We start from the raw sequence: 69,322 nt of genomic DNA, 5'->3' as shown, positions 1-69,322 counted from the left end.
CGCGCAGGAACACGAGGACTGGATCCCGGGGCTCCTGACCCACAGGCCAGTCCGCTTTCCTCTCCAATGTGCTGCCTCCTGGAAAACTCTTCCCAGACCTCCAACCCACAAGCCCGCTAATGACCGGCTTGAGCTGAGAGCAGCTGTTCTGGGAGCTTCAAACCCTGAAGGCTGAGCTGCCGCAAATCAGACTTCCTCCGTAGTTTAAAGAGAGATCGGCAACGTCTGCAGCTTGGCAACTCTGGGCCCTCCCTGGACCCCTGAGAGGCCGCCCCGGCCTGCTGTGGCCACCCCTGATGGGACACGGCCGAGTCAGTGGAAGGGCTTTTGGGGCTGATTGCCCAGGACGGTCCTGGGCCCCATGCAGGACAGTAGCAGAAGCTGAGACCAAGCCTGGTGACTCAGTGGAACCCAGAGCAGAAGTTCGAAGGCCCAGAGCACGCAGGGAGAAGGCACAGGCTGCCTGGGTCTTTGGGGCCTCAGCTCTCCTCTCAGGCTCCCAAGAGGGGGGTCGCCACTGCTCAGCCCTCAGTACCCTCCATTTAACTCATTTCTTTACCCAGACTCCGGTCCTGCCTCAGCCCTGTCCCACATTCCAGCTTAAAACAGTCTCCCAAACAGGACACACTGGAGTTTCTAGCCTACTTGGGGGCCTACAGCCAGAGCGGCCTAAGTTCACGCTCCCCTGCTTCAGCATTGGGAGGGACCACCTCCACACACAGGACTGAATTCCAGGCCCGGAAAGGTACGGGGTAGGGGACCGCTTGCATGGCTCTGCCCCTACTCGGGTCACACACGTTCCAGGTACCCAGGTGCAAACACCTCAGCCCCCTGGACCTTGAGGGAAGGTGGGGCAAGTTGTGGAATTTTCCCAAGTCATAAATGGAAAACATTTTAATGTCCCGAGCTCAGCAGTCAGGTTCCCATGCAGGCTATGGGGCACTTAGAGAAGTGCTCACTCTCTCCTCGGCCTCTTCATCTGCAGAAAGGACAGAGCAAAGTTGACCCTTCGCTGATTTCCTGCAAAAGGAGACGGTATAATCTACTACCCTCTTTTAGCTCCTGAGAAAAGAGGGTTGATCACACAGGCCCTTTAATGACAGGGGAGAGAGAGCCCCTGCTGTCTTTCTGTAAGTCAGTGTCAGGGAGGCTAGTGGTGGCCAGACCACGTCCCAGGTGAACCAAGGGAGCCACGTCGACTCGTGCCTAGGACGGGAGAGGACAGACGACCCAGCTCTCAAACTACCCACCCCATCACCAGCAGCCCATCCGGGACACTCTGGCATCCCTGGCTTAGTTTGTTTCCTTCCATTTCTTCTTTGGCAGAGGAAACTAGACACAAGGTGGTACATTCAGACCACAGAACCATCCTGAATATTTTCCTTCTCTTCTCTTTTCCTCCTTTCTTCTCCCCCACTCCTCCCCTTTCTTTTCCTCTCCCTCTCTCTCTCTCTCTCTCTCTCTCCCCTCCCCCTCCCCCTTCTCATAAGCCTATGGCATCATCACAACAACCATTTTCAAGGAGGGCTGATTCTGTTTGCTAAACATTTTGATCCTATCATGAAACATTAACCTGAAAGTGACTCACAAGGGGTTCTGCAGAAGTAATTTCTCTGTGTGTTCACCATCTGTCACCCGTCCCTTGGTCTCCCACATCCTTGAGAGCATCAGTAGGCCCATCTCAGGGTGCTTCTCCCTGTCTGCTGCCAGTTCTGTCCTTGGACCAGAAACAGTCCTAGTCATGAGATGGTAGTCAGGGTGGTGGCAGGCGACCCTGCTAAGCGCTGGCTGCGTCCCCGCCAGGAAGTGCCCTGAGTCTGTGCCTGAGGACTGTGGCTGAACCACGGGGTATGTGGCTCTGCTCCGTGCTCTGTCCTATTTTCCTAGTCTCAGGTTCCAAACAGCTACTTCATGTTCAAGGAAGACAAACAAGGCAGCTAAGGCACTCGGGAATCCTGCCGGCTTGATCGTTTCATGTTTACTCACGCTGCGGTTTAGGCTAGAAAGAGCCACACGCACGACCCTTCTCAGATGGGGCACAATCAGAGGATCAGTCGGCGCACAGACATGGTAAAAAAAAAACATCGTTTACTGGGTTCCTACTCTGTTCCAAACTTCTGTCAGGCGTTTTATAGGCATTGCTTCTAATCCTCACAACGACCCGTAGTGGGAGGCACTGTCATGTGTAGGTGAGGAAACTGAGGCTCAGAAGGGTTAGATATTTGCCCAAAGCCGCCCAGCAGCAAGTGGCAGAGTCAGGATCAGACCCAAGGTCCCCAAAGCCCGAACTGGGCACTCAGTACACTTCGTCCCCTCCTGGCTGGTCAGGATGGGGTGGGAGAAAGTGTGTATCCCATTTGCTTCAACTTCTATGGGGGCAGTCAGTTTGAGTTGATCTGGGGAGAGCAGTTAAGCATAAGGGAGATTAAGGAGGTCTGTCCTTGTGGTACAATTCTCGGAAAGGGGTGAACATGAAGACCCACAGACTGGTTTCCCCCAGAATCCCTCCCCAGTGATGGATAACAAGCATGCCGTTATCTTTTTTGACTTGGCCCTGTTTCTGCCTCTAAAGCCCATGCTTATGGTCTAGGTTTTCTTAGTGATAGAAAGATCAACTTTATCCCTGTATGTGACAACTTCTCCTGACACCCATCCTTGGCCTCTGTATCGTTAGAGATTGGCTGGTGGATATGAAAAGAATAAAGTCATCGGCCGCTAGGAGCACTGCTGAGCTCGTGAAGCAACTGGGAGTCGGCGGCTGTGCTTCCATCAGCCGGGAGCACCTCACCCCACCCCACCCGCCAGACTAAAGCAAGGCAGAGAACAAGCAGGCGCTACCCAAGATATGGGGGTACAGCCTTGTCTGTGAGTGTCTCACCTGCTGGCTCTCACCCCAGCCTCATTGCAAACCCACAGGACTCTTTCTCTCTGTCTAGCTGGCCTTGACCTCTTGCTGACCCAGACTTGAAGTATCTGCCAGGCCCTCCCACTTTGCAGCTTCTGGTCCTGCCTTCTGCCCAGCGTGATACATTCTATTTGGAGAGTGGGGAGCATCATGGAATCCTGGGTCAGAAGGTGCCAGAGCTTGAACCTCTCGTTCCAGTGATTTGACAAAGATCTAATGAGTAACAGAGCCAGGACTGGAGCCTGGATCTCCCGGTTCCTATCCAAGGCTCTTTCCATCATTCAAAGGGGGTGAGATGATGCTTAAAGGCTCTCCTCTGACCATCAGGGCTGCTTCACCGCCATCATTAGTGGCATCATTTCTTCTTTCCTTCCAGAGTTGGGAGTGCCAGGGAGACCTCATTCCAGCTGTCACTCAAATGTGCTGGTGCTGGGCCTGGAAATATCCTGCAGCGTCTTCTAGATGGTGAGTCTTACAAACGTCCACAAGATAAAAGCGCAAACTCTGCAGGACAAGCCACGGTGGAGAGGGGAGTGACCGGGTGACAAGAGTTCACACTTGCGTGCAGTGTCCTGGGCTTCTTAAACAAACCAGCAAGCCGGGCCTGTAATCAGGCCCACCCTCAATGTTTGAGAGGCCCAAAGCCAACACGTAAATGGAGGCCCACGCGCCACGTGTACAAATATTTGAGAGCTGTAAACCAGGCTAACGAACTGTTAGACAATGTTTGTTCTTTCCTCTTGTCTGGACAAACATATCTTTATAACAACCTCAAAGGCAGGTTTCAATTCCAAATCCTTGGACTCCTGCAACGCCAGGGGCAGGGAGGTGAGGTCTCAGCCCCACCCGTGGCCTTCCCTCTTTCCTTTCTGACCTGAGGGCCCTTGCGCTTATGCAGGAGAAGCCCCATCCTGAGGGTCCAACCTTCACCCACACTCCGGAGACCAGGAAAGAGGCCTGCACGGGCCCAGATGCTGGCCATTTGGGCAGGAAATTCCTGGATCCTGGATGCCTAGAGCACAGAATAAGGAAGGAACAGATTTGGAGTGGGCACGTTCTCTGGCCTCATGGCCCCCTTACCTGGAGGAGACCCAGAGCAGGGCTCTCTAAAGCGTGGGGTCCAAGGCAGGCCCTCTTGCCCATGTATAAGGCTAGTACTACTAAAATGAGTTCCATTGTACAGATGAAGTAACTATAACTAAAATTTGAGTGATGCCATACAGGCGCACGCCAGTCACAGAAGAGCTAGGACTTCAACCTGAGCCTGCCGGCCTACAGATCCCCTGCTGTGCCCCTTCCCCCAACACCCTGCGGTCCAGCATCCCCTGGGAAATGCAGTGAGCCAGTCCCTGCCAGACTAGTAAGATGGAAACCATCTCTTTATTGGTCTTTCCTCCTGTCTTGTCCCGTCATCCATCCAGGTTTTCTAAGACACAAAAGCCGTGACACTCATCCTTCTTAACCCCCTACCTTCAGAGTCATGTTCAAAGACCTCACCTTGGCCCGTCATGTCCTCTTGCACCCTTCCTCTCAGCCACGGTCAAGCCCCTTCTGGCCTGAACACACTCTTGCAAACGCTGTTCCTCTCCTGCCACGCTCCTTGTCAGGCCTCCCCGCTGCCTCTCCTAGCCAGCTCCTCATCTTCCTCAGCTGGGCTTAGACGGCATCTGACGCCTGCCCAACTCCAGTTCTAAGGTAGATGCTCTTTGTTAATTACTTCCTACACCAATAAACGGCAGGCACCGCACCCGATACTTAGCACCGGCTGGTACGGAGCGAGCCGCCCATAAATGCTCATTGACCGCCCCGCCCCCCCGGGCTCCCTACAGGATGGCAAGCTGGTCCCCCACCTCCCTTCAGTGCTTCTGCCTGAGTCAACCTCTTCTGAGAGATAAGGGCAGCAAAGAGCCATTATCCTTGCCAACATCAATGCCTCCAAATGACAAACACTTCCTGGATCCTCTTAAAATGCTGGACCCATGATGGAACAGTCCCTCCCAAAGGCAGATGGTAGAAACTAGAGGACTCTGGCCGGGGACTGCGAGTTCTAATTGGGGACGGTGTCAGCACCCTCCGTGTCTTCCGGAAATAGAGCCAAACAGAAATTTCTTCTTTCCTTCCTTCTCTCATCCAATGAATGGGGACCAAATTTTCATCCCCAGGAGGGATACACAGGAGCCTTAGACAAGGGAGTTTGTCCATGAGTAGCTTAAAAAGGCTGGTGGGAACAGGTAAGGCTAATTTAGACTTCGGGCTGTGGGAGCTGAAGACGGCAGAGACCCATCCCAGGTGTGCATTCTTTGCATTCCCTGGGGGAAAGGCGCGTCCTTACAATGGTCTGCCAGGTCCATGGGATCTGCCAGCACCCCTGCCCTGTCACATCCCTGGCATCATCTCCCACAACTCTCATCACCCACCCCTCACCCCCGCACTGCACTCCCGCATGAGGCACCGCTGCGCAGGCACGTGTGCCCACAAGGTGCCTCTGCATTGGCTGTGCCCTCTGCCTGGAACACCCTTCCTCCCCTCCCCTCCTGACCAACTCCCTCATCTCCGTCAAATCTCTGCTCACAAGTCACCTTATACACGAGGTCATCCCCGGCCATTGCACGTGGATCGAGCGCATTGTGGTTACTGAGGCTGCCCTGCCCATTGCTTGGAGGGACTACGGGGTCAGTGCGCTGCAGAACGAAGTGCTCTAGATTCGGGGTCAGACCAGCTGGGTGACTTTGAGCAAGCCCCCTAAGCTCTCCAAGTTTGGTGTCCTCACAGGCAAGGTAGGGAGAATAGTTCTTGAGTGCCCTATTTCACAGGACTTCTGTAGGATCAAAAGATGCCTCACTCATCTTGCCTCTTGAAAACTAACTTGGATTCCCTAGGATTGATCCAAAAGGCAACTTTAGAATCAGTGTGCTGTCACCAAGTCCAGACGTACTCTCCCAGGCTTGGCCCAATGTTCCCTGATCCAAAGGGCCACCGGAGGGGAAGAGCTCCCAGGTGGCCCGGCTGCTCTGGGCTCCAGCCCAACCTCACAGCACCTCATATAAAAGACAGCTCCATTCAGAGCAGGAGACATCAGGTATGTACCCCAAACACGGGGCCATCTTCTCTTTGTCATAGTGTCTCTTGACATTGCTAATTACAAAAACTGTTCGCTGCAGAAAATGTAAAAAATTAACGCCAGTCTGTAGAAGAAATGTAAAGTCCTCTGTTATCGCACCGTCGAGAGAAAAGCCGCAGCTAATATTTGCATATACCCTCCCAATCTTTCTTCTACACATATAAGAGAATTAGATATTATTAGAATTAAAGCTTTCATCATGTCTTGTTTACTTTGACATTGGATGTTCCAGTCTTATTTATTTAGCATGAGATCATTAGCACTTTCCTACGTCATCAAATTTGTTTTGAGAATGTTATTTGGACGGCTACATGCTATCCTGTGCCAGAGCGCGAACTATAACTCAGTTGACCCCGTCCTGTGGTTAGGCGGTAGACGCGAGACTGTTCCAGCAGAGGTCGGGCTCTACTTCCTCTTTTTCCCGTCTCTGCCTTGCTGACTCTCCTGGTTGAGGATCCAGGCCTGTATGTACCAGGCAGAATGGGAAGCAGGGGGCAGAGACTCTGCCTGCCCTGGACAGGCTGCCTGTCTGTGTGAAGACAGAAGACAATGTACTCACAAGAAGCAGGAGCTCCATGTCGAACGAGGGGCTGGGAGGGTGAAGATGGGAGACAGCATTTCCAGATGGGGTGGGACGGCTCCACTAAGGAGAGCATTTGTCACATGCTGGGGCCGGAATACACTGGTGAGCAGTGGTGCAAACGCTGAGTATTCAGCCAGGGACAGCCAGCCCAGGAGGATGCCGAGTTCCTGAGCGGGACCACGCCTTCTGCCTGCAGACATGATTCCTGCCCCTCAAAGCCTACAGCCTCGGAGGGAGACAGATACTAATCAAATAGCCTCACAAATAAAGATAAAATGACAACTGGCCCAGGAAGGAGAGGATCACCTAGGTTCCCTCAGGAGGCAGAAGTGCGGCCCGCCCCCTGCCGGAGGAGCAGGTGTGAAGAGCATCGGTCTGGAGAGCAGAGCGTCAAGCTAGGCCAGGCCCAAGAGGTAGGCAGAGCCAGGCCACACGGGCCCGGTGGCCATGCTGTTTTTTGTTTTTTGCGGTACGCGGGCCTCTCACTGTTGTGGCCTCTCCTGTTGTGGAGCACAGGCTCCGGACGCGCAGGCTCAGCGGCCATGGCTCACGGGCCCAGCCGCTCCGCGGCATATGGGATCCTCCCGGACCGGGGCACGAACCCGTCCGTCCTGCATCGGCAGGCGGACTCTCAACCGCTGCGCCACCAGGGAAGTCCCATGCTGGGTTTTGACCCTGGAAGGGATGGGAGCTGTTGGGTGTCTGTAAACAGAGAGAAGCCAGGATCGGCTTTCCATTCTGCGTCTGCTCCGGCTGTGGAGGAAAAGCTGGCTCAGGCGAAGAGGTCGGGGGCCAAGAGTGGGTGCAGGGCCGTGAGCAAGGGGCTGGTGCTGGAGCTGGGGCGAGCTGACGTGAGCCAGGGCAGCGGCACAGGGGACGGGAGGAAGTGGAAGAATTGGATCCGTATTTAGGAGCTAGAGTCAAGAGGTTGGGTCAATGCTGTGACTCCCCAGAAAACCCCTGTTCGGGCACACTTGCTGCTTTAGCCCCACCAGCCCGTTCGCATGAAGAGGTGCCCCCATTCGTGGGATGTCTCCTTAGACAAAGTCCTTAGCGGATGTCCTAGAGAAGAGGGAAGGAAGGGAGTGGGACCGGGCCCAGATGGGGAGTTGCAGTGAAGGACAAGGGGACAGCACAAGTGTCTCAGGCACAGTGGGGGCCGAGTCCCACAGAAAACAAGGCCAGCCACCTTGGGTCAAGTCACTTTGCAGTGTGTACACCTACCCTGGAAATAACGACGCCTGCCCTGCACCCCCAGTGCTGTTGTGAGCATGGCAGATGAGATAACTTTGAAGGACCCTGCAAACCCCAAGAGTCTGGGAAAAGAACTTGGCCATGTCTAGGCTGCCGCAAGAGTAAGGCAAACTTCCAGTAGTCAGCCCTGGGGGACAGAGGTCCCAGGAGGAAGCAGAACACCCCCTCACCCCCTCCCTCCCCTACCCCCATCTGAACTGGGGTCCCCTGTCTGCCGTCAGAACTGATCCCAAAGGCCAAGCTGTGGTTAGTGGAGGAAACACATGGTCTGGGGCAGGCCCCCCTGGGCTACTCCCGTCTGGTCTGGGAGACAGATCTGGAAGAACGTCTGTTTCTACTTCTCCTCTCTGAGCCTCAGTTTCCTCATCTGTAAGCTGGGGATGCCCACATCTGCCCCACCGAGTGGCTGTGACAGTGTTGTGACACGTGCTAGGCACTCAGTATGGGCCTTGCTGCTGGCAGCTGGAACTCAAGCCGCTGGTGGGTGGAGTGTAGGCTCTCAGCCTGCCGATACCGCTGGAAGGGGGTTCTCCTGCCCCTCCACGCAGGCAAACTGCTGACAGTGGCGAAGCCACGTGGCCACGCTTGGAGGAAAACTGCCTTGGTTTCGGTTTTCTGTGTTTTCGTTTTGTTTTGTTTTTTGTTTTTTTAAAGCCTATTTGGGTTTGGTTTCGTCTAGGGTTTGGCCATCGCGTGTGCTTTGCTTCTACTTGCGGCAGGGCAGCTGCTCGGTTCGGGTCCTGGCCGGGAACGAGCCGCTGGAAGGGCTTTAGGACCCGGCGCGCGCCTTCTGGCCTGGCGCCTCCCCGTCCCCGGAGCCGCGGGCGGAGAGACTTGAATGAGAGGCTGGAGGGGTTCGCGACTGAAAGGCTCGCGGTGGAATAGCTCCGCCGTCGCCAGGCAACCGCCCTGACGCAACGCAAAAAAAAAAAAAAGAAAAAAAATCCCTTAAAAAAAGAATAGTGCTGAGAATTCCCAGGAGCGAGAGAGAAAGGGAGGCAGAAGCCGGCTCAGCCTCGAAGCGGGGGCCTTGGGCTGCGGACGAGCGGGAGCCCGCGTCGAAAGGAGGAGGCGGGGACCTCGGTGACACCCCTGGAATGGGCCTCGGAGCGCCCCGGAAGGTGGGTTTGCAGCAGGGCGGGGACGCTCCCAGGTCTGGGGGCCGGACTGGGGATGATGTGTCTGTGGCCGGCGGCACTGCCAGGGGAGTGCACTTGCCAGTCGGGGCGCCGCAGGTCCTCAGAGCTGGCAGTGGCGGGGAGCAGCCCAGTCCGGGGCTGGGGGAGCACGGACTCCAATGCGCCCTGGAGCGGGCACCGCCCCACACACACACCAGCCCGCAGGAGATGAGGTCCTGCCTCACCCGCTCCTGGGGGCTCGCTCCCCTCAGGGGGAGCGGGACAGCTCGGCTGGACTCCATCTCCCATATTCCTGGCTGGCCCCTTCCAGGAATAAGATCTGGGTGGAGATGTGAGGTTTGAGGTCTGAAAGGGAGGAGCCCCACTCAGTCTCTCCGGGTCTACTCCCAGACCGCTGGTCGCCTCCAAGCCCACCTGGTCCCCTCTGCCTACTTCAGGCTCAGCGATGTGGTTATTCCTGCCCCCAAGGACGCAATCCCTAACTCAGGAGAAGTGACCCAGGGCACTTGGGCCCGAGGGTGCTCTGAAAGGCTGAGGCCAGTGCGATCAGAGGGAGCTGTACAGCCAGAAGGGCCCCTGGGAATGAGAGGGTCAGCCCTGCGGCTGGGCACCCAGGTCACTGGGAGAAGGCGGGAAGGTCTGTGGCCCGAGGCCAGGGGGCAGGTGTCCCTGTGCACCAAGTCGGGTTGTCTGTTCTGCTTTTTAAAAAATCCCTTATTGCTGTTTTTCATTCCCTGCCCCTCTGGAGAAGATCTGGAAGGTGAGTTGCTTCCAGGTCGGTGGATCACGGCCACTGTCTTAAACCCGCAGGCACGTTCTCCCAGATTAAGTTTCCACCAGCTCCCAGCGGTTCCTGGTGAATCCCAGGTGGAATGAGCGAGCCCAGGTCCCACCAATAGGGCAATCCCCAAAGTGCCCGAGGGAGGCGTGGCTCTAAGCAGCTTCCTTTCTGATGCCCCAGAGACAGTCTTGCTGATGGAGAGTGGAGAGCTGGGCAACGTCCAGGGAGAGCAGAGGTGGCCTGACCGCATCTGCAGGGTGGGAGCTTCTGCTAGCGGAGTTTTAAGGGGCCTGGCAGAGCAGCTACAAGCTGTATTGAGTGCATAAGGATGACGGCTCTTCTTTCCTAAGTGCACTTGCCAGCCGGGCACTGCTTGAGAACCCTTCACACCCGCTGGGCGTTTGACCCTCACAATCACCCTTCGCGGGAACATTATACCCCCATTTTGCCAATGGGTCTCCGAGAGATTCAGTAACTTGGTGCGGCTCGTGGGGCTGGTGAAAAGAGCAGAGAGGTTCAGCTAACGAACGTGCTGACTCCTAAGACAGTGCTCTCAAAGGAAGGCTGCTTTTGGACATCTGATCAGAGAGGCCAGAGAGGGGGAAGAAACCAGTCAGACCCAGACCAAAAGAGAGCTGCGGGGCGGGGCTTGTCCTGTGACCTGGGAACATCCCTGGCACCTCAAGGGCCCTGTGGAGCCAGGAAAGCAGCCAGGCTCTGCATTTGACCTGGCTGGCTTCAACCTGCTCCCCTGAAGCCGGGAGAGAGAAGGGTCCTCCCTCACCCCCCTTTTCCTCCTTGCCCCCTTGAAGACCCCCAGCTTCTCATGCACTCGCTCCTGTCTTGTCCTCCCAGTTACATGCATGGATTTCCACTAAATTAACAATCCCACCTCCGTGTCTACCCGCTTGGTCTCCTTACAATATGGACTCTGGCCGGGAAGTAAATTAAGGCAGTGCCTAACTATTGCTGAGAGACTTCCACCGAGCCCCAGGCCGACGAGGAAGAAACTGCTTGTCAGGCTGTTCACTCACACACGCAGGCGGCTTTCTTTAGGTAAATTTTGCCCATGGATAACTCCCTCAGCCCTACAGAAGCGTCTGGAATTACCAGCACCCTCTGGGAGCTGCGCTCTCCCCAGCAATCGCTCTTTGCCTGCCTGGGGCATAGAGCTATTTGCAAAGGTGGAAGATGAATGATAATGGAAACAGCTTGCTCCCTGGTTTGTAGACTAGGCGGGACAGAGTTCTCACTCACAAATCGGAGACCCTCTAGGATTAACCAGGATGGCTCTTAATATGCGCATGTACCCTGGGATTTGGACTGGGGCGAGGAGAAAGGAAGGAAAAGCAAATTCTGAAGAAGACCTCGAAGCGGCGAGCATGGGCTACATGGAGGGCAGTGGGCATGCGGACCCGGAAGGATCTGGAGGTGGGCAAGGGGTTTAGAAGGAGCTTTGCCATCAGCCTGTAGAGTTTGAGCCGCCACAGGGGGTCAAGTTGCCGACAAGAGTTAGGAAGACTGCAAATGTCAGTTTCTACGTGGCTAGGACAGCTGCCCCGGTGCATGAAAGCCCGGTGCTTCCACACTCTGCCCCCCAGCCCCTCCACGCTTGTCTCTGGAGAGGTGTGGGAGCGGAAGGAGACAAGACGACAGAGAAATGGAGAGGAGAAGTTACAAGTGTGCACTGCCTCACTCCTGGCTCCTTTCCTCCTGAATGCTACCTGACGGTCCCCCCCCCTGCCCCCCCAGCTATGCTCGCCCATGAAAAACTCCTTAAGGAAGGGAATGCAGAGCACAGCAGCTGGTCTCCCTGTGGGCACACCCATCCAGGAAGGTAGGGGGGCAGTGAGCTCCCCAGCATCAGGGGTCGCTTCACTCCTGGCCCCTGCCCAGCAGCCTTTGCAGAGCCCTGGGGAGGGGCGGGATTCAGAAATTCCCCTCAGGTATCCTGATCCAGATGTGGGAGCTGGTCATGGGTTCCCAGAGACTATGTCATAGGGCTCGTCCCTTGGGACCTGGAAGGCCCAGCCCAGAGCCGATTTCCAGGTACATAATGGGCCCAGACGGTGACCTCCACGGAGGCCGCAGCTCAGGGCCCACTGAAGGCTGAGCTTGTTTCCTCATTCCAGGAAGCCAGCAGGGCCTGAGTGTGAGGCAGGTACTTCAGCCCCAGAAGGCCAGCTGAGGCGGTCCAGGGTGATGATTATGCAGGAAGGTTCTAAATCAGGATCCTTGAGCGGGAGGCCACTTCGCGCCCTGGTCGCCCCTGTCCATCATCAAGTCAAAGTGACACTACCTCCCTCGTCCTGGGAGCATTTCCACGCGCCTCACCCTGGGGCACCGCCTTACTGTACACTGTCCTACTAGCTTGGTCCAAATTCTCAGGTTCTGTTGTGTTGTTGTTTGTTTACTTGTTTGATGGCAGACACCGACAGCTTTGAGGAAGGTGAGAGCAGACCTCCCTATCAGGCCGGATGGAAATAAGCCTCAGACTGAATTCTGCCACACAGACAGACATTTTTTGAACACTGTTTATTTGCCAGCGGGTCCAGCAGAGTTCAGACGGCCTGCTCTGTGGGCTCAGTGAGGTCACAGCCATCTGTCTCTCTAGGAGCCCTGACCATACCTCCCCCTGAGGTCTCACCAGATGCTTTCACTCTGCTCCTTCAAGAGTCAAGAGTGTCTCAAACTTCGTTTGGCCCGCATGTCTTGAATACCTCTGTTTTCACCTAGGAGAATGCGCTTCTAACGTTTACCCTGCGAGTTCTCAAATGTCTCGTGCTGAGCGGTAAGAAAGACAGCCAGTCGCTTCCCAGAGCCCCCTCTGCAGAGGGGGGACCCTACACCAGGCTGCCAATGCCAGCCGGGGTTGGGGTGTCCCTCGTTGAATGCGGCTGGTTGCAGCTGGCCCGGTGATACCACACAGAACATCTCATGTCTGTGAAGGGTTTTAAGATCAATCATGGACATCCCACCAAGGAAGCAGGACAATGGCCCTGTCCTCAAGGAGGTGCAGTGTCTGATCAGAGCTGCCGACGAGAAAAGACCACTCGTGCAGCCCAGAGTCCTGGGCAGGCAACAGCGTGCTGTCCTGCGCGTTCTGGAGTGCACAGAAACATGTGGGCTAACGTTAGTGGTTCTGCAGCCAGGAGAGGTCCAGCCAAGCACTGTTGTGGGCGGGAGGTGACCGTCCTGTTAGAGGCATAACTAAGAATTCACATACACTCTATCTCATTGGATCCTTCCAAGGCTTTGCAGTTGATTCCACTATGATCCCAAGGTCATAGAATTAGTAAGTGTCCGGGCTGGGCTATCAACCCACGTCCACCAACACGCAGCCCTGTCCCATCCCTATAACCTGCTGCATCTCTCTGTCCGGCTCCCGATTCCTGCCCTCTGTGAAGTGTGAACTCAGGCAGCTCAGCAGCCCAGCTACGTTCAGCTCAACTGACCTGAGAAGGGAGCAGGGGCACACACCCTACTTTCTGTTCTCCCTGGGCCCCGGAGCGGATGCAGGGCTGCACTTTGGATGAGCTGCAGACAGAGCTGGAACGGCCCCTCACTCCCACATCCTTATGACGGGCCCTGCCCAAACACAGGGCAACTCTGAGGGCCCTCCAACCCCCTGAGAGGTCAGCACGCCCAAACAGACTATGCAGGTGAGGTGCCCTACATAAGCGAGTGAAACTTCTTAGGAGGTCCTTGCCAAACCACTGGGCTCTGGGACTTTCGACGCAGAGTAAAACAGAAAGCCAGTCGTCCCAACACTCTCCCATTTGAGCCGGAGCTGGTTGTTTCTGCACATTTGAAGCTGGAGCCTGTTATTCTGTGGACTCGGACAGTCCTAACTCTGCCTTGGATGGGGGCTGAGACAAATGCCAATTAGGAGACACTTTGGTGGGGCGGACGTACCCCACGGGGGAGGATGTATAGCCCCAGCGTCTTTAGCTGTGAAATGGTGCCTGAGTTTCGCTCAGCTGTGAAATGTTCCCTGTTCTTAGAGCCAGAGCACCCGCCCGAACTGCCTTCTACTTTGATCTCTGCAAATTGCTTTAAAGGCCACTCTGTGTCTGCTTTCTCCCCCCTAATCCCCGTTGCCATGGCCTTTGGCCAGAAGAGTCCTGCGGTCACATGCAGCAGTTGGCTGGGCGGCAACAGGCTGCCTCACCCCTCCTGAGCATCTCTGCCTCGTCAGGGTTCTCACGGAGGAGAATCTGTGCTTCGGACTCTGCATTTCCCATGGCTAATCCCCCCACTCCCCCCGTGGGACCCTCCGATTCTCAGGCACCTTTCTCCCGGCCTGTCGGGGTGGAGCAGCCCTTTCCCAGGGCCTCGCGGCCTTGGAAGGGACACGGCGGCGACGCCGGGTGACCCGGCAGGCCCCCCGCTCCTTTCAGCGAGGCAGTAAATTAGATCTGTGGCTCCTGGGAGCCAGGGCCTCTTCCCGACCCACAGGGACGCACAACTCTTTCCTGGCGGTTTTCTCAGCCACTTCGTTCACTGGGCAAAAACGATAGGGAAGTTCCGCCTATCCCCAGCCTCGCGGCAGGAGGCCTGTGTGCTGTTCTCCGCGGCAGGGGGCAGGGTCCATCAATTATTCAGCGTGGACCGAGCACTTTATGCAGAGGCCTTAACAAGTATTTTTATAGACTCTTGTCTCACGAGGTCCCAGAGAGACAGAGCAAGGTTTCTAGACAATGGAAGCTGCACTTGGAGTCCAAAGACGCGGGTCTGAGCCCAGCCAGCTCCCTGAACAGAGCTGTGTGACCCCAGGCAAGTCTTGAAACGTCTCTGGTTTGTGATTTCTCCGGGGTCTAACTCTCAGGAAGGCCGCTCCAGCCCAGGCCATCGAAAGTGGGGAAAACGTTTGTAGGCTGCAGTGTGATTTCCTAATGTTTGTGATTGCGCCTGTGATTCCAGGTGTGGACGCGGGAGCTCTGAGTGAGAAGCTGAGCCGTGGCCATTAGCACAGGACGTTGCAAACCGAACTTCACTGGGAGGAACGCCTGAGAGAACACGGGTGAGTGGGTCCCTGTGCCCCCTGCCAGTGCGATTTCATGACGAGGTGACAACCCCACCGGGTGCCGTGGTCTAGGCTCTGTGCTTATTGGTGAGGAAGGAAGTGTCAAGGCCGTTCCACCCAAACCATGCATTTGGCAGGGGAGAAGCAGAGCCCTGAGGGGAAGTGAGTGGCCGCAGGCACTCGGGCTAGGGGTGGGCACGTGGTCCCTGGAGCTGACGCCCCGGTCAGGGACTACTGTTTCCCACCCGGGTTGGGCCTGTCCAAAACGGTGGCCCCATTCCCCTTCCCTAGCAGCGGTGCTGGGACTCCTGGAGCAGGCAGTGAGGGAGTGAGGATTGCAGCCCGCCGGGCCTCTCACCCCCGGTACTGTAGAATAAGGTGGTGTTTGAATTAGGCTCAGAGACTCATCAAATTCAAACCTGAGGCTACGCGGAAAGGCCAAAACATCAAGTTGAGACCAGTCTCCCAAACCCACCCCGGCCCCCCAACTCAGACTCGCTAGAAACATTCTGACCTTGAAGCTGCAGGAGGTCTTCTACTGGGCAGGAAACCATCTGGAGGTGTGAACTTGTTCACTAGCTCACAGCACTGCCGTCCTCAGCATTTATTGAACGTCTGCTGTTTGCAGAGCCCTGTGCTCAGGACACGAAAGAGAAAGGAATGCCCTTCCCATCGAGGAGCTAGACAGTGGTCAGGGAGCCAGACACTCCCACGGTTCAAGGTCACACAGGCCAGGGTGCCGTGCGTGTGACAGAGGCCAATGCCGGAAGCAGTCAGAAAATGGCCTGGAAGGTGGGGTATCCTGGAGCGTTTTGGCCAGCCCTCAGCTGAGCTTCAGAGCAGAGCTGTAGACCCAGTGAGAAGGGAGTTCCCTGAAGGGCCTGTGATGGACAAAGGGATAAAACCGACTGCCCAGAAAGTCCTCCTTCTTTCATTCATCCAATCACTCATTCACTCATCCAACAAGTTTATTGAGCACTTACTATGTGCCAGGCACTGTTCTGAGTGCTAGGATCACAGCAGTGAACAAGAGAAAGTCACTGCCCTCAGGGGACTTACATTCACCGTGCAACATCCTAGTTCTGTGAGTGAGGAGAGCTATGAAGAAAAAGGAAGCAGGGACATCTCAGTGGGCGGGTCAGAGCTGGTCTCTGTGGAGGTGACGTGTGAACGGGTGCGTGAGATCAGGCGGAAGTCAGTTGATGGCGCAAGGCATGAGGGCAGGAGCACAGCCTCAGGCTCTTAGAGGAAATGGCTGGAGTCTCACAATGGTTTGTGGCAGGAGGAGTGATCCAGGCAGCAAACGGGTGGCTTCCAGGAAGTGGAAAGCAGAGGGCTCTCCTGGTGGCAGCTCGCAGCCCCTGTGGGCGTGCCCTCCCCTGAGGGGTACATCACCGGTGCATGGGAAGAACCCAGGTACCACTCCACTTCCCTCACTAGCATCCCAGAGCACACACGCAACAATAAAGCACCCCCCCAACACACACACCCCCACACACACCCCGTCCCAGCTCAGTTTGCCTCCGCCATGCGCACACAGTTTGTACCCGGGGTCCTGTCTCTGCATCTTGTCTTCCCCCCCATCTCTGGCACTCCCAACACCAGCTCTGACCAAGACCTGGAATAAAGATGAGCTGGGAAAGATGATCTGTGAAGGGCCAGACCAGTGGGTGTCCCCTCCTGCTTCGGTCACCATGGCAACCTCAGAGGAGGCGAGAAAACACGTTCTCTGGCAGCTCCTGGAAGCACCCTGGTGACCATGGGCCACAGGACTGTGTCCCCAGCCTCTCAACCCTGGTCATTAGGGCTCCCTGAGTCTACAAAACACAGACGGGATTTCACAGCCTCCATCGGCCACCGGAGGTCAGTCCTGAGGCCCAGCCCTGTGCGCTCAGTTTAAGATAAACATCAGGGTTTTATGATTAAACCTAAAAAAGCCTGCCTCGTCCTAGCTGCACTTCCTTGTCCCAGACCTACCGACCTGTCACCCACCTGGAAAGAAAAGGGACTCGCTGCTTTGGGAAAGGAAAGAAAAAGGTTCAGGTGTGAGCCATGGCCTGAGCCACGCTGAAAGCTTATAAAACGCAATGCAGATGCTGGAGCCCTTTCCCCCCGACTCTGTCCTCAGCCCGGCGGTGGCTGACAGGGTGGACGCTGCAACACCTCATTTCAAAAGAGGGGCCGGCTGAGACCCAGACAGGCGAGGCGAGGTGACTCCCCAAGTCTCAGAGCTCCCGCTGGAGAGGGGCTCCGGTCCCAGAGGACAGACCCGCAGCCCGGGAAGCAGGGGTCCCCTTTGTCCTCAGCCCTGGCAGCCCCTGACCCGCCCTCAGGTCACGGCTTGTGGGTAGAAGGTGGGGATGTGTGGCCCTGCTGAGAGCTGGCAGGCAGGCCTGGCCCGGCTAAAGCCAGAGTGGGTGCCGTCCCTCCCTTCCTGCAGCCCCTACTCCCAAGACGCTGGGCGGCCCCCGAGCCCTGGGCCCGAGTCCGTCCAATGAGCGTTTTAGGCCTGGTGACACATGTAACACGCCCACAGGGCGGCTCTCTTTGGGGGACTGATGGGTTGGGCTCATCAGTCCGGGGCCTGAGGCCCACAGAGGTAGAAGGTGGATAAGCAGAGGCAGCACCAAGCAGAGCCAGCGGCCCTGCCCTCACACCCCCGCCCCCGCGAGTGGGCCCCGCTGCTGGGTCTGTGTCCTGCGGGGACACTTCTGCAGTGAAGAATCGGCTACACGGTGGCTGAGGCCCTCACGGGATCTGAATTTCCTCAGCAAGGCAGGTCTGGCAGGGATGGGGTGTCTTAAGGGTCCGTTCCTGCCTTTACCAACCCCACCCACAGCCCCTGTGTGTTACCCACCACTCTGCTGCTGGGGGCCAGGGCGGGCCTGCACGCGTGTGCAAGAGAGTCTGCGCTCTGTGTATCACCAAACCTAAACCCAGAGCGTGTCAGCTTATGCACGAGGACACACGGGCGGCACTTCTGCTGGAAGGAGCAGCATACGTGTCAGTTTATCCCTGTGGAAAACTGTTATTACATTCTCATCAAGCACTGCCTGTAGTAGATCGTAAATTAAGAAACATATGAGGGGCTTCCCTGGTGGTCCAGTGGTAAAGAATCCGCCTTGCAATGCAGGGGACGTGGGTTCCATCTCTGGTCCGGCAACTAAGATCCCACCTGCCGTGAGGCAACTAAGCCCACGCGCCACAACTACTGACCCCACGCACCACAACTAGGGAGAGAAAACCCCCATGCCACAACTAGAGAGAAGCCCACACGCCGCAACGAAAATCACGCGTGCTGCAATTAAGACCCAATTCAACCAAAACTAAATAAATAAATTTTTTTTAAAAAAAAAAGACAAGAAACATATCAACTATGAATGCGGATGGACTCTTGGTAAAAGCTTCTTTGAGTCCACAATGGTCATCCGCTCTCTGGTTCTCAGCTGGAGGTGGCACCCTCTAAGGGACACGTGGAAATGGGGGGAGGGAGCCTCTCTTGGTATTCAGGTGGTTTTATGACACTGCTTAGCTGTCAGTCCTATGCTTTGCCTCCCCCTCATTTCAGTCAGCGCTCCTGGTTATAAGCAACAGAAAGCAGTGTTATTGTAAGGTGTACACAGAATTGGCAGGAGGTAGAGACCCAAGAGAGAAAACAGGCAGAGTCGGGGCAGCTCAGAAAACCGAGAGGCGAGAGGGCCCATAGTGATCTGTCTGAGACCCACTCATCGGGGCACTAGGTTTTTATTCACACAAACACCCCCTCCCGGAACACTTTTGACACCAGATGTGTGAGTTTCCCACCCCAAACAACCCTCCAGTTCTCTGCAGACACCAACTGGGTGTTCTACGATTTAACTCAATTTTGACACTATCCAACTAAGGGTAGCATCAGACCCCACAAGTTAAGGACTCAGTCCCACAAGACTGTCCCCCACTTCACACACCAATTGCAAGTCCCAGGTTGTCACCTGAACTTCTGACCAACTGGCTGTAAACCAGGAATTGCCCACAACCCCTTCCTCAGATTCAGTCATCTGCTTAAATAGCTCACAAAACTCAGGGAAGAATTTAGTACTTGTATTTACCATCTAAGTGAAGAGGTCCATAGGGGGAGGGGTGCAGAGCTCCCATGCCCCCTCCAGGTGTGCCATCCCCCCAGTACCTCGGCGTGCTCACCAACCTGGGAGCTCTCAGAACCCCTTCAGTTGGGGTTTTATGGAGGCCTCATTGCATAGGCATGATTGATTAAATCATTGGTGGGTGGTGATGAGGTCAACCTCCAGCCCCTCTCTCCTCCCCAGAGGTCAGGGATGGGGCTGAAAGTTCCAACCCTCTCATCGCAGGTTGGTTCCCCTGGCAACCAGCCCCCATCCTGAGTGGTTTCCAACAGTCACCTCATTAACATAAACTCAGGTGTAGTAGAAGGTGGCTTCTTATTAATAACAGATGACCCTCTTTGCACCTGAATGCCCTGGAGCTGTTTCAAGAAGTGGGAACAAAACTGAGATACTCTAACAAAAAATACTCTTATTGCTTTCATCATGTAGAAAATTACAAGAGTTTTAAGAGCTCTGTGTCAGGAACCAGGGATGGAGACCAAATACATATTTCTTATTATATTACAACATTACCCTCCCACAGTCCTTCAGTAAGGATGGTTTGGCTAAGATGACGCCACATCCCCTGCACTTGACATCTTCCTCCAAGGTTCAACGTCCCTCCGTCCTGGCCTCACATGCCCCAGACTCAGAATCCTGGACCTGAGCAACTGATTGGCCAAGCTCAAGCCTCATGCTCAACTGTCAATATCCACTGAGTCATTTTATGTCCTTTGTCCAACACACGCTTATGTTGGTTCCAAGTGTCAGGAACCCGCTTCAAAGTAGGAGGATATATCAAGGCTCTATAATCAAGGTCAGGTGGAACTGCTTCCCACAGGGCCCACTTGAGGGCCTCCAGCTACCTCATCTGCTTGGCTTCGTTTGCTAGGCAGACCCTCTCCCTGTGGTGAGCAGCGGGGCCACGGCCGGCTTCTGGGTGGTTCTGACACAGCCACCCAGGGGGGCTCTGACGGGCCAGTTTGAGTCATGTGGCCACCCTGAGGCGAGAGCTGTGACTTCCTTCCAGGAAACAGAAATGCTCTTTCCAGGGGAGGGAGGGGACACTGGGCAGAAGTCCCCTCACCTCACGATGCTGGGCCTGACAGCCTGTATCCAGGCGCCCGAGGTCAGGGCAGGTCTCGCGAGGACAGGTGGGGGAGCCCAGATCCCCTCTGCTTCTCTGAGCCCATCCAGATGCGGGGGGAGAGGCGTCCGTGCTCTTTGCTTGTTCATTCACGAACATTTAAAGAGAGCAGCTTGGCCCTAAGGGCTGGGGGTTCCAGGGTGCAGAGCCTGGTCCTTGCCCTGCTGAAGCTCAGAGTCCGACAGAGGAGACCATGCAGAAAGTTCCTGGTAGAAATGCTGTGGCCCGAGAGGGCCGCTGAGTCCAGCGTTATGAGCCAGCCTGGAGCCGGACTGCAGGGTTCCGAATCCCACCTTCTCACTTAGTTCTGTGACCCCGGGCAAGCTACTCAACCTCTCTGTGCCTCAGTCTGCTCATCTGGGTCACGGAGACAAGAATAATATTGCCTCGTGGGGGTATTGTGAGGATTAAATGTGTCCGTGCACATTAGCTCTTAGAACAATGCCTGGAATGACCTGCTCTGAGTAAGCGTCAGCTAATGTTGGGATGACATAATTGTTTGCCCGATGTGGTCTCGTTGTATCCCCGGGGGCACACACAGCTTGGGCAAGTCAAGAAAAACTTGAAGGGGAAAATCCCTGAGAACTGAGGCAGAGAAGGGAGGGAAGGGCATTCTAGGCCGAGGGGACAGCTTGTGCAAAGTCACGGGGGCCGTGACAGGGCCTGGTACTCGGTGTTGGAAGGATTGCGTATCATGGAGAAGAAATGAGAACCCCGTAGTGGAAGGAGCAGGCCTGAGCCTGGGGATCCACACAGGGAGAGAGTGGCTTGGAGTTTCTTAGGAAAACGTAGGGCAAGAGGGAGGGAGGGAGGGAGTGTCCCTTGAGAGAGGGCCGGAGAGACAGAGAGAGTGAGAGAATGGGTCAGCGCATCCTTCCCTGCCCGCAGAGCCCAGCTAGGAAGTGGGTTTGGAAGTTGTCCAAGTGGACAGACTAGGTCATGATGAGATGGGGTGTTGGCCGAATGACTGGGCTGCGCCCACCTGGCTCCCCCAGCAGCTGGGGGAATTAGCTCACGGCTGGCATGGCAATCTTCGTGGCAGCAACCGTGCGCCCAGAGCGAGCCAGGAGCGTGTTTGAACAGCAGTCCTTGTGTGCTGCGTGGGTCCCGAGCGCTGGCACGTTGCTGCTGCAGGAAGGCTGACGTGCCCCCGGGGGCTGTCTTCTGCTTCAGGAATTTCGTGTTCCCCTGCAGCCCGGTGGCCTGCCTGGCGGGGCATGCCTGGGCCTGGTCAGATTACCATCCGGCCCTGTTTTTCCAGATGCCTCAGGCCCCAGGTCTGGCAGCCTCCTGTGGCTTCCCTCCTCGGGCTCTCTGCCTTTGCCACGTCCCCAGTGAGTGTCACTTTGTCTAGGGCTTACTGTAGACCAGGCACTGTTAAGGACTCGATATTTGTCACCTTATGTAATGTTTAAAATGACCTGTGAGGTTGATGTTATTACCCTGGGGCTGTGGCTTCGTGAGCCAGGGACCTGGGCAGCCCACAGGGCCCTTGAAAATCTTTTTTTTTTAAAATTAATTAATTAATTTATTTATTTGTGGCTGCATTGGGTCTTTGTTGCTGCGCGCGGGCTTTCTCTAGTTGCGGCGAGCGGGGGCTGCTCTTCTTTGCGGTGCGCGGGCTTCTCATTGCAGTGGCTTCTCTTGTTGCGGAGCACGGGCTCTAGGTGCACGAGCTTCAGTAGTTGTGGCTCGCGGGCTCAGTAGTTGTGGCACACGGCTCAGTAGTTGTGGCACACAGGCTTAGTTGCTCCGCGGCATGTGGGATCTTCCCGGACCAGGGCTCGAACCCGTGTCCCCTGCACTGGCAGGTGGATTCTTAACTACTGCGCCACCAGGGAAGCCGGAAAATCTTTTTAGTTAGTACTTTTTAATGAGGCGCCCTGATTGCATTTTGCACCAACCCCAGCAAATTACATAGCTGGTCCTGGTTCTTCCCACTTGTCAGGAGAAGACACAGAAGCACAGAGTGGTCATGAAGCCACATGACCAAGATCACAGAACTGGGACCCTGGGGGACTGACCCCAAGGCCTATGCCCTCTGGAGTAGAAAGAGGCTGACCCGAGTCCCTCAACCTTCCCAGCCTTGATTTTGCCATTCTCAAAATGGGGTGACCCCTCCTGCTTCTCAGGGCAGCTCTGAGGCTGGAGAGGGAGGACGTGCACACTCGCTAAAGCTCAGCTGATCAAGGGTCAGCACCGCTGATTCTCAGCGCACTGGCGTTCCCGCCAGTGTTTCCAAACCATCCTGACGCCTTTGTGCCGGTCTTCTCTGAACTGATTTAGAAACCACTAATTAAAATAAGCTCCCCCACCCCCCACCCCCTGCCCAGGAGGCAGCTACAAGAAGGCAGTCGTAACTGTCCCCTCCACACCGCCCCCTACCCCGTGGCGCTGAAGGAAGACCCTTCCTAACAGGTCCTCCCTCTGCAGGCAGGGTGCAGGTGGCAGAAAGGGGGAGGGAGACAGACGTCCCAGCAGCTTCTTCTGCTCACAAATCTCAGGGCTCATCTGCAACTAGATCCTCTCCAAAAAGCTTCGCTGGAAATAACCAGCGCTCCTGGTCAGTGGAGCACGCCCTGTAGGTAAACACCACCCCGGCACCCTCCAAACAGACTCTGGCACCTCGGCAAAGAGGCAGATGGCGCCTGGGAGGGGCCCCAGACTGCGGCTAATAGGTCTTTAGATTTGGAGAGATACTTAAGAAGCCTGTGTGACGGTGAGGCTGCACAGAAGACCCCCATGAGAACACCCCAGATTTGCAGGGCATGCTAAGCCTGCAGAGGGTACATACAAACCTTAGTTGTGCCACTCCCCCAAACCTAGGAGGTTGCTATTATCACCCCCATTTTACAGGTGAGGAAACTGAGGCTCAGCTAGCCTGGCAGCACCTACGGCCAGACCATCTGATCCCAAGTCTAGTGTTTCTGTCTCAAGACCAGCGGTTCTCAACCCTGGTCATCTCAGGTCACTTGGGGAGCTTTAAAATATGCTGATGCCTAAGTCCAGCCACGGACTTACTGAATCAGGACCCCTGGGATGGCCATGGGACTTGTGTTTGTGGAGGTTCCTCAGGGGATTCTCATGTGTGTGGCTGGAGGCAAGAGCTAGGTTTCCCTGCCGTTGGTTGGGGTGGAAGATTTCTTCTCATTCCCGGGCCCAGGCTCAGAGCATCCCTCTGGTCACATGCCACTGCAGGAAGGGGTTGCAGGAACCATCCGGAAAGACAGCAAGCTCAGCTCTTCTTGAGGAGCTCCAAGCCTCAGTGAGAGAGGAGCCCACAGTCTTCCTGGTGGCCCAGCCTGCCCACCATCGCCCCATGCTTGGTCCCCGTCACCCCAGACAAGCAATCACAACTCTTAGTTTCAGCTTTTCTCCTCAGGCACACACAAGTCCATGAAAATCTCTTCCTTCCCCGCCTTTTCCACACCAAGGGCGGCATCCTCTCCAGGCTGCGAATATATATTTTGTTTCATGTACGCTTTATCTTGGACATTGTTCCAGACCGATTCAGTCTTTTTCACGGCGGCCCGCCCTCAGCACAGATTCTTAAAGCTCACCCTGAAAGCCAAGGGCTCCTCTCCTTGGCCCAAGTCAAATGTCTCCTACTCTGATGGCCCATCTCCACCTGCCAGACACTGTGGGATATGGAGGCTGGGAGCCCGGGGCCTGATTCTGGCTCAGAGCTACTCCTCTGCCTTGTGACTCCAAATTATGGGGCAAGGGCCTGGCTCACACCTCCTCCCTGGGGGTGGGAAGGCCAAAGCGGATCAGAAGACTGCAGCCCCGGCAGGGGAGGCGCTGCTGTGTGGGCCTTTTAGGTGAATGTGAGAACCGTCTTTCTAGAAGGTGAGTCACAGCCTCGCTCCGTTTAACAATCTCCCTCAGCTGCTGCAGGTTTACTTTCTTCCTCCTCTGACGAGCTGAGAGATAAGGTGCTGTTCTTGGGGAAGGAAGCTGAGAGTGTGCAGGAGGACTTGCCCCAAAGGGCTGGAGCCTAGGACGGGGTTGTGGTGGATGGGGCGGGGCGGGGTCGGGGGTGCCTGGACCCAAGGCTCACCCGCGTCTGCATGGGGACGCCCTCCGCCCCTCCAGACAGCCTGCGCTCAGAGAGGCCTGAGACCGGCTCTGTCCTTTCTAATCAGCGGGAGCTCTTGGGTGAGTCATTTAACCTCTGAGACTCAGGCTCCTCTGCGTGAAACGGGGACAAAAAGAAGTAATTACAGACCTGCAGTGAGGAGTAAATGAGATAATAGAGGTGGAAGCATTTCATACGTGGTGAGACACTGTACAAAGTCAACGCTTTTATGATGAACTTTTTTGCATGGACTTAGGGCGTTGAAGTAGCCTCTCTTCCAGTCCTGAACTAGCAGTCAGCACCCTGTGTCTGAGCCTCTCTGAGCCTCAGTGTCGCCTTCTGAGGCCGCCTCAAGGGGAGGGGTCAGCACTGACATCGTTCCAATCCTTCCTGCAGGCCTCACACCAGCCAGCAGCTTCTCACCGCCTGCCCTTCCCTGTGAGGAGAGGGCTCTGTCCCGCATCCCCTCCGGTCTTCAATCTGCCTTCACCTCCAGCACTGATAGATCTGCTTGGCAAAGCTGCCTCCAAAGATTCCTGCTAACGCTTGTCTGTTCCTGCATCTTGCAAAGCATGGCGCCCACGGCATCTTAAACCCAGATTGTCTGCAGCTGCTCCGGTGGACACTGCAGCTTCGCCGTCCTCCCTCTGGACTCCGGGAGCTGCGCCCGTCCTAGCGATGCCCTCGAGACCCTCGGCCCCAGCTGGGTGAGACCCTTCCAGAGCAGGACCCGACCTTGCCACCCACCAAGACTCCCACGGTGCCCTCCACCACCTCCCATGTCTGGCTGCCCAGGCAGGTTCTAGAATGTCTGTGCCCCAGAGCCGAGGAGAAGACGCAGTCAGTGGGGAAGAAGGGCCGGCAGGCGCAGCCCCGCCTCCCGATGACCACCTCCGGAGCCTGAAGGCCCTCACGGAGAAACTGAGGCTGGAGACCCGCAGGCCCTCCTACCTGGAATGGCAGGCCAGGCTGGAGGAGCAGACGTGGCCCTTCCCGAGGCCGGTGGCCGGGCAGCGGGCCTGTGTGGAAGAGGGGCCCCCAGGCCCCCCAGGAGCGCCCAGGCGGCATCCTCAACCTCATGGGATGGCCAGCCAGGATGATGGGGCCCCGTGCGCTGGCAGGCTGGAGGGCTTCGAGAGCATCGATGAAGCTATAGCCTGGCTCAGGAAGGAACTGGTGAGTAAGTGGCTGTCCCTCCAGGAAGCCCCAGAAAAGATGCCATTCTCTCTCTGTCTCTGTCTCCAGCCCTCTGTCTCTCTGTCTCTCCCCCATCTCTGCCCCTCCCAACGGCACATTTTCCTGTTTAGTCAAGGCTGGGCCTCATTACTGTGTGGGTGTATGTGGTCCATGTGCCCATCAGCCCCCAACCACAGGTCCTTGTGGAGAGCCTGAGCCCGTGTTTTTCATTTTTAGTTTGTTGGCCACGCGTTGCAGCATGTGGGATCTTAGTACCCCGACCAGGGATGGAAGCCTCACTCCCTGCATTGGAAGTGTGGAGTCTTAACCACTGGACTGCCGGGGCAGTCCCCCTGAGCCTGTGTTTTGAAGGTGTCCCCAGCGCCACTCCTGGCATCAGAGTCCCATACACTCCTTCCTGGACTGTGACTGCCCCTCTTCCTCTCTGAGTCCCTGTCACCCTGCCACCTGCCCAAGCTGCTGGCCGCTCCTGGGGCCCTTCATTCAGCAGCCACCCCCTGCCCCACAGCGCCGTTCTGGGCAGCGGGGCCGCGTGAGGCAAGCACAGGGCAGCGCGGGCGCTGCTGTAAGCAGCTCGGGCTCAGCCCAGCAGCGCTCTGCCCACACTGACGGGTGTACAGGGAGCTGCCCGGGGGCAGCGTGGCTCATCAGGCCTGGCGGGGGTGAAGGCTTTGGGCTGAGGCTCAGAGGCTGAGTAGGAAACTGCCCAGACGTTACAGCTGGGAGGGCATCCAGGTGGAATAAGTGTGAGCATTGGGCGTGCGTTGGGAGCCGGGGCCAGCAGCTCGACCTTTTTTCTGCCCACGGGCACGGCAGGCTCCCATCAGGGGCGTCGCTCAGCACATGAGAAGGGGGTTGGCGTGCAGAGCTGTGCGTCCGTCGCCCAGGGGAGAATCACTGGTCCTGGGCATGGTGGTGTCTCAGCAGAGCCAGGTGTGACGCTAATCGTGTGCTTTCAACTCCTGCCCCACCCAGCCCGTCACCTGCGGCCCAGGTCACAGCTGCCCAGCCGGGCCACTCTGGCCACAGGTGAGCCAGCAACCGAGGGCCAACCGCCTTCCAGAGCCTCCAGTAGCTCCTGGTCCCGCAGGGTAGGAAGAGGCCTGCCTGGTTTGCTGGGCAGAATCCTGAAAAATAAATCCCCTTTGGGGCCTGGAATTCCTTGTGAGTTAAGGTAAAGAACTGGGGCCAGGAGGGCTCAAGGACTCAAGTATCTGATTAATCAGACATCTTTTTCGGTTTTAATCTTTGATGTTGAGACTGTTTCTCAAAACACGTCTCCACTGGTAACTGGAGTGTTAGTTGCTTGCAGAGAAGACGCGGCCGCTGGGGATTCGCGCTGCGTCTCCAGACTCCCCAGAGCCACTGGGTGCTCTCGGGGCGTGTAAGAGGCGAGGACGGAGGGCCACGAAGCTGCTCTTTAAATCCTTGAGGCTGCACTGCTTTGATTTGTTTTCATAAAGAGGAACAAAAAAATAGTCCCATCAGTCAAGGATTCAATTAGTTGGCATTGGGTTCATTTGAGGTTTGATGGCTTCTGGGAGTGGAGGCTTTTGCTTCTAAGTAGGTTAGCATCCCGCACGGGTCCCCGTCGGGGGTGGAAATCAGAGAAGGAGTTTCCTGGATGTGAACCAGTAGGGCATTCTCTCAAGTTGTCCCCCACGTGCACCGGAGGAGAGCCGCCCCTCAACCCTGGCTGTATGTTACACTTACCTGGGAAGCCTTGAAACCCCCAAATCCTAGACCACACCCCAGACCAGTCAAACCAACATCTGGGGGTGGGCCCCGGGCCTCAGTAGTTTTTCAAGCTATTCTCAAAGTGCAGCCTGGGTTGAGAACCACTGCCATAGACCTACAGGCCCTGCTCATTTTTCTTGCCAAGCCCATTGAAGCCAAGCAGCGTGAAGTACCCCGGCCGGAGTGCACTGGCTGAGGGGAGGAAGGTGGACCAGGCCAAGGGCACCCAGGGGTGACGTATGGAGTCATACTCCACAGGCAGGGAGAGGAGCGTTAATCGTCAGGACTAACGTGGCTGCCTAAGGCTGTTGTAAATAAGTACAGTGAACATCGGCATTATTAATAATGCTTCATGTTTGCGTATTTTCCCCCTTTCCATGCCACTTCTCTGTGCTGCCAAAGGTGGGTAATAAGCATAATAATAATAATAATATCAAGATTTGTTACCAACTGAGTGACTACCGTGTGCCAGGTGTTTCACATGCATGACTTAGCTCTTCTGAGTGTCACATCACCTTCCTGTTGCCCCATTTTACAGAAGAGGAAACTGAGGCTCAGAGGGGAATGTAGCAATAAGTGAGAGGGTAGAAATTTGACCAGTGGCCTGTCTGGTTGCCTCGCCCAGGCTCTTCTTAGCCACTGTACTACATAGTGTCTTCCAAAGGCAGTTGATTTTGTGCCATGACTTCACAAAGATGTTGGCAGTCGATAGGTGAGGCAGAGGGAGAAACAAAATTGAGAGTCCAGCCCTCACGCTGTGGTCTCTTTTGTTCCTACAGCAGACCTGTGCAATTGCTGTTATGTCTCCATTATACAGATGAGTAAACTGAGGCTCGTAGAGTCAGACGACCTGCCTGGAATTATATGACTAATAACTGGTGAACTCAGCCTTCACCAGTGAGAGTACAGCTTTGGGGAGAAAGGCAGGGGGTGAGAGGTGTCCCTCCCACAGGGCCCCATCGGGCAGGCCTCCTCCAGCTGCAGGTAGAGAAACTCTCAGAGCAAAGACTCTCCAACTCTAATGGGAAGATTCTGATCTTGTTAAAATGAAGATTCTGATCTTACAGGTCTGGGATGGGGTCCATGATTCCAAATTTCCAACAAGCGCCAAGGTAGTGCTTGCTGTACTGCTGGTCCACGGACCACACTTTGAGAATCAAGGACTGAAAGGCAGGCAAGACTGGGGTCAGAGAACCAAGAAGGGTCCTCAGAGGGAACCCCCAAGGGTCCCCAAGCCTGTGCCCTAAACCCTGTCCCTGCTGTAACTGTCCTCTGGGCTTGGGCTCAGCCAGTGGGCTCCGGGGATGAAGCCACGTCGTCCCACACCGAATGGTCCAAGAGCTGAATTAGTTCAGAAGACTTTAAGTCTGAGGTCAGAGCAGCCCAAATGCAGACCAGCAGGCAGGCCAACTGAAATGTGCAGTCCCGCCGCTTCTGAGATTAAACAGTAACAAAGGCGACCTATAAAATCCTTTGACTGACTTGAAAACAGAGTCGAACATTTGATCAACACGCCCACGCTCCTGTTTTGACTCTCAGTCGAAACATTAAACTTCACGTCATTGTTTTCCCTAATTCATCATCTGTTAACTCACTGAAGGTGTCATTACAAATTAACCTGTTTTTTAAAAATAGTGATTTCAAAAGTGGTTTCAAATAACCTTTGTTTTATTTTAAGCCCAGAGTCAAGTTTTCTCTATACTGGGGCAGGCTCTCTCTACCAATTTATCAGACCCGTGTGCAAATTTGTCTTTTCTCTTGGTGTGGCCAAGGAAACGTGAAACATCTGTAATTCAGTCAACTGTGTAGCTGTTTGCCCCACATGATGCCGTACTCAACTGGCTGGGAGTTCGGGGTCAGTCGTGGGTTTGTGCCCTGAACGGGTCTCTGACCATCAAGGGCTTATACCGGAGCAGTTGATGAAACCAGCGAGGTTCTTGTTGACAACGCTGACCCTCCTAGAGGCAGGCGATGTCGGGTCTGGAAGGATGGGCGGTCCAACCCTATCTCCTAGGAGGTTAGCTCAAAGGCAGAGAGCGACTGCCTGAATCTCGGCTTATTTCCAAGGCCAGAGAGGGTCCTAGCAGCTCCCTCAGGGTCCACCCTTCCTCTCAGCTTTCACTGCAGGGAAAGTGCAGTCGCTCCTGACACCCCCAGGGACCTGCACATAGAGGGTTTTCCTTCAGAGTAACATGTTGGGGGTACAAGGAGGGTGGCAATCCTTAAGCCCTGTTGGCACTGCTCCTCGGAAGGCTTGACCTTCAGCTCCCTGTGTATTCAGGAAAGGTGTCACCATCCGGCCACGGCAGGCAGGGCTGCCGCCTCTGTGCCCGGCAGCTTCGGGCCACCTGACTCCCCAGGCTGAGACCCAGCATCGTTTACTGGGGAGACCGACTCAGAGCCTACCGAAGTGGCCCTCTGCAGCTCTGCTTGATCCAGGCTGCTCCCGCTGCCCGAGGCCACAGCCTCCAGCTTTCCACCTTCAGGGTGGCCTCACTAGGTCCAAGTGGCCTGGAGTGGGGCTGGGGCAATGCTTCAGGAAGGGGTGAGCTAGAAAGGATGTGGCCCTGAAGCTGTGCGTCTCAGCCCTCTAGCTGAGCCTGAAATTCAGAACACGTCACAAACCTCTGATTGCGTTTGGCCCCAGAGCTTGCAGCCCAAGAGAAAGAGGGACACTCCCTTCTGCCTCTCTCTTTAGTCCTGCTAAAACGCTCCCCTTGCCAACATGAAGGATAAAGAAAAGGGAGAAATCGTCTACTTGGCCTGTGCGGTGCCAAAACTAAAACCAAAACAAAACATTCCAGCTTCCTAAGGTGTTGTCTTTGCGGCGAGAATCCCTGGCGTCAACAGGTATTTTTCTTTTAGCCTCATGCAGGTGTTTGATCCCCACAGACAGAGCCCCCCGCCAAAAAGGTGTTTATGGTTGTTAGAAAAAGGGAAAGGAAATCTGACAAGTTTTAATTATTCTAAGGCCTGCCATGGCAGGAGGCCCGTAGCCCTGGACCCAGCTGGCCTCTCCGGGTTAACCCTCTCTTGCCTGTGCCGCCCGCTTGACAAGCACGTGACTGGTGTGTCCAGGCACAGCCCTCTGAGGCCAGTGTTATCCACTGCTGCTGAATGATAGCGGCCGAATGACAGTTCGAGCTCACTGAGCATCTTCTGATGGGGATGGAGGTGAGAGGCGTGAGGGTGATAGCCACGTTAACCCCGCCCACCTGGGGGAGCATTTTATGGTCCTCAAGGCATGTTTACATACAGTATCTGAGTGAAACGGCTTGGAGGTATTTTCTATTCCCATTTTACAGATGAGAAAACTGAGGCTCAGAAAGATGATGAGCCTGAGAGTCAGAGAGGTTAAGTGACTTGCCCAAGGTCACATGTAAGGGTGTGGCTGAGCCAAGACACAGGCCTGCATCTCCTGGCTCTGGACCCAGGTCTCTTTCCTTTGTACTGGGTACAGGTGCTCACATCAGATGTTCAAGTCAGTGGGCCCACGAGTTGTCAAAAAGCCCATTTGAAACTCTGCTGATTTCAGGATGGGGGGACTTCCCTGGTAGTCCAGTGGTTAAGACTCCTACCCTCCAATGCAGGGGGCGCAAGTTCAATCCCTGGTCGGGGATCTAAGATCGTGGCGCGGCTGAAAAAAAAAAAATCAGGCCTTGATTTTAGAACGGGACATGTGTAAGGGGTCACAGAGAGTTATTAGCAACGCCTCATAACAACCCTATGGCAGGGATGGGGGCAGCCATGCCCGGTCCATAATGAGGATAATACCTTGCTCAGAGCTACCCAGGGGGCTGCTGGCTGAGCTGGGGTTTGATGCACAAGAGTTTCTAGCCCAGGTGTCACTTTGCCCGAGGCTAGGTCTCCTCTGCATAGCAGGGGCTTTCCACCCATCCACTCCTGCCGGGGGAAGCCTATCTCGTTAATCTGGCCAGATACCGCCCTTTAGCAGTTACTAAGGAATTGCTAAACAAAGGGGCCTACAAAGGAAATACTCCAAAACATCAATGACCTTTATTTCTGGGAGCTGATATTATCCTTTGGACTTTTCTGTAGTTTCTGAAATTTCTAAAATAGAAATATATATGATTAGGGAGAAAAAAAAGATTATAAAAGTAAAAGACAAAAGACGGGAAAGAACTAAGGTCCTCTTCTTGCCAGTGTAATTGGCACACATGCCTCCCCTCATAGCTTCCAGGTTAAATAAGGCATCGGATCTCCGAGAAAAAGATAAAAAAAGGGATCTGCCATTGCTAGACATCCCCCACTCGGCACTAGGTGGGAACTGTTGACCGGTGGGATGAACGTGGCTCCAAATCAGGAGATCCTGCCTGCTTTCCATCTCTTGGCCACCTCGCAATGCAGAGAAGAGGATGGGAGAGGGCAGGGCTAGAGGCCTGATGGCCGCACTTAACCAGAACAGCGCCAGGTGGTCCTGGGGCTGTAAGAGGCAGGCGGGCGTCCTTCGATCCAACTTGTTCGTTCAGTACGAGCTGTGTTGACCAAATGCCTGGGCTTAGGTGCTGGTGCCGGTGGGGACAGGGCCCTTGTCTTTATGGGGCCCCCCCTTTGTGGATGAGACAAACATGTAAACAGTGACACCGTGAGACAAGAGCTATGCTAGAGGAACAGTAAATGTAGTCCCCAAATGCTTTGGGGTGTGAGGCCCATGTGGAGCTATCACCGAGGGCCAGGTACGGTGGACTTTGAAATTAACCAAAGGAAGTACACATCCCTAACTTCCTTAGCAACCAGATCCACGTCTCCAAGGCTTGACATTAGCCTTCTCCTTATTCCCATTCCCATTGTCCTGTGATAATTAAAACCCAGCTCCTCGGAGGGGCACCCTCCCAGCTGTGGTAACTACCCTCCAGGCTAGTGTGTAGTAACTGCTGGATCAGGCTCCCAGCCCTCTGTGGAAATGCAGATGCCGTAAGGCTGGGACTTCACATGTGCCTGCAGGTGATTCTAATGTGACAGGGCCCGTAACTGGTCACAGGTGGAGTCAGCAAAGCATGCAGTTTGTAACTAGATTAGACGTCCAGTCAAGTTCTGCCTCATCCTGGCTGTGTGAGTTTAGGAAACCCCGTTAGCCTGGCCCTCGGTTTTGTCATTGTAAAGCGGAGATTATACATCCTACCCGGCAGGGGGTTGTGACGGGACAGCGAGGCGGGCACAGAGGGCAGAGGGCACCTGCTGGGCTCCCGAGGTGGGCAGGCACTATGCACGCACATCCATGTGCCTCTTCTATGGTGGCACTAACACCACCCCCATTTTATGGGTGAGGAAACTGAGGTAAAGTGACTCGCCTGTGGTCAACCAGCAGAGCAGGGATTGGAGCCCAGATCTGCCGGCCTCAGAACCCCTGCGGCCCAGCCAGGGGCTCCCGAGGTCAGAAGAGGTGAAGGCGCATCGTGCTTCACGAGGCTTTGGGCCGTCAACACCTCAGACGTAGTTCATGAGTTGAGCAGTCAACTCGCTGTCTCAACTCCTGGAACTCTGGGCTGTCGTTCTCCAATGCTTCCCGATTCTGCACTCTTTCAGGCGCTCTCCTGCCTCTGAGAAGGACACTCGTTATCCTGACACAGAGGGTGGCACACAGGGTCTCGGGACTGTTCACGGCCGAGGTGCCCCTGGGCTGGACTGTCCGTTTCTGAGGGGTGTGTTATTTTACAGGCTCTGGACCCACCCTTGCCCCGGGGCTCCTCCAGGGGCTGAAAAGCCGGCACTGCCCCGAGGTGTTGGCCGCGTCCCCAGGCTCAGGCGTGAGCCAGACTCAGCCAGCAAGCTGACAAAAGCCAGGGAAAGGCCACCCAGGCTCCCTCCAGGTGGCTAAGCCCTCGGCAGCAGGGAGATGGTTTCCAGAGCTGCACCGAGGGTCTGGCACTCGGGGGGCACCGCTCCCGACCGCTGGCAGGGCCAGGCCAGGCCCCAAGGTGCCCAGGAGCCAGGGAGGGGCCCGGGTGGCAGGCGGCCCTGGCTTCTCTACCTCCCACGTGGCTCCCCGCAGGCCGGGAGCCCCACCCCTGCCCCGGCACAGGGACTGAGGAGGACAACGCCTCCTCCTCCCAGAGCAACTGCTTCGCGCAGTGCTGGTTACAACTATGGAAGGAGCCATCGGTGCTCGAGCAGGAAGGAACCCAAGGGCTGGTGAGCCTTCATTTTTCAGCCAGAGACGGAGATGGGTGGCGAGGTCCTGCGAGTGTCCACTAGCAGCTGCTGCTCGGGGGCTCCCCCTGCCCTCTCTAGCCTCTCCCACGCTCCGGCCGGCGGCCCCATGTCGGTGCTGGACACACTGCATGGCGTTCAGCAGTCCCCGAGTTTTCCTGAGCACCCAGGGTGTGCTCGGACTCACCCCCTAACTCTGGCACGTGAAGGGGAGCCAGGTCACGGACGCCCCACGGGCACAGCAGACACCCTCCTGAGATGGGCTCTGAGTCCAGCCCAGCACTGAGGCTGCTGTGAGGCCCCTCCCGGGGTGAAGCCCAAACCATTATTCCCTCTAAGGAGGCAGGTTCCAGGGTAACGGAGCGTGAAATGACTTAGGAGAGCTAATGGCCTTGCTCACACTTGCAGAGAACAGATTTGCTTCACTTCCTTTGGAAAGCACAGGTGGGAATCTATATATAGAAACTGCAGGTGCAGGGGCACCTTAATCACTCATAGGAGACCTAGTTCCACAGGGCTCGCTTCCTGACTCTTGGGCAGTGAGGGTTCCTGGGCTCACTTGGTGTCAGACGTGAAACTCCCAGCCCATCCGTTTCCAAGCCGGGGAGCCCAGAACCCAAGAAAAGTCTAGAAGTCCCCACACAGGTGCTCCAGGGGTCTTCTGGGGGCTCCCTAAGGATGCCAGGCACCTCAGCCCTGTTCCGTCACATTTGACAATGGCCCTGGCTAGAGCTGATCTCCACGCAATCCCTTAATGAAGCGCTACTCCTGCCTGTGCTGGTGGGCGCTCCCTGCAGGTGGAAGTTCAGAAGGCAACCCAAGGAGCTCATGGCAGAGCAGGAAGTGCGGGGGGGGGGCGGTCTCGTCTCTGTCTACTCTCTCACCTAGAGACACCCTAGCAGGAGAGGCGGGGGGGCCAGCCCTCCCTGCAGTCTTGCTTGGGGCTCAGGGGGAATAGCTGTGCTGTGGGCCCCACTCCAGCAGCCTGGCACAGGGGGTCACCATCCCGGGGCTAGCTGTTGCCCAGCAAGGCCCCCACTTGCTGTCCAGGGCAGTGGCAGGGAAGTTGGGGAAGTCCCCAGCCCACCCTGCGGGCCTGAACCCATCATGTCCAAGCTGAGGACACCCCTGCCTGGGAGATGCCTCCACGGCGAATGCTGAGGTGCTTCGGTGTTCCTGGCTCTGTGACTCTGGACAGACCACTTGGTGACGAGATGCCAGTACTGCCCTATCAGCCCAGCCAGCCGTACTTGGTATTGATAACAATGGGAAGGGCGACACAGGTGTCGGGTGTGAGCAATCACCCCCAAAGTGTGTGGGAAGCATGGGTTGGTGACTAGTTCTGCTCCAGGCAGTTGGGGAACAAAGGAGAATCACACTGTCCTCCAGAACTCCTAAACCTAGTAGGAGAGATAAGAATGTCGTATGGGAAATAAGAAAAAATAACTGACGGCTTAGCTCTATGAAGAATGGATAAAGTGGAACTGATATTTGTGGAACCCCGTGTCCTGGACCAAGGGTCTTATATATGTTTTATTTACTTAATTCTCAGAACAGGCAGGCATTATTATTGCACCCATTTCACAGATGAGGAAATTGAGGCTCAGGCAGCTTGAGCAACTTGCCCAGAGGGGCACCTCCAGTGAGTGGTGGTGAAGGACTTTGGACCCACAAGCCGATGCTCTGTTCATTCTACTCGAGGCCTCTCCCCAGGCCTGGAGGGCAGCCTGGGTGGGAAAGGCAGGGATGGTGTCCTAGGATTGTCCCACCTGTGTCAAATCAAGACCTGGCTCTAGGAGAATTGAATTCATTCATTCGATCAATGCCTTTTTTTTTTTTTTTACTTAAAAAATATATTACTTTATTCCAACTTGTGTTTCCACCTCAGCCATGCCTTTTGAGCACCAGGCCTGATCTCTCCTGCGTGTTTTACTGTCTGGTGAGGAGACAGGCAATGCTGTGTGTAGGTGTTGCCGTAAGAGGTACCTATGGTTGGGGTGTCACCCAGCCTGCAGGGTTGGGGGGCAAGGGCTGAGCTGGGCACGTGGATGATGGCGTGGGAAGGAGTGGTTCTGGGGGAGGGGACACAGACCCAGCGTGGCTGCCACAAGGCGCCAGGGGCTCAGAATGGGAGTTCAAGGCTGGAGAGAGCAAGGGAGCCAGGAGGGCCGGTTGTACCTTTGAAAGGTTTGAAGAAGGGGAGAAACCTGGCTGCTGGCCTCTTGACTGCAGGGCTGAGTGCAGAGAGTGGGAGGGGGGCAGGGAGGCGCGAAAGGAAGCTGAGGTGCAGGCTGACAAGTGAATGTGGGTGTGCTCATCTGGGCCTGTCTTTCCCGTCTCTCCCCTCACAAATTCCTTTCTTGGGTGTACGGCTTCTAGGGCTCCCTCATGTCCAGGATGCAACCTTATGAGGTGGGGGGAGGTGACGAGCATCCTCTTTCCACAAAGGGGTCGCATCTCCTGCCCCGGGCCACTCATCTCCTTATAGGCTGGACTGGGACTGTCTTCATCCATTCAGGCCGCTGCAGCAAACCATCTCCAACGGGGTGGCTGATAAACGACTGACATTCAATTATCACAGCTCCGGAGGCTAGAAGTCTGGGGTCAGGGTCCCAGCATGGTCAGGGGAGGGTCGTCTTCCGAGTTAAAGACTTCTCGCTGGGTCCTCACATGATGGAAAGGGACGAGGGGACTCTCTGGGGGTCTCTTTTTTTTTTTTTTTTTTTTAATGCGGTATGCGGGCCTCTCACTGTTGCAGCCTCTCCTGTTGCGGAGCACAGGCTCCGGACGCGCAGGCTCAGTGGCCGTGGCTCACGGGCCCAGCCACTCCGCGGCATGTGGGATCTTCCCGGACCGGGGCACGAACCCGTGTCCCCTGCATCGGCAGGCGGACTCTCAACCACTGCGCCACCAGGGAAGCCCCCTGGGGTCTCTTTATAAGAATACTAATCCTATCATGAGGGCTCTACCCACATGACCGCATCACCTCCCAAAGGCCCACCTCCTAATACCAACACATTGGGCTTTAGGGTTTCAACATATGAATTTGAGGGGGACACAAAGATTCAGACCAAAGCAGACTAGAACCCAGAGCCTCTGGGGGCAGCCCTGGGGGCCTTCAGAAGGCACCACCCTGTCCTTCCCAAAGGTCAGCCTCACCTGTGCAGGCGGCAGCTTGGCCTAGGACCTTCCAAGTTTGCAAACCGAAGACTTTATCATATAGTATGTAGAGCTTGACTCTTGCCATTGGCGACGGAGAGTCCCTGCTGGGGCCTGAAGCACCCCCTGCTCTCTGTCCTGGCTCTGGGGCTCTGCTCCGACTTTCCCTCCCGGCAGACAATGGCTCCAGAGGCATCAGGAGAACCCAGATTCAGCCTGTCCCTGCCCCAGCGCCAAGATTGGGGCTGCAGAGCAAGCGGAGGCTGAAAAACATGTTCCAGCCTCTGCCTGAGTCAACGGCATCCCCTGGAAATCAATTCACAAACCCAGTTTGGTTTCTAGGACGTATTTGAAAAAAAAAATTAAATTTTCCCAGCATCTGAGGTTGTCATCCAGCAGCACACCTCAGTGACAACCCTCACGGTCTTTCCTCACAGCACGTCTCTGGCTCTTTCTCAGAGGCCAAACCCAAGATCAAATAACGAATCATGGTTTATCCAGGCTTCTATTTCTACACAATGCTGATTAAAACAATAACTGGACGTTTAGTTGAGCTAAGTCATGAGACAGGTTATGAAAACTCTTTCCATGGTTCAAGATGAAGTCTCACAGAGAAGGGAGCATGTTCCGAGAAAACGGCCTGGATTTTATACCCAGTTTCTCTTCAGCATCGATCAGAGGCTCATTGTGGCTGTTGGGCTGGGATAGCTTAGATTCCAGCCTCAGAAATCGGGATTGAACAAAATGCCCTTGATCACCTTGGGATTTTTGTTTTCCTGTCTGCCTGGATACTGTCCATTCCAAGAGCTGTAAGAAGCAAATAGATCATAAGTAATGCACCATATAAACAACAATATTGGCCAAAGAAAAGTAAGAACTTCACCATGTAGGACCTTTCTCTCCAGGCCTAGGTGCAGAATGTTGAAATTGGGCAGGGCCCAATAAAGTTTTGAGCCTTTATTAAAAAGACTTAGATGCTGGCCCTAAAACCTGGCCCTGGTGACTCAGCTATCAACATGAGTTTAATGCTCTCCCTGGCAAAGGCTCAGCTGTGGGATATGCCGATTTCAATCCCCCCTCCCAGGGTGGCCTGTTGCCTCTGCAGGGTAAAGTTACTTGTAGGATTCTCAGAGGCGCTGCCTGTAACTCCAGCAATCCTCTAATTGCGGTATAGTATTTGGTGAAAGGGTGTGTTGCCACGGGGTGAGAAAGTACACACACCACGGGGGTGGCAGCTGACCCGTGGCCCTGTTGCAATAGCTTGGCTGTAGCCAACGTGTTTGATTCTCTGAGTCAGATAAGAATGGCTCTTAGGAGAGGCTGGTTGTTTCTAAGGTGGAAGGTGAAACCCCAAGGGAAGGAAGAAGTAACTAAAGGTGGTCATCAAGCTGCTCTGCAAGAGGAAGAGGGAGATTTCTTGGGTTTTGCTTGAAGGGATAAGGAGGCGTGAGGGGCGGTGAGGCTCTGAGAGTGGGGAGGGGCTAGAAAGGGGGCATCAGGGAGGGTGGCGGTCGGGAAACTCAGGACAGAAGAATCTAAGTGTGTAGGTGGTGTCTCTTTATCCGAGTGATGTCTCTTTATCCGAGTCCCATGGATCACTAGTGATTTCCTGGAGAATTAAAAGAGGGGCTGACTCCTGCCTCTGGACTGGCTGGAATAAAAATATTTACTGGCTGCAGTAAAATGGTGCAGAGAACAGTATGGCGGGTCCTCAAAAAATTCAACATAGTATTAGCATAGGATCCAGCAATTCCACTTCTGGGTATACTTCCAAAAGAAGTGAAAGCAGGGACTTGAACACGTACTGTGCACCTGTGCTCATAGCAGCATTATTCACGAGAGCCAAGAGGTGGAAGCAGACCAGACATCCATCCATGGATGAAAGGATAAGCCAAAGGCGATGTATACGTTCCGTGGAATGTAATTCAGGCTTAGAAAGGAAATTCCAACATGTGCTACAACGTGGATGAACCTTGAGGCCATTATGCTGAGAGAAATATGGCAGTCACAAAACGGTAAATACTGTACTGATTCCACTTACACAAGGTAATTGGATAGTCAAATTCACAGAGACAGAAAGTAGAATAGTGATTGCCAGGGGCTGGGGGGAGGGAAAATGGGGAGTTATTATTTAATGGAGACAGAGCTCCAATTTTGCAAGATGAAAAGAGTTCTGCAGATGGTTGGTGGTGACAGCTGCACAGCAATGGAAAAGTACTTAATGCCACTAAACTGTACGCTTCAAAATGGTTAAGAGGGTAAAATTTTATGTTCTGTGTACTTTGACACAATTGAAAAAATCCTGGGGGGAAAAAAGCCTCTTAGCCCTGTACGTTTTGCTTAGGTTTCTTCGGGGGCTGAGAAAACTCATTTCTATATGGATTTGGCTTGACTACAGTGGAGTTACCTCTTAAGCGGGTACTCAGTTTAGGGTTTAAGTGTGGAGTCCCCCTTGGAAAATTCCTGTGTGGCCCACAGAGTAGGTGGGAAGGGGGCCAACGCTGCTGCTTTTCCTTGTAGCCCTGGAACAAACACTGTGTCTTTGAGCATCAGGTGCAACGTGGATTTACATTCATGAGTCATAACGAAATACGTCTTGCAAGCCAGTCCTAGGGTGGGCTGCTCACGCTGTGGTGGGCCCTCAGGACCAAGCTTAGTGAGGAAACAGAATGATCAGCCTCTTCTGGTGTTGGGCTCCAACAAGTGGAGGGACATGCATCACCTTCCCCACAGGAAGCCGTTTCCTTCCCCTCATGCAGAGGCGAACGCCTCCAAGCTCAATGGGCGTGTGAGGTGTCTCCACCGAGGTGGCCTTTGTCCAGCCCAAGGACAGACAGATGCCTTACTATCAAACCACCCCCCCACACACCTTTCAGCTGACTCTGATGGGTTTTCAACACTAAATTGTTCTCTGACCTTGGACCAGACCTACTGGCCATAGAAAAATGGCCCCTTCCCCCCACCAGGCCTCCCTGCTGACCACATCTCACAGGTGCTTCCAGACACCTGCTCAAAACTGAAATTCTCCAACTTAAAAGGATCTTTTCAGATTGAAGATGCAATCCCTGAGGCCAATGCCTTGGTTCAGATCCGAGCCATAGGGTTCCTAGCTTTCAAAGAGAACCATCTTCAAATTACAGGATACCCCAAAGAGAAGTGGTTCAAGGCAAACTCACAGAAGACCATATTAAATAAAGCAGTGGTGTGAGCCGGCACTGGCTTTCAGACAAATTGGACCCCCATCTCCTACAGAAGGGCTTAGGCAGCACCTAGCCCAGTTCTAGGCATGGCTGGAGGCTCCAAATAAGTGAATGAATGACCAGCTGCCCTCTGGTGAGCCCGCCAGCGTTGATTTGGCACTATTCTAGATCAATACAATTTCTGATTGGCAATCCATTTGGGTTGTGATGCCCAAGGATTGAGAAGTAAACTAATGAACAGGACGCTATGAATTTTAACCCCGTTTTCCATTAAACACTTTGCTGATCCCCGGGCAAGTCTTTCTATCTTGGTTTTTCTCACCTATAAACTCTGTATAAGAGAGATCTGTAGAAGTACATCAAAACATGGAAGAGAGAAAACAGAGCAATGAAATGCTTACTGGTGAAGTCGCTAATTTTTCTACCCCGAAATGCACTTGGTTCCAAGGCCGAATTCTTAAATGTTTAAAATGCATTTAAGACAGACATTCTTAAGAATGCAGACATTCTTAAATGTTTAAAAAACAATGTGACGGCATACCCACCACCCAGCATAAGATACAAAACATCATCAATAGAGTTGAAGCCCCTGAATACCTTCCCCAAGTTCAGTCACTGCTTCCTGCCCAAAGGCAACCGTGCTCCTGAATCTGGACAAACGTGATAACCACTGCGCTACAGAAATGACGCCTGAATTTGGTGTTTATCATTCCCGTGCAATTCTTTTTTTTTTTTTTTGATGTACGCGGGCCTCTCACTGTTGTGGCCTCTCCCGTTGCGGAGCACAGGCTCCAGACACGCAGGCCCAGCGGCCATGGCTCACGGGCCCAGCCGCACCGTGGCATGTGGGATCTTCCCAGACTAGGACACGAACCCGTGTCCCCTGCATCGGCAGGCGGACTCTCAACCACTGCGCCACCAGGGAAGCCCCCGTGCAGTTCTTTATACCCTTACTCCATTTATATATATATATATCTGTAAACAGAGAGACAGCTGGAAATACCTTTAAGCCAGGACTGACACGCATGTCTTCCAGAAGGATTTTGACACAGTATCTAGCTTAGCACAAAGGATTGTTTGGCAAGCACATCCTTATTTGTCACCTCACTCTGTGTGTCTTTTCACCTCCCTGAGCTGGGAACGGGCTACTCTCTCTAGGTGGACCCCAAATGGTGATGCAAGCCCTTCATTAGGTCTCCTGTTAACGGGCCTGGGCCCGTCCGGGACTATGGAGCTGAAGCACCGACCCCCCACCCCTCTCCCCGGCCCAGCTCGGCGCTGATGCCTCCCCCATCTTCCCTTGCAGACGGAGATGCGGCTTCAGGACCAGCAGCTGGCCCGGCAGCTCATGCGCCTGCGCAGTGACATCCACAAGCTGAAGATCGAGCAGACCTGCGACCTCCACCGGCGGATGCTCAACGACGCCACCTACGAGCTGGAGGAGCGGGACGAGCTGTCCGACCTCTTCTGCGACGCCCCGCTCGCCTCCTCCTTCAGTCTCTCCGCGCCACTCAAGCTCATTGGGGTCACCAAGATGAACATCAACTCCCGCAGGTTTTCTCTGTGCTGAGAAGCCCTAAACGGGGCGGTGGAGCCGGAATGAGGGTTTGGGAGGTGGATGGTGGGGGGCGGCGGGGGGCGGGGCGTGGGAAGGAAGCTGAGGCCCAGCTACCCGAGCGGGTCTCCCCGGAGGCAGGGCGTCCCCGGGACCTGTGACACGTGCTCTCAGGGCCCAGCTGTGGAGCTCAGTGTCCCCATGCCTGGCCCTGGTTTAATACCCAAAGAGTCCTGCAGAAGGGCTGCCGCATCCGCTGTTCAGTGAGACCTGGGTCCCCAGGGCACACGTCTCATCCTCCCCTTAGTGACCCACATTCCTGTTTCCGGAATCACTGGTGCTATGACCTGGGAACCCAAAGGGGGACCAAAGCTGTGATTCTTGCAGAAGGCTTCCCCAGGTGCACCGACCCCCAGGGGGAGGTGATTAGATGTTAGCCGCGCCCATGTCACTGTTGCTGTCCTCTAAGTACTGGCTCAAATTCACCCTAAGTGGGTGACTCAGCAGCCTCGACAGGGACCCACCAGCAAAGGAAGACCAAAAGGAGTAACACTTGGAGCTCGGGGAAGCAGGCGCCAGAGCCGCAGCCAGTGCCCCGGATGAGGTTTCCGACCTCGGCCCTACAAGTGCGGGGTACACTGTTTCCAGTGTGTGTGGTCCCACCAGTGTAGCTGGGGGGGAGCAGGCACACCCGCCCTCTGCTGCCCGTTCTGGCCACGCACACCAGTCCCAACCTCCAAAGAGCCCCTTTGCTGCCACGCTACAACCCTGGGGAGCACCTAGGAGTGGATTTCCCCGGGGAGGGTGGGGCAGCAGAGGCCTCCTGGTGTATTCCGACGGTGTCACCTCCGTCACCTTCGTGCCCTCCCCAAAAGCTCGCCCCGAGCCTCCACTGAGATTCTGTGCCTGACTTAAACAACTAATTTTAATTGAATCAGACTGTTACTAACCTGTGGCTAACTTGTCAATAACTGTTTGATTTTTGTCCAAATGGCGAAGCCAGTGGGTAGGTCAAGTACAGAGGTTCAGGGTTTGATTTTAGAAGATTCTCCCTCAAGACAAGTGGGAGGATCGGCAAGGTAAGGACTGAGACCTCAGCAAGTTAGGAAGTTACCCCAGTAGAACGCCCCGTGCGGGGGGTGGGGGGGTGGGCTGACCTTTGACCCATCTAGCCGAGCCCTCTGCTTCATAAGGGAGTGAGGCCGGGGGAGGGGAGTGGTCTCCCTCGGGCTCCGCGGCTCTTTAGCCGCTGTAGAATATTGATGTGTTAATAATAATCATTGTTAATTACGCTACACAGATCACGTATCCATGAACTTGAACTCCAAAGACGGTACTAATGCTTTGCCAAACCCACGGACTGCCAACTGCCACTCTCCACTCACTCAGCGCCGTCACCGCCCCCGCCCCCCGCCCCCCCCCCAGCCGAGTTACCAGTCCTACTGCGTCCGGGTTCCACTGTCGATGTGAGGCGTCCTGTTGCTCTGTCTTTCATGCTTCGTCTTCCTGTAGAATTTCAGTGGGGCCCAGGCATGCTCACACACACACACCGTGACCCACACTGGGGAGCGGTTGCTTTTCTCTTGTGGGCCAGGAGTGGGAGTTTGTGGATGGTCGGTCCCTAGTTAGAAAAGAATTTGGTGTATTCTTGTGGCTTCCAAGAGCCGGAGGGTTTACGCTTCCTTCAAAGACGGTATTACCACGTAGCCAAGATCTGTTTTTCCTTCGGCTCTGAGCAGTGGCAGAAGTCTGAGGCGCAGAGCATTTGTCCATGAAGAAGCCCTCGGTGGAAGGCTAGGCCTCCTCAGGCCGGCTCCTCCCCAGGCAGGAAGGAGGGAGGTTTTCTCTAGTTAGTTGATGCCTCTCCTCAGGGGTTCTGTCTGAGCGCTGCCAAGTCCTACAGAGGCGTGCCCACCAGCCGTCCTCCAGAAGAACCCTTGAGGTCTTGAGGTGGCCGGCCAGCCTGCACACACGCTCACTCTTCAGAGACGTGCACATACACACGCTTGAACCCACACAGGCAAGCGCATTCCACAACTGAAAAGAGGGCCAAACTGATTAGTTTTCTTTCTAGGAACCAGTCATTACAGTAACTAAAAAAGCTGGGTCCGGCCACAGCTGAGTGGTTTACCTGAATTTCGTCAACCCAGTTGAGTTGGAGTCAACTGGGCAATTTAGTTGCTCAGTTGACCTAATGATTCTTTGAGATCAAGAACACTTGATGGAATAGGTTTTGCAATAGGCGCACTTTTTGGAATAGGTTAGATGTCTCAGCTTTTGTGCTTAGTTCATGCCAAGGGAATTTTATTTTGGGATAAGGGGGGAGGAGAAGTCAGGAAGAGAAGTGCAGGGAAAAGACAGGTGTGTTTTCTTACTCACTGTCCAGTGTCTGTTAGCGTCCTTATTTCCATGGCGAACACAGGCAACTAACCAAGTCAGTTCGGCTTTGTGAAGTCCCTGCCTCCTGTGGGTCAAGAAACGTCTGAGTCAGTCGCAGCCTAACCTGCGTGCCCAGCTCCCCAGGGCAGCCTTCCAGCTTTACCACGCGTATACGATACTGTTGCAGTTTTACTCATTATCTACCCGTCTCCCTGCCATCCCTCAAGGACCCCTGGGTGTAAAACTCGAAGTCTCCATGACACTGCCTCGCAGGGTGATGTCTGACGCCTTCGTGGGCTCAGCAGTGATCACAGGCCTGGGGAGCCCGGGCAAGCTTGAGATGACCTGACCCAGCCTCAGGCCTCCTCCCTGTAGCAATACCAAGTGCTATTACGTAATCGATGGACAATTTATAATTTTATTTTTTATGATTGTTTGTTTCTATATTGCTGTTAGAAAAAGTGAAATTAAAATATTTCAAAAGAATATATTTATAAAGAGGAGAAATGTGCTTCCTTTTATCTTGTTCCTGTTACAGCACACACAGGGCCGAGCACTAAATTGAAAGAGAAAGAAGTGGGAGGAGGGAGGGAGGGAGGGAGGGAGGCCTGGAGGGAGGAACAGTCACCTGAATCACTCTCCTTTCTTTATGGTACCTTCCCCCAAGGAGGGCTGCTTGGTGGTGTCGCCGTCAGGAGCCTCCCGGTGCAGGCTGTGTGAGCTCAAGATGTGAAACTGAGAGATGCAGGCATTCATTATTCCTGAATTTGACCAAGGCCAGAGCCTCTCTTACATTAGCCACTTCCAAAGGTGACTCTGATTGGATTCAGAATATATGGGTCCAACTCAGAGCCCTGCTGGATAGCGGACCCACAGGACATGTATTTCAAATCGCAGTTCTATCATCCAAGTACGAGGCTTAGCATTACTGTCCTGTGTGGAGAACTCGTGTCAAACTTTTTGAACATCTTAAGTGGCAGTGCTCAAAATGAAGGCTGCGTGAGGGTCACCTGAGGCACCTGCTGCAAATGCACATTCCCAGGAAATTCCTGGGCTCCACTCAGAGGTTCTGGTGTGCCGCTCTGGCACGGGGCCTAGGAATCTGTTTTTAACGAACACTCCAGGAGACTGACACAGGTGGTCTACAGACACTTGGAGAAACCTTTAAAGGGACAAAGCAGGCAGGGAAGGCATGTCTTGAATGGCTCCTGTCTCTCATTCCCGGGAGAAGTCCATGTCCGCAGGTCAGAGCAGGTGTCAGGAATCCCATTCTGTAGAAGGAACAGCTGGAGAGAAGCACTGTAGCCGTCTCGAGATCATATCACCTGCTTACACCAAGCGGATGAGTGACTGGGATCTAGTTCCTGCAGAGAGCTCCCAGTATGAATTGGCTGCGTGGAGCACAGGTCATGAGCTGAGGGACGGATGGGCACCTGGAGATCTGCCATCACCATCGGCCGTGTAGTTCAAAGGGCACTCGAGAAGCCGCTGGGCCTTTCCACCCCTGCAGATGGGACTGCACACTTTTTCAGCCCCAAGGGAAATGACTCTAATTTGGCCTCCAAACGAGTTAAATACTTTTAAGTGCCGCAGAGAAGGTAAAAGGTGACGGCAGTGTCCTGCCTTGTGGGGGAGGGCTGCTTTACCACGCGGTCAGGGGAGGCTTCTCTGAGAAGGTGCTATTTCAGCTGAAACTGCAGCCGTGCAAAGATCAGGAAAACGAGTGTTCTGGAGAGAAAAACAAGGACCCAGATTCTGAGGCAGGAGGGAGTGTGGTGGGCAGTGCGGCTCGAGTGGGGTCAGCCTCGTAAATCAGAGTAAGGAATCTGGGTTTTACTGGGATTGGGCCAGAAGTGTTTTGAGGTCTTTGAACAGGGGAGTGATGTATGATCTGATTTAAGGTGTTAGCAAGATCTATGTAGAAAGTATGGGGAAGTGGGGCAGATGTGGCATCCACTGGAGGTCAATTACAGTGGACGCGAGTGACTTGGACGCCCGTGGCAGCTGTGGACAGGGCGACACACGGTCTGATTTGGGATTTACTTTGGAACCTAGTGTGGGATGTATTTTGGATACTGTGGAGGTAAAACCAACAGGGTCCACTGGTAGCTTGGATGTGGAGTGTGCAGGAAATAGAGACTAAGGATAGCCCTCTGGCCAGCAGCTGGATTGGGGGCCGGGGGCTTTACTGAGATGAGAAAGTTTGAGGGGAGCATGAGTCGGGGAGACTGTCTCAGCCGTGTTATATTTAAATGTCTATCAAACATTCAAGCAGGAAGTGAGTAGGTGGTTGGCTATAAGGACCCGGACTTCAGGAAAAGGCCCATGTCAGAGGCATAAATTTAGGAGTGTGGATTTGGGTGTTTGGATGATATTAAAAAGCACCATACCTGGATAAACTCCTCTAGGAAGAAAGCGTAGACATAGAAGAGGGGGCCAAGTACAGCATCGTGGGGACTCCGGCACCTAGGGGTCTGAGAGAGAAATAAGAACAGTCACAGAGACTTAGAAAGACCAGCTGGTAAAGTACAAGGAAAACCGGATGAAGGGGGCATCGGGGAGCCTAAAAGTAGAAAATGTTTCAAGGAGACGGTCGTCAATATCAAATGCTGCTGAGAAATCGAGGAAGAGGTGGACAGAGATAAACAGTGTTTTCAAGCAAGATGGAGACCATCTGTCTTTTATTCCAACGGTCATAGCCCTTTCAGTCCAGGGGTAGGGACAGAAGTCCAGTTGTCTGCGTTGAGGAGAAAATGGAAAGTGAAGAAATTGACTCAAGTCAGTTTGCTGTAAAGCGAGCAGAGACATAGCAGCTGGACAAAGTCCTAAAGTCAGGGAAACAATTTTTGGCTTCCTGGAAACAGTGTATAACAAAATAAATACATAATAGAGTGCACTGTATATTAACAATGTATCATAATACAAATGTGTAATAAAGGTGTCAGCATCTAAGACATGCGAAGGGAGAAACTGAGGGTGCATGAGAGAGCAGAAAGTAATTGTAGCAGTGAAGTTCTTGAGGAGGAGAGAGGGGGCTGGGAGGGGAGTAAAGACACCCCTTCCACTGTAGCGAGAGGGAAGGCGGAAGATGAGAGGGTTAGGGAATCTCTGGTGGGGAAGAGGAGGGTCCCATTGGATCCTTCCTATTTTCTCTGTGAAATAGGAGAGTGACTTGGAGGTGGTGGAATGTTGGAGGTTTGGGAAGAAAGAAGTTTTGAAACAATTATCTCAGCGAATGGGCATGTTCATTTATTAGGAAGGGTAGTCAAGTCACCCAGGAGTGCTGGCTGCCCATTTGAGGCTTGCGGTCGTTCAGTGTGATGCAAATCCAGTGAAGGTGGTTGCGTGTATTTTTTTTTTGTTTTTTGTTTTTCCCTCCAGCAATGGTTAGATGCCACAGTGCGCACACAGGGCAGGCAGACGGTGGCAAGGGGATGTGTCAGGCAGGTACACGGGAGGACAAGGAAGCGGAATTTAAAGTGTTTTGCAAAGGAGCAACCGTAGTGTTGAACCAAGGAATCCAAACCCAGTGAGGAGGGGAGAGGGGACATGGGGACACGGGGGCGGGGATGACAGCAGTGCTAGAGCGGTGGGGTCCATGGTTGGCGGTCTCTGTGCCATCTGGGACTCGCTGAGTGACAGGGCTGGTGGGGAAAAGCTGAACAGAAGGTGATGATCGGAGTATGGGGACAGCAGAAGTGACATTTCGGGGATGGTGCAGCTTCTTCCTTCTGAGACACAGCCTGATGCTACATTAGCTGCCTGGTGGCCTCAGTAAGTGTGTACCTCATGCACTGGTGACATCAGTCAAGACTGAGACTGCCCCGGCCCCTGCAGATCTCACCCGTCTTATTTAGAAAGGGGTTTTTACGCTCTGTCGACAGCATTCTCTTTGGCTTCTTGGCAAGAGCAGAGCATCTCCCGCTTCCTGATGCTCTCTGTCAGAGCCCCGAGTCTGCAGTTGAGAAGAAGAGACTGGAGGAGGACAGTCGTGTGGCCCTGCCAGGACACACAGGCCAAGTACAACCGTGGGCCTATCTGATGGGAACCGCTCAGGCACACTGAAGCTTTCAGATAAGGCTACTTTTAAATACCCTGTTCGCAGGCTCAAAGCAAACTGCGGTGGAGACACCTAGGCAGTCTCCGAGGGAAACCGACTCAGGAAGAGAGACCGCAAACATTGGGGGGCTCTGGACAGCAGTCACCCACACTCACTGCGAGGAGATAAGTCCGCGGGGGGCATTTCCTGGCTGGCAGGGACAGGTGCCGGAGTGGGTGGAAATTCCCTGGGAGTTATTCCAGTAAGGCCTGGTTCAGCTCTGCAGGACTGGAGTGTATTTATTTCCTAAACCATTCTGTCCGACAGGGAATCCCTCAATCCAATCGCTTCTTCTTCCTGCCCCCTCCTCCACGTGGGGACAACTGGAGCCTGAGAAAGGACCACTTGTCGGAGGACATCCAGGGTCCCAAGGGACTCCGCCTCCTTCCAGTAAACTCCCCTTCCCAGGGGGGGCCGGCCTGGGCACCACCCACTGCCCCGAGAGCCTCCCCAGGATCGGACGCCCCTTTGGGGTGGCACAGGGCTGGGGGGCAGCACAAGGGCTCTCTGCGCTGTCCCATTGCACCAGGCGGGGTGGGCGGGAAGTGGAATTGTTCCAGCATCCCAAGCAGGGGAGGACCTGACCCAGGGCATCCAGGCTTACGAACCACTGGAAGAGTCAGGGAACGTGATTCTCGGAGCTGTGCTGCATTCCAGCAAGCTCGGCAGGCGTCGTCTGGGGCTTCTGGCAGCACCTGGGCAGGTATTCCCAAGAGGTCTTCTGTCTGCCTGTCTGCCTTCCGCCACCACTGGGTTTTTACTCACACAAACACCCCCGCCCAGAACACTTCTGACACCAGATGTGTGAGTTTCCCACCCCAAACGATCCTGCAGTTCTCTGCAGACACCAGCTGGGTGTTCTACGATTTAACTCAGTTTGACACAATCCACACACAAAATGTCGTCTCCTGTATCCCGCATCCCCGCCCACAGTGGCCTCTGAGCTGGGCTCCCTGTACCCCTCTCTAGGAAAGACAAGACTGAATGAGCCATCCTGAGGATGCAGCGTGGTGCCCAGGAGGTAAAAAGCGACGCTCTGAAAGCAAGTTTCTGTTAAAAGTTTCCAGCCACTTCTATTTCTAGCAGAGGAGACAGTGAGTCTCCCTGAGAAAAACCGTAGGAGTGGTTCCTTTCAGGGAAGTGGATGAGAGGGGGTCAGCGTCCATGCCCCTGGGGGAAGGGAGCCAGAGGGATGGGCAAGCTGCATCCGTGCCAGAAGCCTTCCCAAGCAAACGACCTTGACTCCTTTACAGATTCAAAAGCACCTCTGAGGCCCAAGGCCTTACTCCTTCAGGGGATCACAGACCAGCGGGTGAGAACACGCATCCTAGGGGCTGGGACACAGGGAGGAGGTGATGGTACCCACTTTAAGGGACAAAGCAGAGGTAAAGCGCAGCCTCTGGGAGTGATGAGTCTCAGGGAAGAAGGGAGAGGACAGCGACTCACCCTGATGAAATGGGGCTGGAATTAAATCATATAAAATAACAAAGGAACATGGCTTTTTATGGACTCCAAGCTGCAGGTGGGACACACCGTATGCTGTCAGAGTCGAGTGGCTTTACCACTCAGAGTACGATTTTTTTTTTTTTTTTTTTCCTGTTGCAAACAAAGAAGCAGGTCCAGGAGCTGGAGTGGCTGACCACGGTCACCGTCCGGTTGGTGCAGAGCTGGGACTGCACCGCGGTCTCCTAACTCCTTATCCTGGCTCTTCCCAACGCCCTCTCTTCCCTGGAGCCCTCCCACCTCCGAGTTCTCCCTTCCAACTCCACAGAGAAGGAGGTCTGAGAAAACAGATCTGAGAAGTTCTTCCCCCTGTAAACAAAAGGTTTTTTTCAGACTTTATAATGCGGGCCTATTGAGTGAAGGAAAGCCTAAAGTGCCCCCTGCTGGACAAACAGAGGAATCTACTCACATGTGGATTGTCTTCCAGATGCTGTAGCAGCGCCAATAACTTACACCTTAATATTTGCTTGTTTTCTTGGCATTTGTGATTGTCATCACTTTCCATGTTTGCTGAAAAATTCAAAGTTCAAATGCTATTTCCACCACTCAAAAAATGAGATCTCTAGCGGGAGTACCCTGTCACAATTTAATTAAATTCTACAAATACTTTTTAATATTTACTATGTGCCAAGCACTATGCCAATTCTAGAAAAGCAAGGTGACTAGAAGCTGAAGGTTTATACAGCACTTTGGTTTCATTCATGCCATCTCAACTGAAATTCATGTTTCATGTCAGTCGTGGCATGCAATCCTTTATAAAGAAAATAAAATGGCCATTAACTTGAAAATAGTGTGATATGTTTTAAAATCTATTGTTTAATGTGGTGTTTTCATTCTCATTTTTTTGGTTTTTTTTTTTGCGGTACGCGGGCCTCTCACTGTTGTGGCCTCTCCCGTTGCGGAGCACAGGCTCCGGACGCGCAGGCTTAGCGGCCATGGCTCACGGGCCCAGCCGCTCCGCGGCATGTGGGATCTTCCCAGACCGGGGCACGAACCCGCGTCCCCTGCATCGGCAGGCGGACTCTCAACCACTGTGCCACCAGGGAAGCCCCCAACCTACTTTTTTTAATGGGCAAAAAATTTGAACACACCCTTCACAGAAAAAAAAAATACAAATGGCCAAGAAGCACATGAAAAGATGCTTAACGTCATCAGTAATCAGGGAAGTGAAAACTAAAACCACAGTGGAACACCACTTCACACCCATGAGAATGACTAAAATGAAAACAACTAGTGACACCAAGTATTGATGATGTGGAGCAAACTCATATATTGCTGATGGAATTGTAAATGGTACAGTCACTTTGGAAAACATTTTGGGAATTTCTTATATGGTTGAACATATACTTACCATAGGACCTAGCATTTCTAAGGTATTTATCCAAGAGAAATGGAAATAGATGTACACACACAGACCCGTATACGGATGTTTACAGCAGCTTTATTCATAATAGTCAAAACCTGGGGGAAAACCTAAAATGTCCTTTAGTAGGTGAATGGATAAAAAAATTGTGGTATATTTATACAATAGCGTAAATCTTCCTACTCAGCATAAATCTTCCTACTCAGCATAAAAAAAAGGAATGAACTACTGATACGTACAATAACATAGATGGGTCTTGAAAATACTGAGCGAAATAAGTGAAATACAAAAGAATAAGTGTACAATTCCATTTACATAAAGCTAGAAAAAAGTCTTATTTAATTCACGGTGACAGAATGCAGATCAGTTGTTACCTGGGGCAGGAGCGGGGATTGACTGGGGGTGAGGCCTAGGGAACTTTTGGGGGTAATAAGGAATATTCTGTGTCTTGAATGTGGTTGTATGAATATGTAAATCTGTCAAAGCTCATCAGAATGGGTTTTGGATGCATAATAAATTATACCTGAGTAAATTACACCTCAATAAAGTTGATTAAAGGAAACACCTAGGGCTTGCCTGGTGGCGCAGTGGTTGAGAGTCCGCCTGCCGATGCAGGGGACACGGGTTCGTGCCCCGGTCCGGGAAGATCCCACATGCCGTGGAGCGGCTGGGCCCGTGAGCCATGGCCGCTGAGCCTGCGCGTCCGGAGCCTGTGCTCCGCAACGGGAGAGGCCACAACAGCAAGAGGCTCGCATACCGAAAAACAAACAAACAAACAAACAAAACACCTAAGCAATCTGGGAAAAAATAAGGCTTAGAAAACACTAACATAACAGATGAAAAGGAAAATCACGACTTTATGGAGTGCTAGAGATGGGGACCAGAAGACACAAGAGGTAAAGCAAGTGAGATTCTGTGAAACACCTTTCCCTCTCCTGGCCTCAGTTACACCCATGGTACAGTGGACAGGATCCTGTGCGCTGTCCCCTGTAAGTTCAGTTGGTTATTTCTCTGAATCAATTGCCGGCCGTGCCTACACACAGTTATAATCATCATTACAGAGAGCCTTTCGTATCCGCACTGGATTTTATGGTCTGTGGCCAGACCTCTTCACAACCCTCACAGCCACGCTTGACTTAGATACTATTGTGGTCTCCATTACTACAGAAAAGGAGACTGAGGCTCAGAAAAACCAGTGATTTTTTTTAAGATCACACGGAAAATGATAGACCTGCGATTCAAGTCCAAGTGCCAAGGAACTCCAATTTTCCAAACTCTCTCACCTCCCTATCCTCCTGTCCCCCAGGAAAAGTCACTCAGTTATTATGTAATTAATTGAAATCACCATGAGCAATAACGTATCAATAACAACAGTACCAGAGCTAAGAAGTAGAACTAGGATGTAACATTCATTTTCCGGCTCAGACCAGTCCACATGTGTTTCTCAAAAGAAGGAATGACTATAACGGCTGATGGTTGTGTTTAATAGTGCTTTGCTTATTAGTATCTCAATTCAACAAATACTCTGTGGGGAAGGCATTGTTAGGAGCAGGGCATTCAGAAAGGATTAAGGCACAGTCCTGGCCTTCCCAGAACTTAAAAGCCAGTGTTACACCCTGTTCAGCTCAGGACTGTTTTCTCCCACATGTGGTCCTAACACCAACAGTTACCTCCTACCGCAATCCCATCAGCTCCCACAGTGACTCACAGAATGGGCGCCAGATGGGGCACCATGTCCAGATTGTCTGTTTTCCAAGAAGTATTAACGGCATTTTCCAAAGTCAAATGGAGGGATCTGACAAGGGCACTGGGGCCCACAGTAGGAAAGAGCAATTTAAATCAGACCTAGCTTGCGGAGTCTATAACACAGCACTGCTCTGAATAGGGCTGTAAGCCTCCGGCCCAATAGCCCCAAGCTACTTGAGAGCTGGTAAAGTTACATTAGAGTTTTCAGATGCTTTTTAACATAACTGTCAAATATGGTAAGTCAAGCAAACATAGGTTTTTGGTTTTTTTTTTTTGTCTTTCCTTGCATATTTTAAAACGGCTCTTTTACGTATTATAGCAAATACCTCAAATTATAAACATTTCTCTGGGAAAGAGGTGGTATAGGGTGGGGCACTTCTGTGATAAGCAGCATTCCCTTTATTTATGTCCTGCCTTTTGAGGGCCCTGGAGGGAAAGCAGAGATTGTTATTGCTGTTTTCATGATGAGAAACTCCACTGGGAAGCACCCCGTGGTTTTGTGCATCTCAATCCTTTTTAAAGTTTTGACATATGCACGCTTCCTTCTCTGATGCCCCATTACACACATTCATTTGAAAAATTAAAGTGAACTACACCTAACTTTTTTCATATCGTAACATGTAAAATTAATAACTTTCACTGCATTTTCTGTAATGTGGAACACATAAGGAGCAGAAAGGGTGACACAAACCTGATTTTTGGCTTCCTCAGACACCTGTTGGCCTCCTATAGGATGCATCCTTGTTCACGGCACACAGAATAACCCTAGCCTGCGTCTCACGGTCAAGTGCGGCAAACATCAACCCGTAAAATACTTTCTCCAGTGTGTCAACCTGGTCAGGACTGGGGTGTCCCGTGGTGGTAGGGATTTGTATAAGTTTTATTTTATTTTATTTTGGCCACACTGCGCAGGATGTGGGATCTTAGTTCCCCAGCCAGGGATCAAACCACTTCTTACTACCCCTGAAGGGGAAGCACGGAGTCTTAACCTTCCCTGGACCACCAGGGAAGTCCCTGTATAACTTTTAAACACAAAATTGTTCAATTTTTTTAAACTTTTATTGAAGTAGAGTTGATTTACAATGTTGTGTTAATTTCTGTTGTACAGCAAAGTGACTCAGTTATACACATATATATTCTTTCTCATATATATATATATATATATTTTTTTTTTTTTTTTTTTTTTTTTGCGGTACACGGGCCTCTCACTGTTGTGGCCCTTCCCGTTGCGGAGCACAGGCTCCGGACGCGCAGGCTCAGCGGCCATGGCTCACGGGCCTAGCCGCTCCGCGGCATGTGGGATCTTCCCGGACCAGGGCACGAACCCGTGTCCCCTGCATCGGCAGGTGGACTCTCAACCACTGCGCCACCAGGGAAGCCCCTTTCTCATATTCTTTAAAAAAAAAAGTCCCTGTGTACGTGAACGTTGTCCTCAATGATGTAAGGTCCATGAAAGGCAGGGTCTTTATCTTTTTAGCTCCCTGCCTTATTCCTAGCGGTTAAGACAGTGCCTGGCACACAGGTGTCCTATAAATATTTGTTGAATGAATGACGAGTAAGCTTTCCCTGTCCACATGTGACTGTCCAATGAGCCCCTGTATCAGTTCTTTCACATGTCCCTGCTCATGTTTATGGGCTGAAACCCCCTCCCAACTTATCAACTGAAACTCAGCTGCAGCCTCTCCTCCATGAAATGAGCTCCCCACGCAGCTGTGATCTGAAAATAGTGAACAGCAGGAAGGATCATGTAAATCAAGTGCAAATCAAATCAGCAAAAATATAGTCTATTTCATATTGAAATAAACTAAATTACAGAGCTACTACCATGACTTATCAAGGGATAGAAATGATTGAGAAAATAAATCAATAAACCATTTTAGCAGTTTCCAAATCACGTATTGATCTTTTAAAGTTTTTGCCATGATTTTTTTTTTTTTTTTTGGCTGGCTAGCTATCACCTGCTAGATGAAACCGTAACCGCCTGAACCATAATTTGACTTAGAGAATCACATCTGGCTCTCAACAACGTTCCACATTCAGTCGATATTTGGCAGGTGACTTTTGTCTTAAGTAAATGTCTCTTAGCATCAATGCTTTAGTTTTTGGTGCTGAATCTTCTACTGAACTAAGGAATTTCACTAAAGAATTTCTTAGCCCTTATAGTCCTGTTTGATATTTCTATTTATTTAATATTTCTGATACCAACTAAGTCATAAAAATGTTCATTGAAATGTCCTATTAAAGAATTGGTTTAATTTTATCAACTTATGTTCACCTGCAACCCATGAAGCTTTGTGAACATCCATCAGCCATATGGAAGGAACTTAAAATCTGTTATGGTTTTTACTTTTCTCATCAAACATGCATCTATAGATACTTTATTTAAAAATTAATAACTTTTCTCTTGTACTTGATATTTTATTTTAAATTCTTTATTTTTTCTCATATACTTATATAGGATATATATCTTCATTATTTCCTCATTCTCAATATCTTCTGCTTCTTTCTTATTTTCTGTATTTAGATTTATAAGTGTAATGACTATCATTCATCAGAATAATCTATCAGCTTTAATAACAGAAATATTTCTTTCTTGTAAAAAAAAACAAAGTTTTGAGGTCTGTTAGAATATTATTTACTTAAGCCAAGTCTCTAATTTAAAAAATTTCTTCTGGGAGTTCCCTGGCAGTCCAGTGGTTAAGACTCCACACTCCCAATGCAAGGGGCCCAGGTTTGATCCCTTGTCGGGGACTAGATCCCGCATGCCACAGCTAAAGACCCCCACAGGCCACAACTAAAGATTCCACATGCCTGAGCTAAAAGATCCCACATGTTGTAACTATAGATTCCTTATGCCGCAACTAGAAAAGATCCTGCCTGCTGCAACGAAGATGCTGCAGCAGCAACTAAGACCCAGTTCAGCCAAATAAATAAATAAATATTAAAAAAAAAAAACAGACTCCACCCATCCAATGCAGGAGGCACGGTTCAATTCCTAGTCGGGGAAGTAAGATCCCACATGCCACGCAGTGCAGCCCCCCCCCAAAATTTTTTTTTCCAAACATTTATCTACTCACATTTCAGTTTCATGCTCTATAGGAATTGGGTAATTTTCACATTTAGATCTAAAGTCCTCAACTATTTAAGCCCGAAACTCCTTTCCCTCTGTAGATAGTCTAATCACCAAGTAATACTCAGAATCACAGAGCCAGGCCATCTGTACCCATGGCCCTTGCTATGGGCACTGGGATAATGGACCAGTGCTAGGTGCCCAGCACCTGGATGTGCCAGCCCTGGGCCTGCTTGCCCTCGGATCTGTTCCTCATCCTTTCCCTGCTCTGCTGTATGTTGAAGGGGCAGCCTGCAGCCTGCAAGCCCCCTTCTCAGTGAGGTCTCCAATGGGAGGCACCGGTGGGGACGGAAAGGCAGGAGAAGAGAAGACAGGGTATTCCTCTCATCCCTCTCTCCCTCCGCCAGCATCTCCATCTTGTCTGCAGTTCCAGCACTGCCGTACAGGCCCTCTGTGGCCCAGGTTCTCCCAGGGGACCCCAGCCCCTGGCTCTGGTACTCACCATCACCTCCTTCTCTCTCTCAGCCCAGGGACGGAGGGTCTTCTCACCGCTCCTGGACTTGCATTGTCCCTGGTTGATTCCTGAGCCTCTCCATCCCTTGGGGAACCAATTTCCTGCATTCAACCTCCTTTGCTATCTAGATATGTTTTCCTGGTTAACCTCTGGCTGATGTGTTGCAGTTTCAACACCTGGTAATAACATCCCATGGGGAGGCTCTGCCCCTTCCCCCAGTGGCCTTGGGTTCTCCTTTCAACACCTGCCAACACTTGGGTCTGCCCGTTGCCAGCTCTTCCCAGCTCTGCTTTCAGCAACATCTTGTTTGTGGCTTGAAATCTCGTATGGAGGGAGTCATGGAAATCTGCAAACACTACAAATCCTGCTCACCCTGCCCATCCCCACTCCACCAAGGGCCAGCTCTGAACATTCACCAGCACGCCACTGGTGGAGATCTGGGTGAGATCCGCAATGGACACTCGTCCATTAACTGCTGGCAGAGCAGGGGGCTTCTCTGCAGAGGTGGGTTTCCAGTTCACCCCACCTCGCCTAAGAGGAGAACTGGCCCCCGCATGAAGACAGCTGTACGTCCCCAGAGAGCCTGGCTAACTGCTGTCTCAGGGCTGGCACTAGGGTGATGGGGGGAGGGACTCACCACGGGTACAAAATTTTAGGGGGCATCGGGGAAACTCAGTAATCAAGACAACTTGTACTTTCGATGCAATATTTTTAAAGATCGAAATTAATGCCTCCCACCAAGCCCCATGATGAACAAAATATCAAAATTTTAAGGAAAGACAGGGTTGGACAAGGCTGAGATCACGGTGAGATGAGGAAGGTAAGTCATGCAAGATTCATCTTGGTTAGATTTTGATAGTTGTTCACATGGATTTTTTTTGCATTAATTTTGATTTTTTAAAATGACTGCATTTGGCAATGATTTATTGGCTATGACACCAAAAACACAGACAACAAAAGAAAAATAGATAAATTAGAGGTCATCAAAATGGAAAATTTTGTGTGTCCAAGGACACTATCAACAGATTAAAAAGGCAAGCAGAATGGGAGAAAATATTTGCAAATTACATATTTGATAAGGGATTAATATCCAGAATATTTAAAGAGCTCCTAAAACTCAACAACAAAAAACCCTACAACCCAATTTAAAAATGAGCAAATGAGCAACTATACTCCAATAAAAATTAATCAAAAATAATAAAAAATAGGGGCTTCCCTGGTGGCGCAGTGGTTGAGAGTCCGCCTGCCAATGCAGGGGACATGGGTTCGTGCCCCCGGTCCGGGAGGATCCCACATGCCACGGAGCGGCTGGGCTTGTGAGCCGTGGCTGCTGGGCCTGCGTGTCCGGAGCCTGTGCTCCGCAACGGGAGAGGCCACAACAGTGAGAGGCCCATGTACAGCAAAAAAAAATAAAATAATAATAATAATAAATAAAAATGAGCAAAGGACTTGAATGGATTTTTCTGCAAGAAGATATACAAATGGTCAATAAGCACACGAAAAGATGCTCAACATCACTAATCATTAGAAAAATGCAAATGAAAACTGCAGTGAGCTACCACCTCACACCCATAAGGATGACTATTATTAAAAAAAAAAAGAAATAACAAGTGTTGGAGAGGATGTGGAGAAATTGGGACTCATGCATTACTAGTGAGAACGTACATAGTGCAGCTTCTGTAGAAAACAGTATGGCGGTTCCTCAAAAATTTTAAAATAGAACTACCATATGATCCAGCAATTGCACTTCTGCGTATATAACTAAAAGAATTTAAAGCAGGAACTCAAAAAGATATTTGTATACTCAGCATTATTTATAAGGGCTACAGTGAGAAGTAACCCAGGTGTGTCCATTGATGCATGAACAGATAAACAAAATGTGGTCTATCCATACAATGAATATTATTCAGCCTTAAAAAAGGAAAGAAATGTTAGCACAGGCTACAACATGGATGAACCTGGAAGAAAGTATACGAGGTGAAATAAGCCAGACACAAAAGGACAAATACTGTGTGATTCCACTTTTATGAGGTACCTAGAAGAGTCAAATTCATAGATACACAAAGTAGAATGGGGGTTGCCAGGGGCTGGGAGGAGGGAAAAATGGGGGATTATAGTTCAGTGGAGAGAGTTTCAGTTTTGCAAGATGAAAAAACCTGGAAATGGATGGTGGTGACAGTTGCACAACAATGTGAATGTACCTAATGCCGATGAACTGTACGCTTAAAAATGGTTAAGATGGCGAATTTCATGTTATGTGTATTCTACCAAAAAATTTTTTTAATTAGGGGAAAAAAGCGAGGTGCAAACCGGTATGCAATCAGTTACTTTTATGGTAGAAAGGGGGGGCGGTTAGACTCTAGTACTTTATTTGCTTGGATATGCATTTTTAAAGCTCTGGAAAGATGCATAAGAAACTAAAAATAAACTTTACCTTGGAGGGGTGGGGTGGGAACTGGGCAGATAGAGGGCAAGGGTCAGTGTGACATTTGTCATGTATCTTTTCTAAGAATTTCTCATTTTATACAAACAGGTCTCAGAAATTCCCAGCTGCTTATGGGAAAGCAGAATTCAGATTCGAGTGTTGCCTAATGGCCATGTGGCCGCCTCTGAATGATAACCCTTTCTGGCGGGGTTCACCTTGACCTGCCATTGATCGGCGCCTTGTTATCTGTCTTACCTCACCTGAAACCCAGCATGAACCCTCAGACCAACCAGCAGAGCGTTTTCCTCTGGAAACAGTCCAGCTCCCTTGAGAGCAGTGGACCCTGAGGGCACTGGAACCCTTCCCTCTGGGGGCAGGTCCATCTTTCTGCTGGGCTTTCTGTCATCTCCATGGGTATTCTTTCGTTGGTGATCCTGCACCCTCCAGACCTGCTTGCCAAGCTCTCTCTCTAGCAGGAAGACTCAAGGGCGCCCCCTGCTAGCTTTACTGAGGGGTGACCACTCTGGGCACAGTCGGGGGACCTGAGGACTGACACCTGCGGGATGGGCTCCCCCTTCGCCCTTCACCTCTCCTCTATCCTCCCCTGCTCAGGGAGCCCTGTCCCCGAATCTATTCCCCCCGCTGCTGCTCACCTGCCCTGAGCCTGCCCCTCCAGTCCTGCCCCCCACCCCCGCCCCCATGCAGGAGCCCTGCCCCTTAGCCCCATCCTGCAGTCAGACACACATAGGTTTGAATTCTGACTCTGCTGATTACGAGCTGTGTGACCCTGGGGAAGGTAGTTAACCTACCTGAGCCTCGATATCCTACTGGGTAAAATAGGGACACGAAGAAAGACATAGGGACACGTGCGGTCTCCTGCTGGGAGGCCATGGTCCACACCAGCTTCTGGTGTCGGCGTGGTTCTCCCTCTTGAGCTGGTTGGTGGCCACACAGGACTTTGCTTTATAATTATTTATTAATAATTATAAATTAACTATTTATATAATTATTATTATTTATAATTATTTATTAAACTGTACGTTTTTATTTTATGCACTTTCGTATATATATGTTCTATCATACAGTTTCCAAAAAAAAAAAAAAGCTTTTTAAAAAAGTAAACCTATAGAAAACATATCAGGGGCTAAATAAAGGCTAGTTTAGTTACCCCCCAGTCCCCACTGCCAATACCATTTCAGTTCTCTCCTCAGCCTCGAGTTCTCTCCTCAGCCTCGTCCTGGCACAAGGGCACATCCCAGGTACAATCCCAGGTGTGAGGTTCTGTAAATGGCCCAAAGCAGTGTCACCTGCCCTTGCACTGGAATTATCTGGGAGCAATTCACCCGCCTGAGGAAAGACACCCCTTCCTCTGCCCCACCCCTGAAGAATCTGCCAGGAAGAAAACTCCAGAGAGTCCTTATCCACCAAGCATCTACCACGCACCAGACACTTCTCATACACCAGCCTATGTAATTCGTCTCCCAGTCCTATGAAGCTGGTGCTGTGACGGTCCTCGTTTTGCAGGTGAGGCACAGAGGAGGTGACTAACTTGCAGTGGGTCACATGGGCAGGACGGTGGAGACAGTATTTGAAACCACGACTGTGGTTTCAAGGGGCTCCCTTGGCCATGCCTTTCCTGAGACCACTCTTTTCCATACGTTGCTAACTTAGTTTCTGGTAGTTTCTTCAAAACGTTCATGTGCACGCAAATTACCTGGGCTCTTGTTAATTCTGACTCGCAGGTCTGGGGTGGGGCCTGAGACTCTGCATTTCTATCAAGTAGGTCCTCAGCCTGGAGGTCCCCTCACCATATTGCCCAATCAGACACAAAGCCCAGACCTCTGCCTACTTATCACAAGGACTTGGGGACCTTATCATTATATTTGTGATGGTGACCTGTGATCAGTGATCTTTGATGATATTACTACTATGGCTCATTGAAGCCTCAGGTGATGGTTAGCATTTTTTAGCAATAAAGTTTCTTTTAATCAAGGTATGTAAATTGTTTTTTAGATATGATGCTATTGCACACTAAATAGACTACAATATAGTATAAACATAACTTTTATATGTACTGGGAAACCAAAAAATTCGTGTGACTCGCTTTACTGCGATAATCGCTCTATTGTGGTGGTCTGGACCAGAAGCCGCAACATCTCTGAGGTCACCTGTACCAGTGTCTCCCCACCTTTTCACCTGTGGCATCCAGAGAAGGTGATAGAACTCGTGGCCCGTGCTGGAGCACAGGAGACGGTGCTGCCACTGGGGCAAAGCCCTCGCCCGAGGGTCCCCACGGGCCAAGGGCATCAGGTTCTCTGCACACTTGTGTTGTACCCACAGCACCCAGAGAGAAGCCCTGGGTGGAGATTCTTAGACTCCCCTTCAGGACGCTCGTTTCCCACACATTCTATTGACGCTCTGCTCATGTGTTTTGTTCACAGTCACATTTGCACATTAGTTCAGGGTTCACGTTGTTTTCTGACCAGAGGTGGGTACCCGGTGACCCCTGCTCCCTGGGACTCGGCCTGTTCGATCTGATCCCAAGTAGCTGGGTCGCATCCACGGCACCTGCCCCCATCCCGTCAGAACTGGTGCTACCCTTTCTGACCTAGTTATTTGGTCTCATTTCCCAATAACAACCAGCGTGGCCTCCTTCCCTCCCTCTTGTGAAATTAGTTGCACAAAGAATGAGAAGTTGGGGCCTTTCATGTCTCTAGGTTCCTCAGGTATGATTTTTGCCACACGTCACTCCTGCAAACTGGCCCAGCCAGCCTGACGCGCTTTCCAGAATGCGCAGTCCACACTTCCCGGCAGATGCCTTTCGCGTCCTGACCATGTACAGAACTTGCTTCTTTCTTCCGGGGCTGCAAGGCAGGAACACTGGTGTGGCATCCTTGCAGATCTCCGTAGTACGACATGGAGCTGGCACAGAGCTGGAGGCCCCGGCAGCTTTGACGGCGCATAGAATTCCTGCACACGCTCAGCTGATCGCCGTCTCTGCTCCACCTGTGCAGCCTGCCCTGTCACGAGCCAGGGACACTGGCCAAGCGCAGGTTCAGAGCTTCCTGCCCAGGGATGTGATGCTGTACCCCTACACGTGGCTCTGGTTTCTGGAAGCACAGGCCCTGCCAGGGTTCCCGCCAGTGAGAATGAAATGTCCATGGGGCCGAGATTTGAAGAACAGCGGATCTTACTTGACAACAGACCCCAGAGGACCCTAGACAGGGAAGAGTTGCTGCCCTTGGATCCACTGACCCAAGTAAGTACTGCGGGGCCTCGGGAGGAGGGGAGATGAGGAGAGACATCAAAGGGGCCTGTTGAGATGAGGCCAAACACACCTGGCACCTCTGCAATAAGGTGGCATCCAATCCCCTCTCCAGGAGCACTGCCAGCTTCATGTGCCCCGGCAGTGTTGACTCTGGCACGAGGGGAGGATGCTATCAGCTCACAAGGTCTGAACCAAAGGAGCCTGTCAAGATGAGGGCCAAACACACCTGCTGCCTCAGCGACAACGTGGCATCCAACCCCCTCTCCAGGAGCACTGCCAGCTTCACGTGCCCCGGCAGTGTAGACTCTGGCATGAGGGGAGGATGCTATCAGCTCACAAGGTCTGAGCTTCAAGGCAAGGGCAGAGCGGCTGATAAGCAAAGCAGAGCCTGAGAACCACACCAGGCACAGGCACACGACCTACCGTGCTATTCTGTGGCCGACCACAACTGGGGCATTGGAGGATTGCCCGGCTCAGGCCTGGTACCGCCGGCGCGGCCGGGGGGTGGGGCCAAGACGGCCAGCCCAGCCCCCAGATGTGCGCCCAAACGGGAGCTGTCTGCATTTTCCTCCAAACGTACACGTGAGGATCCCCTCACACCATGGTTCTTTACTCTTTTGGGGTAGAGGGGGACCCTTTGAGAATCTGATAAAAGCCAGCACCTTTTGCCCTGAAAAATGTAGCATCTAATGGAAGGCTGAGAGTTTGGCTTTCCATCCCTCTGAAACCTGGTTGATAGATAGATGGGAGGATGGGAAAGCTACTTGGAGTGTGGGGAGAGAAGCTGTCTCTGAGGCCCCAGAGGAAGGGAGGGGAACAGGGAGAAGTGTTAGCTAAGGTTAAACTCTGCGGTGAAAGAAAAGACGGGAAGCATCGTCTCTCAGAGATGGCTGATGGAGTAAAGGATGCCACATACCAAGTGGGTGGAGTCAGATGTTAGCAGAGCATCTTCAATAGTCCCGACCTGATCACCTGGCCAGGCAGAAATCCAGCAGGAGCCCAAGAACGTAATTCATGGGAGGCTTTGGGAGTAAACTGCAAGTCTCTCTTCACCCTCGTGATATAACACATCATGATGAATTCAGGGTGCTGGACAACCGTCAAACTTGGTCATTGTGGCAGACTCACAGTCCCTGCCTCTTGGTGGTCACTCCTCTGGGGATCCCCTCCCCTTGGATGTAAGCAAGACCTTGCCTCTAACCAATAGAATATGACAAAGATGATGGAATGTCCCTTCCTTGGTTGGGTTATGTTATGTAAGACTCTGTCCTGCTAGCAGATTCACTCTAGAAACTCTCCTTGCTGGCCGGATGAATTAAGTGACCATGATGGGAAAGCCCACGTGGCAAGAAACTTCCAGAAGCTTCTAGGAGCTAGGACTGACTTCTAGGAGCTGAGGGCGACTGACGGTCAACAGCCACAAAACACCAGGGCCCTCAGTAATATAACCACCAGAAAACGAATCCTGCTAGCCACCTGAGTGAGCTTAGAAGCAGTTCTTCCCCAGGAGGGCATCCAGATGAGAACCCAGCCCTGGACCACACCGTGATTCAGTCACATCCTAAACAGAACCTGCTTAGGATCTCCTAGGATCATACCTGATCCACAGAAGCTATGAGATGCTTAATGTGTGTTGTTTTAAGCCACCCTGTTTTTTACACAGCAATAGATAGCTAACACAGCCATGGAGCGAGAAAGTTCAACGGCTTTCTCAACCTGTGCTGTGGTCAGGAGTGTCCATGTTGGCAGACAGAAGCACAGAGGTTCCAGGACAGGGATAAATGGTTTCTCCATTTCATCTCAGGAATCACTGTGTTTGTTGTAAGTTTAGCTTTTATAAAGTCCTTCACATTGTGCTGGAAGACGTATTCCTTTTATTCTGTGAACTCATTTTATAGCTAAACCTTACCCCTGGAAACTGTTACCGTGAGCCGTCACCTAGACTTCAGAAGACTCATATTTGCTTATTTTTTTTATTGGAGTATAGTTGCCCTATACTGCTGTGCCAGTTTCTGCTGTACAGCAGAGTGAATCAGCCATACGTATACATCTATCCCCTCTTTCTTGGATTCCCTTCCCATTTAGGTCACCACAGAGCACCGAGTAGAGTTCACTGTGCTATACGACAGGTTCTCATTCGTCATCTGTTTTATACATAGTAGTGTATATATGTCAATCCCAATCTCCCAATTCATCCCACACACATCCCTCCCCGCTTCCCCCTTGGTATCTGTACATTGTTCTCTATGTCTGTGTCTCTATTTCTGCTTTGCCAATAAGACCATCTATACTATTTGTCTAGATTCCACATATATGAGTTAATGTACGATATTTGTTTTTCTGACTTACTTCACTCTGTATGGCAGTCTCTAAGTCAATCCACGTCTCTGCAAATGACACAATTTCGTTCCTTTTTATGGCTGAGTAATATTCCATTGTATATATGTGCCACATCTTCTTTATCCATTCCTCTATTGATGGACATTTAGGTTGTTTCCATGTCCTGGCTATTGTAAATAGTGCTGCAGTGAACATTGGGGTGCATGACTCTTTTTGAATTCTGGTTTTCTTTGGGTATATGCCCAGGAGTGAGATCGTCAGGTCATATGGTAGTTCTATGTTTAGTTTTTTAAGGAACCTCCATACTGTTCTCCATAGTGGCTGCATCAATTTACATTCCCACCAACAGTGTAAGAGGGTTCCCTTTTCTCCACACACTCTCCAGCATTTATTATTTGTAGATTTTTTGATGATGCCCATTCTGACCGGTGTGAGGTGATACCTCATTGTAGTTTTGACTTGCATTTCTCTTACAATTAGTGACGTTGAACATCTTTTCATGTGTTTGTTGGCCATCTGTATATCTTGTTTGGAGAAGTGCCTATTTAGGTCTTCTGCCCATTTTTCGATTGGTTTGTTTTATTGATATTGAGCTGCATGAGCTGTTCGTATATTTTGGAGTTAATCTTTTGTCAGTTGCTTCGTTTGCAAATATTTTCTCCCATTCTTTTTGGGTTGTCTTTTTGTCTTGTTTATGGTTTCCTTTGCTGTGCAAAAGCTTTTAAGTTTAATTAGGTCTCACATGTTTATTTTTGTTTTTATTTCCATTACTCTAGGAGGTGGGTCAAAAAAGATCTTGCCACAATGTATGTCAGAGTGTTCGGCCTATGTTTTCCTCCAAGAGTTTTATAGTGTCCAGCCTTACATTTAGGTCTTTAATCCATTTTGAGTTTATTTTTGTGTATGGTGTTAGGGAGTGTTCTAATTTCATTCTTTTACATGTAGCTGTCCAGTTTTCCCAGCACCACTTATTGAAGAGACTGTCTTTTCTCCACTGTATAGTCTTGCCTCCTTTGTCATAGATTAGGTGACCATAGGTGTGTGGGCTTACCTCTCGGCTTTCTATCCTGTTCCATTGATCTATATTTCTGTTTTTGTGCCAGTAGCATACTGTCTTGATTACTGTAGCTTTGTAGTATAGTCTGAAGTCAGGGAGCCTGATGCCTCCAGCTTATTTTTTAAGTTATGAAGTCAGTCTGGGTTCCCTGATATTTGTTGTGAAAAATGATAGCAAAACAGCACTCACTAAAGTGAGTATTAAAATATAAAATAAAGGACATTATTTATTAGTGCAAAGGAATCTTCTCAGGGAGTTGTAAATTGTCTTTAAACAGAAGTGTTGAAAACAGTTTCCATACAATTATACAAACTACCGGATGACCAAAATTCAATATGAACAGGGACAGTTTTTTAATCTTTTACTAAAACAAAAAGATTCTAAAAAATCATTTCTCCCCTTCAAACAGAATCCCATCTGTTTCAAGACTGAATAAATATGTCCGCACAGCAGTTCATTTCCAGAGTTTAGTAAACATTGCAAACTTAGTATCAGAGCATATGGGAGATATTTAGCAAAAATTCCCCCCCCCCGCCCAAACTCAATGACTTAAGGAGAAAATGAGAAATTTTCAAACTGTTGCCATACATATATTCTACCTATTTCACTGACTGGAAATCCACACTTCAGCTTTATATATTCTTCAGCAAGACAACCAAAAAATTTTGCTTTACTATGAATGTGTCGAATAATTTTAAGGAAAGTATTTTTTAATTTAGGTATTTTGATAATGGTTTATTTAAAGGAGAAAAGGGAACAGAAATATTGATTCATCTTCCATTAGAAGCTTAATGTCTCACCAGTGAAGTGAGGAAACAGACTGCCACGTCCAGCTCTAATGAGCAAAACTGCACAAGAGAAGGAAAATGTGGGGTGGGTGGGAAGGGGGCCCATGGGAACGGGCAGCTCCTGAGCACAGTTGTGGGTTTATGGCAGTTGGTTTCTTCTTTCTTTTTTTTTTTCTATAATTTTTATTGGAGTCTAGTTGATTTACAATGTTGTCTTAGTTTCTGCCGTACAGCAAAGTGAATCAGTTATACATATACATCTATCCACTCTTTTTTAGATTCTGTTCCCATATAGGCCATTACAGAGTATTGAGCAGAGTTCCCTGTGCTCTACAGTAGGTCCTTATTACTTATCTATTTTACATATCGTTGTGTGTATATGTCAATCCCAGTCTCCCAATTTATCCCTCCCCTGGTTTACCCCCCAGCTGGTTTTCTTATACTTCATAATTTACATGTTTACAGATATTCTTTCAAACGTACCCAATGTTACTTTTTCAGAAAACATTTAACTATGGGCATGCGTTTAGTCCCTCGATTAAAATCACACCTTTGGAAGGCGGGGAGGCAGCAGCCCAGCAGGGCCAGGTTCATATCGTTTCTCACGGGTGAGGAAGTAGAGACCCAAGACAGGAAGTGACTTGGTCAAGATCCACAACCGGGGGGGCAAAGCAACAGCCAGAACTCATTTACGGAACAAAAGGCATGGGTCACCTCAGGGACCATAACCTTAATGTGACTTAACCCCCTGTTGGGCTGCCCCCCGCAGGCCTAGAAGGCCTGCACTTGCCCAGCTTCAAGATCAAAGGAAGAGCCCAGAGTCAGTAAGAGAGACATGAGTGGTTTAATGGATGGGGGAACTTACACGTTTGAAGCAAGGTCCTGGAGCGACACCCCACTGTGTGCATCGGATGGGCGAGCAGGACATAGCAGCAGTCTTTGCTCCTGGGGCAGGGCAGGGGTGGGGGGTGGAGATTGCCAGTTATAGGGGGATTGAGGCCAGGTGGGCTCATTTGTTACCAGGGAAACTAGCAGAGGGGCACGCCCCTCACAGCCCCTTAGATAAGAACAATCACTAGCTGGGGTCTGGGGCAAGGACATAGGAAGATCAGTCATGTGCGTAGGGTGTAGGTGAAGCAGCACTGGTCGGGCAGGTGATGTACAGAGAGCAGCATGACCACACAGCCCCCATTAGACAACCTGCTCTTTCCCTGAAGTTCTCTCCCAGCGGTTCACATCTCCTCTCCTCCTCCGCAGGTGTACACATCCTATCACCCTCAGCAACTCATCTAGCGCCCACCGGATCTGTTAACCCACCAGCGATGCAAAAGGCAGGTGGTGAGCCCAACAGTGGCCCAGCTGCAGGGCTCCCCCTGGCCCCGCCACGTACAAATGCAGCCCCATCTCGATATGTACACTCAGACTCACATGTTCTTCACACTCAAACATCTTTGAAATCAGGCTCCATTGCACAACCGCTATCGATCAGGGCGGGCAATTGGAATAGTGTCAGTATCACCTACCTGAGCACCATCAAAAACAGCATCAAACCTGCAGGGTGGGCGTCAGCTTTTCAACCCCTAGGAACCAGAGTTGTAGTTTTAGGGTGAGTCCAGTACATTTAGCCACATTCCTGAAGCAGGTGTTAAAAGTAGACTAACTTGATATCCTTGTAAAGCTGGTTTATAGCACCAATGATTTTGTTTTTATAAATTCTTTTAAGAAATGCTCTCATCCACACACTTATTGGCACGGAGAATAACACTAAGCAACTAAGCCCGTGTGTCACAACTACCGAGCCTGAGCTCTAGAGCCCACGAACCACAACTACTGAGCCTGCATGCCACAACTACTGAAGCCCACGCACCTAGAGCCCGTGCTCCGCAACAAGAGAAGCCACCGTATTGAGAAGCCCACGCGCTGCAACAAAGAGTAGCTCCCACTCGTCACAACTAGAGAAAGCCCGTGCGCAGCGACAGAGACCCAACGCAGCCAAAAATAAACTAATTAATTAAAAAAAAACAGAACAGATTTGCTAATGCTCCCTGAGATCATAAAGCTACAATTTCAAGTGTTGGGTGTCACGACTTAAAAAGCACGGAAAGCAACACCGTAGGCGATGCGTAGCAATCACAGGATGGATTTTGAATGTTCTGGTGTTATGCGCAGGGGTCCTTGTGGTCTGGGATAAAATTTCCATTAACAGCATCAAACAATGGATGAAAAGAATGCTGCATCTCAAACAAATTGGAAGAAAAGATCGTTTGCTCTTGATTTGTTAGGTGACTACAAAAGTCAACGTTCAACAGTGAATTTGAAGTGTGTGCAACACTCATGAAACATGAAGGTAATGGGGGAAAAGCTCATTTCTTGGTTTATAGATGAACAAATTTGAAACACATAGCTAATGTTAAAAGGAGGTACTTTACCATCTCATCTGCAACCCTAAAAGTTAAATGTTTAAGTTGGGCAGAAAGAAAGTTTTTGGGAGGATCTTCCTTCACATTGGAAGAAGAGGCATTGTCTGTTCAATTTAGTCTCAGTATAGTCAAGCATACATGATGTTAAAACCACAAAAATTGACGAGATCATTCTATTTTCCAAAAAGCAAGTACCCTGATTTATCTTAATAAAATGTGATTAAAAAACAGAATTACTATCTTCATGGGGGGCTTACGGAACCAATGCACTGAAGTTAGAGGCAGTTACCACTAGTCTGAGATTTAGTATCTTTCTTATATTAATTCAAATCCATTTCAATTAGAATCTTAAGGTTATCCAGCAAAAGATAAAGTTTATATTCCCAAACTTTTTTAAAAAATCAAACTTTTAAATACATGTGAACCATATCTTACTAGGTAAATATGTACCAAGGGCTGCTGACAGTAGAGCAGAATTTCATCATCAATTAATTCAACACTCTCAACAGGAATTTGACTGTAAAATGAAGAGGCAAGGAAAGTGTTTATACCTTTTGACTTAGTAGGCATACTTCTGGGTTTCTAAATAAAGCAATTAAATAGTGGAATGATTGCATAATTATGATATTCCACTCAATGAATTATTACACAGCTATTTTGAAATGGTAAATATCAACACTACATTTAAGTTACTTGTAACACATATGAGAAGACTGGATGGGAATATTAAAAAAACAGCTAGTACGTCAGGCAGCAAAAATTGCAAGTGACTCTTCCAAAATTTTCAGCAGTGTTGTCTTAGCACTACTTTTATAGTAAAAAAAAAAAAAAATTGACTATCTAATACCATGTTGTATAAGCATACGGGGAAAAACATAGGCACACACTATACTGTTAACATCAGTTATTGATTGGGTTTAGGGGAGAAGACAACTTTTTTCATTATGTATCTTTTAATTTTTAAATTCTTAATAGAAACATTTTTAAGTTAAAAAAATTTTAAATGCTTCTTGAAAACACTCATGCCCTTACCATAAAATACAATAACAAATTGGCAATTTGGCCTATATGAGTTAAAAAAAAAATAGTATTAGCACCCATCCCCTTCTACAGTAAGTATCCTAAATGGTGCAATAGTATTCATTGCCCAGAGCCTGCTTCTCGATTTTAAACAGTACACCTTGACGGCAGCCATGG

At 51.6% G+C, this 69,322-nt stretch overlaps 1 protein-coding gene and 1 long non-coding RNA gene across 2 annotated transcripts; both read left to right on the top strand.

The window, feature by feature from the left end:
* Positions 1-8,831: 8,831 nt before the first annotated feature.
* Positions 8,832-24,669, top strand: LOC309823991. The gene is made up of 3 exons (XR_014296884.1): positions 8,832-8,984; positions 14,707-14,806; positions 24,531-24,669. It is a non-coding gene; the product is annotated as an uncharacterized lncRNA (long non-coding RNA).
* Positions 24,670-24,706: 37 nt separating this feature from the next.
* FAM167A (family with sequence similarity 167 member A) lies at positions 24,707-41,168 on the top strand (the record flags this gene model as incomplete). Its single annotated transcript, XM_082657503.1, has 2 exons — positions 24,707-25,310; positions 40,905-41,168. Exons 1-2 carry the CDS (start codon positions 24,942-24,944, stop codon positions 41,166-41,168), a joined length of 633 nt encoding a protein of 210 aa, XP_082513629.1. The 5' UTR covers positions 24,707-24,941.
* Between the last annotated feature and the right edge of the window lie 28,154 nt (positions 41,169-69,322).

The sequence above is a fragment of the Grampus griseus genome (assembly GCF_964374135.1).
Source record: "Grampus griseus genome assembly, chromosome: 6".
NCBI lineage: Eukaryota > Metazoa > Chordata > Mammalia > Artiodactyla > Delphinidae > Grampus > Grampus griseus.
The sequence above is the reverse complement of the archived record's forward strand: the minus strand, read 5'-3'. Positions and strand labels throughout refer to the sequence as shown.